A 60,963-nucleotide genomic window follows, 5' to 3' on the forward strand; every position below is an offset into this window, starting at 1 on the left:
CTGGAGCTGCGCAGAATTGTCTAATGCTAATGGCTGTCCCTGGGTGGGAAAAGAGCATTTCCTCACACAGTGTGCGGGCACCACAGCAGTAAGCTGTGGGCCTGCGTTAGGCAGTCATCCAACCACATAGACATCTGCACGGCCCCAACTGCTGCTCGGCTGGCTCCCGGAGACATCTGCAGGTGAGGTAAGGGGGTATGGGAGGATGAATGGATGAGTTGGTGAGTGAGTGAATACATGAATGAATGTATAATTGTTAAGAGGTGGCACATGCAGGCTGTTTAGGGAAGAGGGTGGCACAGGCAGGCTATTTAGGGAAGCAGAGGTGGCACAGATAGGCTGCTAAAGGGGCAGAGGTCGTAGGTTGTTTCAGGGGCAGAGGTGGCACAGGCAGGCTGGTTTTGGGGCACATGTGGCATAGATCGGCTGCTGCAGGGGCAGAGGTGGCACGTGCAGGTTGCTTCAAGGGCAGAAGTTGCACGAGCAGGCTGCTTCAGGGGCAGAGGCCTACCATCATGTCACTGTCAGGCTCAATATACAGTTATGCTGTACCATACCTGTAAATGTTATTAATTTAAATGTATTTAATTTATTTATTTAAGTTAATAATATTTTTTTCAGATTTCGAGTTTTTCCAGTTGACATACAGTTTAGAAACATAGTAACATAGAATTTGACAGCAGATAAGAACCATTCTGCCCATCTAGTCTGCCCATCTACTGTAGTTTTAAGGGGTTTAAAACCCCAACCAGTGTTGGTCAGGTCCTATAGTTAGAAAAGCTTTATGTCTATCCCATGCTTGTTTAAATTCCGTCACTGTATTAGCCTCCACCGCTGCTGCTTTTATCTACTACCTTCTGAGTAAATTAGAAAATCAAGAGGCCATGGCCAAATTTGTGAAATTAATATTCTTGGCAACAGTAATTTTTTTGTGGGTGTCTTTTCATTTTAAAGAGTGTGGGGGGTGCCACATACAGGATCCGCCCCTCTTGTGTATATATACTCATTTATATACAGCACTGTGCAAAAGTAAGAATGCTTTCAAAAATGTTAATAATTCAATTTGATCACTATTTACTTGTATCGCTCTCCACACTTTCGACGAACAAACTACCTTCTGGTAGAGCCTGATTCAGTCTTCAGTAGATGGGTGTACCAGGGTCCCACTGTTTTCTGCCAATGCTGAGCTGATGGCACTGATGAACATCTTCAGATTGCAAAGGGAAACAAGCATGATGAGTCTTTCATCTGCTGCACTAAATTTGCTTGGCTGATCACTGCATGTATAGTCCTCAACATTGCCCGTTTCTTTTGTGCTTCTTCAAAAGAAATTGGAAAGAACATCTAGAAATGGCTGTCTGCCTTGAAATTTCAGGCCTCAGAGAGACCTTTCTGATGCAGTTTAACTACCTTGTGTCTTGTTGATGTGCTCTGTCTTGCCATGGTGTATGCCTTTTGCTATTAAACTCTGTTTGGCAAACCTCACCTTATTAGTGAATTTGGCTGTTCCTCACTCGGTTTTATTCCTTCTACACAGCTGTTTCTGTTAAGTTAATGATTGTGTTTCAACCTACATATTAAATTGATGATAATTAGCACCTGGTTGGTATAATTGTTTTATCATACACCTAAGTATATGTCTACAAAATCCTTCACTTTGTGCAAGTGTACCAAGAACAATGTATGCTGCTTTGAAGGCAAAGGGGGTCAAACCAAATATTGAGATGATTTAGACTTTTCTTCTGTTCGCTCTGCATTTTGTTAAATGATAAAAATAAACTATTAACATCTCTATTTTTGAAAGCATTCTTACTTTACAGATTTTTTCACACCTGCTTAAAACATTTGCCCCTACTGCATATTTTTTACACAGACAAATGTACTTTTCCTGGAGGAATAATATTACACATCTTGATTAAATTCATATTGGCTTCAACATAGATCTATCTATCGACTAACATACTGCACATTAGAGAAATATTTATTAACATTAATGGAAATGCTAAAAGAAATAGTTCCAATTCTTGAAATTATTATTTGATTCAATTGTATTTTCCTTTATTTATAGTTTGCGCCAGGAACACTTAATTCTCATGTGACACAAACTAGGTATCCATATGTTCTTGCATTGAAACTTAAAAGGTTTCCTTAAAATACTCTGCATTGTTTTGTATGAATAAAATGAGATATCCTAGTATTTAGTTGTAATTTTTAAGATAGGCTATTTTAGAAAATACAATTTTTCTTTCTATCCACAATCCTTTCAGTTGAGTATCCAAAAGCTTATTTTTTTTTTTTTTTGCACAAATAACATTTGTATTCTGGAGACAATAATAATAAAAACCAAAAAGTACAGGGCTTTTTTTCTCATGGGAACTCAAAGCTCACTGTCCATTAAATTTTAATGTGATATATTATGTGTTATTAAGATATATAAATATAATAGTAAATATTTTATGTGATTATTATAAATGTGCTTATCTAAACATTTAAATTCAGCGTATGATACATTTTACATTGTCTGAATTACCCTTCAAATGAATGGAGTTTTTGTTCAAGAGCTTCTAAGCATTCATTTGTAAAGTCATGTACATTTAGAAAAAAAAATACATTCAAATGTATGATTACATTACATTTCTAATCAAGTTAGATAAGAACAAACATTACTGGTGTTCTTGAAGCTCTTCCATTTAAATAAAAACGACTGAAATATTTAATTAGGGTACACCCCCTCCATATTATCCAACATGAAATAACTGAAATGGTATTCCCTGTTGTTTAGTTAAAAGATTTAATGCATGTTTGACAGTTTGTGTTGGAAAAATAATTTCTAGCAGGTTAATGCAAAATTTCAGTGTAATACTATAAAATGATCTGGCTATTTTTAAGTATATCTATCTATCTATCTATCTATCTATCTATCTATCTATCTATCTATCTATCTATCTATCTATCTATCTATCTATCTATCTCTCTATTTATCTATCTATCTATCTCTCTATTTATCTATCTATCCATCTATCTATATATCTATCTATTCATCCACCCACTGGTCATTCTTTGTCTCCCCATCACATAGCAAACAGCTACATATTAAATCCTGAACAGTTTTATTTTAATCTTTGTCGGGATGATAACTGAACAAATAACAAACAAGTGAAACGTTTAATCTATATTGTGTATTTGTGTATTACATATATTTTATATATTAATTCATTTACGATGCTCCTGCAAAGTCACGCTTGAGTTAAAAAAAAAAGCTAAAAAGGGAAATAATAATTCCCCAGGTGCTACTTGTAATTTGAACATAAATAATACTTAGTTAACAGTTTCTAATATATATATATATATATATATATATATATATATATATATATATATATATATATAATTGTGTATATATTATTCTCTATACTATACATAAATAACCACGGAAGTATGTCGTAGGTCCGCCGTTGAATTTCTAAGGGTTTTTAGATCCAAGATCCTGACTTCCATTTCTTCATTATATATATATATATATATATATATATATATATATATATATATATATATATATATATGTATATATACATATATATATATATACATATATATATATATATATATCGGATTACCTAAATAAATCAGGTAATAGCAGGTGGTCCAGGACATGTTTTAATGATTTTATTTGTTTTCAAGCAGCTTTCAACGTCTCTCAATACTTAGAAGGGGAAACGTGAGATGAAGGAGACTAGAACATGAGAATTTAAACATTTTTAATCCAGAATTTTGGGCACTGTGTCAGTTTTTCTAATCTTTGAAGAGTGACTCCCCTGCGATTACTTCGCTTCGCATTTACTCTTGCCAAATTCTGCACCTGTGTTTTGCAAAGAAAAAAAGCAACTTCATTTCAAATATGTTTCAGTCTATTAAAAAAGTTTAAGTTTCTCTATTTTCCCACTTTTTTTTTTTAAAAAAAAAACATGTGGGCATAAACTTTAGAAAGGGGTATTTTTTTTTATTTTTATTTTTTATAAATAAATCCAGTCACTCTTAAATTGCCTATAGTTTAACTATGACTTCATAATTCATAGCCTACACGGATAAAATACTTAATATATTTTAATTATTCATGCTATAAAAATAATTATTTTAGAATATCTACTCTTTTATAAAAAAAAAACCCCAATAAATATTGATTCCTAAAATAAATATATTTTCTGTCTAAAAACCAGGCGTTTTCACTAGAAATCGTTAAGTTTAAAAGAAAACCTATAGTTCCTAATTTACAAACATTTTCATAGTTTACCCCAAGACACGGTGCGTTAAATCGATGGTTCCACACAATAATAAATAGAAACATTTAGATACATTTCTAAATGTTTCTATGCTCCCCAATAAATATGAACGGGTGTTCGCTTTTGCATGTATTTGCAGAAATGATTTAAGTAGAAAATGGATATTTAATTTTGGAATTATTTCCAAATATATCAACACTTACCTTAGTTCAGGGAAAATATTTGTCCAGATGAATGATCTCTTGGGCTTGTATGTGTTTTTTTCTCTTTCGTTGGCCATATATTCCGATAGGAAGTACTATATGATCTTTTTAAACACAAAGTGAACACAAAAAATGAATTCTGGATCTTGTAGCAACTATTTTGTATGATAAAGCCATGTGTTAAATCCTGTGCATGGTCTGTCCCAGTTCTCCCTAGGGCTGGATCTGGACTGGTGAAAGTAACTGGTTTGCCTCGGTTTTATCTCTACTTTCGCATTTAAAATCTATTTCTATAGTGAACAGCCTGGGATCTTTTAAGTTTTTCTCTCTCTGTTCTGAAAAGGACAAATCACCAGAAAGCCAACACAAGGTCTGTGTATTCATTCACTTTTTTTTATCTTTAATTTCTAAGCTTTTGTTTTGACATATTAAAAATCTCACCCACATCCTCCTTTATTTTATATCGCTTTTTTTTTTGGTACAGATTGCTCCTGAATAAAACTTTCCTAACCATATTGTGCGAATGTTGAAAGCAATAGAAAGGAAGAATGAAAGTAACAGAAGGGCAAGATCTTTTTTAAAGGAAAGATTTTTTTTTCCCATTTACTCTCAATTAAATTTAAATGAACCTTTCAAGCCTCTTAGGCTAGATTCACATACGACAAAATAATGGGTATTTAAGGGCTATAAATGACTTGCATGAACGTTCATGCAGTTTAATTTGAGCTGCAAGATCACGTGGTACACCTTAACTTGAAAAACATTATCCTATATTTTCATTAAAACAAATTATATGGTATATATGTTTTTCTTTTTTATTTATTGATTTAAATAGCGCCATCATATTTCGCAGAATACATATATATGTATATTTATGTGTAAGAATGCAAAAAAAAGGACTAATACGGCTAGTCCAAACTACTGTATATATGTGTGTAAATATATGTAATGTGTATGAATGGTAATTATATATATGTATATACATATGTAAATATATATAATGTGTATATATATAATGTGTGTGTATATATATATATATATATATATATATATATATATATATATAATTGACAAGATTAAATAATTAAATCTGATTCCACATATGTATCTGATAATTATATATATACATATATTCATATGTGGAATCAACTTTAATTATTTAATTTTGACAAATCAAAAAAAGCTGTGTTTTTTTATTGAAACAGACCATCCCGTTGTGTCTGTCTGTCTATCTAGCTATCCGTTTTCAAACAATCTGATTTTGTCAACGGAACATTAAAAGGCTACAGGTGGAAATAAGCCATTGTTTTAGTTTGAGAATTGGGAAATATTTGTAGTAAAATGAATGGAACAGAAATATAAACACTTCTACAGCGAAATAAACTCCAGTTATTAGATAGGAGAGTGTTATGGGATACGTACCATTAAAGCGGAATTATTATTTTTGTTATTTTATTGTATAACTATAAGATTATGTACAATTTGTATCAGTTTCATTAAGCAGATTTTGTTAACTCTTTTTCGATACAAGTTATAATGTGGATAATAGCATGTACGATAGATAGATAGATAGATAGATAGATAGATAGATAATTTTAATCCATAACATTAGGAAAATTGGCCAGCAATAGATTTTAGCATAAGTATGGAAGCTAGATTTGTGAAAAATAAATAACCTATAGATAAAAGACATTTAGACAATAATGTAATTCTAGCTTGGTTTTAAAAAATTATATATATTTAAAATAAACATTTTTTTCAAAATATGATTAATTGCTAATTAATGTCACAAATGCCCAATAAATCCCCAATAGCAGTAAGATTTTATAGATCCTGTCGTGTAGTCTGGGATCTAAATAAGAATTTTATATAATAATACTTAGAGCTATTGAAAGTAGCATATGAGCCTCATCTATATGCAAACATATCTATCTATCTATCTATCTATCTATCTATCTATCTATCTATCTATCTATCTATCTATCTGGAAAAGCCCTGGTTGTGCACCTCCTCTTTTCTTTCTTTCTTTCTTTCTTTCTTTCTTTCTTTCTTTCTTTCTTTCTTTCTTTCTTTTTCTTTCTTTCTTTCTTTCTTTCTTTCTATTTCTATTGATATATATGTCTGTGTATATATATATATATATATATATATATATATATATATGTATACATATACACATATATATCTATAGATAGATCGTCTTCATATATATATATATATATATATATACAGATGCTTTTATATTTTGTAATATTTTTTGTAATATTTTATAATAACCGGTGTGTTTTAGCTGAGCTGTTTTATTTGCAATATCATATTTTCGTTTCATGCAGTAGAGAATCACAGAACGGTTTAACATTTGTATGAAGCTTCTGTTCTTTCTCATAAATCACAAGCTTTTCGGCCAACGATAGGATGAACTTGTAGCCAATTCCCGAACAGACTGGAGCCCATCCTCTTTTTCATAGGTGATAGATGAGGTCCGCTATTTAAATACCCCGCGGGGTAGGCGTGGATTAAACACTGACTGGCTGCTTCTCATATCCATTAAACTCTTCTCCTCCTATGTGAGTGGAAAGAGGGAGTAAATAGGAAGCTGGAAGTGTGATGCACATGGTGCGCCCAGTGTCCTTAGGGTGTTAGGGAAGAAGGTGGCGAGCTTGTGCCTCATTGCATCCCCAGCAACTGAAACAGCAGCAAAAGGAAGGACCTGTGTCAGGAACCGTTCCATGCTTTCTAAGGGAGAACCGAACTGCGGTGCTGGCGAGGAGAAGAAGCTGCAACTATATAGTGGTAAGATGCAGCATTTTACCCAGCTCATCCATCTATCTAGGCATAAACAGGTAGATCTAGACATTCAGTAATGTCTATATATGCCTATATATATTTATAATTGCAGTTTGTGATTTTGCATTGAGATATATATGTATATATATATATATATATATATATATATATATATATACACTTCTATATACAGAGCTTTAGTTCTTCTTTTATACAGGTAATACGGTATTATTGGTTTACTTAGTAACACATCCTTCATTTTATAATTGCAGTTTGTGATTTTGCATTGATATATATATATATATATATATATATATATACATATATATCAATGCAAAATCACAAACTGCAATTATAAATATATATAGGCATTATTAGATAGTAGTATGTGTGTGTTTGTGTACATATATATATATATATATAATATATATATATCTATATTATATCTATCTGTCTATCTATCTATCTATCTATCTATCTATCTATCTATCTATCTATCTATCTCTCTCTCTCTCTATATATATATATATCCACATGTATAAGTCTATTATCTATCTAGGCGTAGATACAAGCATCTAGCTACCTAATATACCCTGCAATGTATTTATGAATGTAGGTATCTATGTTAATAAGCCAACTCTCTTTCTAATACATGCAAGTCAAATGATCGATTTATAATTTTCCATTTTCAGACAATATTACATTATGATGCTTCCCATATTCATATAAATAGGAAACAAGCATTTACATTATTGCACTGACAACATTTACCGAGCTTTCGTTTGCTATTTTTACATGTCATATCTGTTTTTATTGCTATTACATCTAACAATCTTCTTTTATACAGATAATATTATTGGTTTACTTAGTAACACATCCCTCATTTTATAATTGCAGTTTGTAATTTTCTATTTTAATTGGAAATATATATATATGCGTGTAATTTGTTATTAGGAAGCTTATGAATGAAATTACCGTTTAAAGATAATATTATTTAGTTATTATTTAGTACGAATTGCTCTGCAGTCCTTCATAATGGTTTGCACAATAATTCCATAAAAAATATTTTATTTTCGGGCACATTATGCCTGGAATATACACAATTTTTCTAGTACTAAAAAGGTATTTCTGTTATTTACTTGTAAATTCTTTATTTCTGTTATTTATTTGTCACTCTATAAAGAATAATAATAATCGTCTATGTGTTATTAATTGGGTTAAAGATAATATATATTAAGAGACTCTCCGACAAATACCCTATTTGTAACTAGTGTATGCTTCTATATGATGGCTTCTATATGATGGCAAATACATAGCCATAAACACGAATTCTCCGATTATTTTATAGGCTGGGAAGGTGTTCATTCTACATAACGCAGGATAACATTAACTCTGTAAATACCTGCGCACCTTGACCTGTGCTGCTAGATGGAAAGTCCTGATATTGGGGTTTAGTTTAATTGTCCATGTAGTAGAATAACATGTTTTTTTAGCATTATTGTTACTGATGACTCTTGGATGATGCAGACGATCAGTTTGGATACAGAAGCTGCGTGAGGGTTAAACGCATTGCCCGGGCTGGATGCAGCTTGTGCGATCGCTGCTGGTGTCTGATCTGCGTTCTCCTCTGCAGGGAGTCCGTGCCAGGTGATGGATTACAACTACGATGAAGATCTGGATGAGCTGTGTCCGGTGTGCGGGGACAAAGTGTCGGGGTATCATTATGGGTTGCTCACCTGCGAGAGCTGTAAGGTAAGGGCCACTTACTGATAACACTGGGGAAATCTATGCCATTAAATAAACAGCTACATACTGTCAGATTTCATTCATTCTCTTGTGACATTATTTTGGGAGAGGGATGAAAAAAAATATTTCTATGCTTTGTTCTTAAGCTGAAACGTGCTTTCCTCTTGTTACATTTTTGGGCAACAATAGCCCTATATATATATATATATATATATATATATATATATATATATATATATTATATATATAATTGCAGCAAAAAAGGAAGTAGGAGTAGGTGCCCTGATATAATTTGTTTTTTTTTGTGATTGGCTAATTGATTGCCTCAAATTAAATGTAAAAATAATTCTATTTTGTAAATAGTTTCTAGTACGTCTTGATGCCATGAACCTACAGAATATAATTACATATTAAAAAAGAACTAGCACTTTTTTGTAAACTAGGAAACACTGTTTATTTACCCAAGGAAAATGTAGATGGATACACAAAATTAAAAGATAGAATGCAAATTCATATACTGAGAATTTTGATTCCCCTATGATTAATCCAATTACTGGATGCCTGTTTCTATTGGTGATGTTAAACAAAACGAAATTAGAGCCATTCATATTTATATCACAGTACTTTGATTTTTACAATTGCTCCAAATTAAGCATTTTTCACTCAAATCTCTTACCTTAAATCCTGTGCTTTACATATGACAGTTTAGCTGGAGAAGTAAGGGTGCAATAGTGAAGTGCCCTTATGACAAGGTAAATTAATCATTTGTGTATGGAATTCCCACATTCTTTTCAGGGACAATTATGAAGCTAACTCAAAAAGACAGTAACTATTGTTGCAAGCAAATCAGAGGTTATGAGCCTTAATCACTGAAGTGTTTATCAGTCAATTAATAATTATCATTCATCATAACAGGAAAATAGCAATAATGCTGCAATGATAAGAACACTAATTCTAATCCAACAATATATTAGTAGATAATATATGTAAATAACACAATCAATCTATTGTACTGATAAATTGTGGGTAGGTAAGTGATTTGCTGTTAAATACGCCTCAAATGTCTAACACTGGGGCATCCTCTTTACTAAAGTGCACAAGGAATTGTCACAAGAACTATCATCTGAATCTGGCTAGGAGGAATCTGTTCTTTGGGTGGGGAGCATTTATTTATTAGAAAATGTAACTATTTTATGGGCACATTTAAGGACTCATACCCTGGATTGTATATAATACTAAAAATAATCAAAAGATCCAACATTTAATAACTAAATGGTCAAGTCTTGCCTCTGGATGCAAATGCTATGATGTGATATTACACTGCCTGCATAGGTTTTCAGCTATGTCACTTCTCTGTACACAAACAATATTTACTTTTATTAATTACAGTAGTTGTTACATAGGTTGACCCCTTCTTGGTGAGGGGAAAAGCCAACATTAAGATGTGGAGCCCATGTGCCTTTGGTAAATGTGAAGTGATTTGCCCATTAAAACACTGCTTACTGGGAAACATATATTGCATGTTAGAAAAAGGTGATTTAACCCCTTGAGGACAATGGGTTGCCCTTAAACCCATTAAAGACAATGCATGGTGAGCCCGTACATGCGCGGGCTTTGTCGTGAATTAATGAATTTAAGACAGTATCCCGCGAAAGTAAATATTAACACTATCCATTTTCGGATTAGCCGCAAAGTGAAGCAAACAAGGTTTTTTCACATTTTTTTCTGTGAAGCATTTTATTTATATTTTCTATTACAATGAAGTATAAAAAAAAACAACAGCATGGAAACTTTGCTCCTTCTGCTAATATTCTGGTTCCAGGCCAGCGGAGAGTTCCTAATATTTCCATAGCAGCTGGATTCTGGAATAGACCCAGCATATAGCAGGGACAGGATAGAATTTGGCTTTGTCAAACACGGGCTCTTGGTGCCTTGGACAGATTTAGAGGTCCTGTCCCTGTTGGCCTCATATCATCTTCTAGAAGCAGTGAGAGCTACAGTGGCATTACTGCTGGGGGTTTCAAGAGTTCCCCTCACCTTGTAACACCTTAACATGTTAGTTAAAATGCCATATCTTTTATGCCTTCTTTTCTTGGCTGGCAGTTATATTTATATGCGCAACAGAGCAAGACATTAGCGTGCATCCATCAAATAGTATTTAAAAGCACCCATGTGAGGCATGAATATTGAGGATACATGGCCATATATTGCTTTTGCTCACCACTATGTCAAAATACCCCAGTTTTGGGGAGTCCTATCTAATTTTACATGCCAATATGGTGAATCATTGGGACTGCACTGCCTTTTAACACACTGCGACTCTCATGCAATTTGGATTTTGGAGCCTCCTCTGGACACCATTAATGAATGAGGCACCTGCGCGGCAGATGGGGTGTGCACCCAAAGGTTCGGTCAGAACCTGCAAATATGCACAAAACAATAAGGGGAGCGCACCCTAAAAAAATCAAGCATGCCCCTTAGGGTGTACTTTGCTTTCTGTATATCATTATATATTTTTTTGGCCGCAGAAATTTAGATTTTTATATGAGAACCCGTATTTTGTCAGCGTCACATGGTATACAAACCATTTTTTAAATAACCATAAGACATAATAAATGTAACACAAATGATCATATGCTGAATTCTGTCTCCAGTACGCATTGACTTGTTAATCATGTTTAACCCGAATCCTTTTCTGTATAGAATGTGAGTTTATTGTTATGTTTACTGGGGTTTGCATGATGTTATAATGTTTCTGCATTGCTCTACAAGGTTTGGGCTTTACAATGTAATGTTCTACAACAGGCAGTGGGGGAGTTTGCTTCTTTCACATGGCAGACAATAAATGCTTTTGTTTGAAGAGAACATTTTTTTTTTAAATATCTGCTACACTGTTGATTGCAAGAAGCAACAGGACAACCTTTACCATTAGATTAATAAGGACGCTTTGTATGATTGTATAGCTGTATAGACAAGCTACACAAACTCTATACCTTGCATCACAATTATAAAATATAACACAGAAAAATAATAATAAATGTAAATCAATTTCTACAAATAACTTAAGTGGGTTTGATGATGTTAAAAGCAAAGGAATTTAATGCATGGTATATATATATATATATATATATATATATATATATATATATATATCTAAAGTGCTATATGCCAGACTGCCGTTAGAATCATTTGTATGCTATTATGTAGAGTGTGCAAAATGACTCTGAATATACTGTTCATATAGAGCGTCAAAGGAGGTTCACATTATACTTTACATATACAAGGATTGTTTTTAGTTATAAATGTGGCAAGGACAATGAAAAGAAATGCAAAGCATTTTACTATATATATATATATATATATATATATATATATATATATTATTGATTCTTATTGTTTATTTATATAGCGCCAACAATTTACGCAGCGCTTCTTACAATACATATATACAAGGGCTATGACAAGACAAGGACAAACCGATACGTTAGGTGGAGAGAGCCCTGCTCGCAAGTTTACAATCTTGTGTATATATATATATATATATTTAGATATCTATATATCTAGATATATACACACACAGACATACTGCATATAGAATATATGGTTCATTAACATTATTGTGCAAACATAGAAGCTCCATAGCAAGCTCAGTAAGTTGTTACTTTGTGTGTTTTCTTTCTCTTTAGTTTCTTGTTCTTGTTATGGTTGTTTTTTTTTGGAAGATTTGTTTATAAAATAAGCTGTAATAAGTCTTTGGGAAAAGCTCACAGTAATTTACCTTGTTGTGCCTTTTAGGGATTTTTTAAAAGAACTGTCCAAAATAACAAGCGTTACACCTGCACAGAGAATCAGAGCTGTAAAATAGACAAAACTCAAAGGAAGAGATGTCCTTACTGCCGCTTTCAGAAGTGTCTGAATGTAGGAATGCGGTTGGAAGGTAAGAATAAAAGTATTTGAGTTATTCGTTATTTAATTAATATTGTAACCTAAATGAAACTGTAATAAAATTCAAAAAAATGACCTCCTCCCATGAGGGGAAAATATTTTGCTACCCCCAGGCACCCAGAGGGACCAAGATACTGTCCCACCACTTTGACCTGAGTATTACAGTGTAATCACTTAATATCTGATCTTTTAGGGCAATGCTTAGACTACGCTACACCATTGTATATGTTGATACAGAGAGAAAGACGTATTGCTGCACATATCGACATTTATTAAAGTGACACACCAGTCATTATATGCACTGTAATGCATGTGATAACTGAGCGGTCCCTTTAAATGTCACTGAGGTTCCTTTTGTAAATGCATGGGAGATTCTATTTGCATCTTTCCTCATCCTCTATGCCGGACTTCGGAGAAGGACTACCTCAGGTAAGTAGGACATTTTCCTTTTGTTTTTGAAGAATGCATATTAAAGTACGCACACAATTAAATATACATTCTTCCTTTTTGGGGAGGCCAGGGACTTAACTATAGGCTTGATTAATTATCAAAAAACAAAAACTGTCTGCGCTTCTTACCCTAATAAAGTTGGCAACAAATATGTAAACATAATATAAATGAATACATTTTTTTTTGTATACATTGTACAGCCAATACACTGTTTCTTGCAGCATGCTTACACCTGTTTGGTAGGCCTCATATTACACATTTGTATTATTTGAGCCTGAGACTAGCTTAGCGCACCGACATTTTTTCTTTTCCTTGATTAATTATCATTCCATTATTTCACCAATGCTCTGTGCAGCCCAGTTCCATTCACTTTCAGTTCATCCCATTAGAAGACACCCTCAAATATGTTACCTGCTATCATTTAATGCAGTTTTCCTCAGCCTAGGAATATGTGGCACAGGTCAGGAAAACCTTCTAGCAGCAATAAGGCACCTTTAAACGACACCATAATAAACATCCAGAAACATACTTGTTCAATGTTTACAGTCAAACCATAGATAGCCATTTCCTATTTCTCCCATTTATTCCATGCATTATTTTAGTTCTGTAATAGTCTTTCAATGAAGACCATAGTGTGACCTTGAAAATTCAAAATATCCATAAAGTCTGTAAGCACAAGATTCAGGCTTTATAACGTTTTTACTTGAAGTGATTTTCATGCAGAAAATTCTACAATAGCACAACAATGCATATTCAGTTTGTGAAGTACATAATGAAAAACTACAAACACATTATGTGCGCTGTTGTGCTTGAACATGCATGCAAAGTTAGTTCTTTACTGGAATTCTATATTGTTTGCAGTTATGACATTTAAAATACTTTATGGACAATAAGAGTCACAGTTTTCTTTCTCGTTAATGCACAATCCACTTTGATGTCTTCTCAATTACTGTAAACAAATGGAAACACATAATAATAATAATAATAATAATAATAATAAGAATTTTGCATTGATAGCAGCAAAATGCCAGCCAGAAAATATTTGTTGCAAAAGTATTTTACAATAGTTGTTTTTAAACAAGTAAATCTTCTGCATCACATATTTACACAATTGTTTTTACTTTGTGTAATAACGATTGTGTAATAATATGATTAACTATTGGATATTACTGTATTATTGTAAATGTATTTTATTGGCAGTAAGGGACTGGGAGTGAATGGAACTGGGCTGCACTGGACATAGGGAAAAAAAACATGATCATTACAAGGTGGACAGAGTGGAAGAAAAAATATTAATAATTCTGACGCAACTAAAGGAAAACAAAACTAGCTTGATTCCATGTATGTTTAAAAGGCTGGCAATAGTGGGGGAAAGATATAGTTTTAAAAAATAAACATATAAAACTCCACCTTCTACATGGGGTCCACAATACATCACAAAATATTATCCTTGCCCAATGGGTGAAGCATTAGCAGAATAAAATGGAGCATGGGGACAATAGATGGATTGATTTCCTACCCCTACCAATTTTTGAGATGAGGGCCCTCTTAACAGCATTGTCCAGGGCAGGCAAAGCAATGCACTGGGGCCCCTACTCCCCTCCAAAAAAGAAAACATGATGTGAGATGAGGATTAATCAACAGAAACAGAAGTATGTATATGCATATACATGTAAGGGAGAGCATTGGAAGGGCTAGGTGCTTTGGGTCTGACAGGCAAGGATATGATGTTGCACAGTGGATGCCCATACACATAGATATACACATAGATATACACATACATACACACATATACACATACACTGCCCTTACAAACGCCTGCTAATACACAAATATATACACATACACTCCCCATACAAATGCCTGCCCATACACACACACATATACATATACACTGCCCGTACATACTCCTGCCCATACACACACATGTACACTGCCTATATACACACATATACATACACTGCCCTTACACACACACATCCACTGCCCTGCTCATAAACATACATATACACTTACACACGCCTGCTTACAAACACGAATATACACATACACTGTCCTTACACATGCCTGCCCATAGACACATACACTGGTCTTACACACACATATATGCACTACCTATATACACACAAATATACTGCCCTCATGCACGTCTGCCTATACACACACATCCATACACATGGATGCTTGCCCATACACACAAACATACTTGGTCACACTTGCACTTACAGCAACCCCTCCACTCTGTCTCCTACCCCCTTTCTCCCCATCTCTTACCTTTCTCCTCTTTCATCTTGTCTCTTACATCTGCCATCCTGTCGTCGAAGCAGAAGGTCTGTCACTCCAGACCTTTGCTTTGGTGACCTCTAAGCACTATGTGCCAGCAATCAATGCAGAGCACCGGGATACAACGTCATATTCTGGCCCTCTGCATCAATTGCTAGTGCACGGTAATTAGGGAGCATGGAAGCCAAGCATGGCAAAAGGAGGTTGTTTGGGGCAATGATGGCACAGGCAGGCTGTTTGGAGCAAATATGATACATGCAGGCTGTTTAGGGCGAAGATGGCACAGGGAGGTTATTTGGGCCAAAGATGGCAAGTCATATGTGTCCAATCTGGGTGCTGGGCAGATCCTGTGGATGCAACCTGGGTGCCAGGGCTGGCCTTTGGGTTTTGTGACCTGTGATCTGTATCTGAAGGTTTATGTTTTTCCTGTATTATTTATTTGATCTATACCTTCAATGCTGAGCTTGTGCGTGATTTTTCAGTTGCTCTGTACCTGTAATGCTATTTATGGATTATTTATTTAATCTATACATGGAAATACAAGGTTTGTATGTCTAATTCAGTTGATCTGTACCTGCAATGCCATGTTTAACTGTGTTGTTTATTTAATCTATACCTGAACTACATGAGGGAGTAAATGAGAGGTTTTGTACAGTGAAGAAGGGGACAAAGGGACTTTGAGGGCAATGACAGGGTGCCTGAACACCTAAAGCCGGCCTGCCCATGAGCTGCAAGTTGCAAGCCATGGATATCCACAGACCAAGTCAAACCTGGGCCCCTCTTACCACTTTTTGTTGCTGTCCTCAATAGGAATGCTCCCAAAGAGATTTGAGAGATGGAGGGAAACTAAAGAAATAAGGAAGGTTTTAGTGAAAGAACAAGTAAACAAGGGTGAAATTGTATAAAGGAAGTATTTGAAATGATGGAAGGATGTTAGTGTAAGGGAAATGCTTCTTACTTTTATCTTTCAAGCCCATTTGTTATAAGTGTATTCTATTTTAGAAAGGGAAAATACATGGTTTGTACAAAATATAATAATATGTGTATGTGTGTGGATGTACCAGTCTTTGTCTTTTGGCATTAGTTGTCCTTGGTTCCTTGCTTAGTTGTCCACTGTAAAGTTGTACAGTGGATAAAAAATAATGTCATAAACCAGCATCTACTAAGGTTTGTGTCACATAGTGGCATTCTTGAAGAAATGTATTTCATTGATAGTTTTATAATTTACGAATAAGACATTACTGAAATTACAGATATTACTGGTTATTCTATGGACTGTAAGTTTAATGCTATAAGGTCATGGGTTGAAAATTTGTAACATATGCCTTGTCCTGCTGCCTTTTCCAGCTGTGCGTGCTGACCGCATGAGAGGAGGACGTAACAAGTTTGGACCCATGTACAAGCGAGACCGTGCCTTGAAACAACAGAAGAAAGCACTAATCCGGGCTAATGGCATAAAACTGGAGACTGTCCCACAAATAGTGTCTCCAGCTCAGCATGACTACACCATCTCTAACAACATCCACACTATCCACCCATCAACCAAGAGCCTTCCTCCTAACCCTACCCCTATGACACCTGTAGAGTATGACCGAGGGTCGTATGGACCTTCCCCACCGGGAATGACTATGCCTAACCATGCACAACTGTCTGGCTATCATTACTCTTCATTTCCAAATCGTACCATTAAATCAGAATACCCAGACTACTATACACACATGCATGATCCAAATGCAGTGGGAGGTTATGTGTACCCTGAGGCCTACACAAACAGCTCCCCACCAGACATTCCCGAAGTGATCCTTAAACTGCTACAACTAGAACCTGATGAGCCTCAAGTGAAGGCCCGGATAGTATCATGTCTGCAGCAAGAACAGAGCAAAAATCGGCACGAGAAGCTTAGCATGTTTGGTTTGATGTGCAAAATGGCTGACCAGACACTCTTCTCTATAGTAGAATGGGCACGGAGCTGCATTTACTTCAAGGAGCTGGAGGTATTACTTTTTTTATGTTGTCTTTATATACAGTTTGCATAGTTCTAATATTTATCACTGTTTTTATTTATTTTAAATTATTAAATTAATTATGTTATAAGAGTGCCAAACCTCTGTTACCTGTTTTCATTATGCCATTGAATACATCATAAGATTTACCTAGCTTACCTAACATAGGACATGTATGAGAGGTAATGGATTTGTTTTGTGTAATTGATGCCTAACTACTTTTTAAAGACCCATCATTTATTTCTAAATTAATAACCCATTATAGTATTCCCTTAAAATGTTTTTTTTTTACACATTGACCACAATGTTTCTTTTAACTGTTTGTGAACTGTTTGCGCCTCCTATCAAATGAATGAAGGAATTCTGCAGAATCCCATCTCCATGCATTTGACGCTTTTCTTGGCCCCCTTAAGCTTGCAGGAGACCTGTTTGGCCGCATACATCTACTGCTAGCCAAAGCACACGTGTAGTACACTCACCACAAACCAGCTCCTGTGTTGGCTTGAGTGAGTGTCTATAAATAAAAATGTTTAGCTGCACAGGATTCTACTCATTAAAGAATTGATATTAAGGTATTTACAAAGTACTTTTATATGCATAGTTCATTGGTGGGTCTGTATAGGACAGTAAACCTTTAAATTGATACTACTATATCATTAGTAATCTCTATTGTAGAATATATAATCAAACCATTCTATTAGAAACAGTAAGAAATGTTGATGACAGTCGGCTAAAAGAGAAAGAGAGATATAAAGAGAGAGCGAGAGATTTTGTTCCATTACATGACACTTTATTTGGGTGCAAAATATATTGTCCACAGCTTTATTAACATATATACAATATTTAGAGGTCATTGTCAACCCAGCCACCCCGGTTAAAACATAATTAACAGTTTACTTCTTATTAACACTGACAATGACCTCACATAACCAATAAATTAACCATATAACAATGGCAGCAACACATACCAGGTGCCTCCACATTAACCCATTAACATATTGACCACAATAGGGGTATACCAAGACACCCCTACCAGACCGTTTAACCAAAATATAACTATGTAGGGGCATACCGAGACACCCCTACACCACCGATTTAACCAAACCACCAATGCAGGGGCATACCGAGACACCCCTACACCACCAACTTAACCCAAACACCAATGCAGGGGCATACCGAGACACCCCTACACCACCCCAGGTTCTGAGCCACAGGCCAGCTCTAAACCTACACCAATAACTTGAACCAAGTCAAATTATTAAACCAAAACATAACAAACCACCGTATTAGGCAATAATCCCCAACTATCCCCGCCGCTGTGACAAAACGGGGTAGTCACCCCCCACAACCCACCTTAAAGGGAGGGAGGGTGGGACAACCAGGATTTAGAAAAGTAGTTAAATGACCGTTTACAAAATGGTTGCCACTTATATACCTTGATAATAACCCCACCCATAACAACTTTGAACCAATTAAATTAAATCACTCCTTTTGCACACCACCTAGCTCTGTCAAGGCCCACTCCGCCTAAGCTGCGCTGCTCCATGGGCTTCATACAAATGAGAGATGAACAGATGGAGATTTGCATGCGGAGACTGTTAAATAAGTTGATGTCACAGCACCTTGCCATCTGAGTATTATTGTATCTTTTTCTATATGGAACAATGTGAGTTTATTTTGAGCATAATACAAAGTACGCTACACTCTGTTCCCAGAAGGTGCTTCTAAACCGCACTTAACTCTCTCTGAGCTTTTGAGAGACGACTGAGCATTTCTTGAAGTCATCAGCATTGACAGTGGAAGAAGATTGCTAATTTAGATATTTAACCTCTAAATTGCAGTGAGGAAAGCTACTAACTGCAAACCATCAACCTCACTGATAAGATACTAGTTGCAGAAAGGAGGTTCATTTATAGACCTATATTTCTGTTGTTTTGGGTGAAATATTGTGAAATAAATATTTTACTATACTGGTTAGAACACCTTATTTTCCATCTAAGGGAAAAATAAGTGATAGGGACCCGTTGTAATACAGGCAATGATACCTAGATATTTGCAGGCATAAAACATATCGTGAATGAAAAGATAAAACCTAAATTTCATGTGAATATGAATTGAATATGAAATAAACAAAAAAGCTACTAAAAAACACTCCTCCTCATGGTGTGAAAATACCAATCAACGAACCATTGGAGCGCATGTACATAAGGGAAAAATAATAAAAACAATAACTGTGCAATATAGTAAACCTATATGATATTTTATGTGATATGAAATTCATATAATATAAAATATCATATTGGTTTACTATATTGCACCATTATTGTTTTTATTTTTCCCTTATGTACATGCGCTCCAATGGTTTGTTGATTGATAAAACATATCGTGACTACATCAGCCATTTTGTGGTCACCGATGTGATATTGCTTTGCCTTGCCCACTTTTGAAATGTACAACAACAGCAGGACACGTTAACTAAACGGCAATACAGTTTTTGTTAATCAACATTAAATTGCATTTAGTACCCTAGCACACTGTTCGAATAAACTACACATGGCAGATGACATACTTTAATGGATGTTATCTAGTTCTAACCAGTACCCATACACACGACTATGATACCACCACCCCTCACACATTGTGCCAAGACTCCCACACCCCTAACCATACAGTACTGTAACATTATTAATGTTATCACCTATAGGTCTCTATGAAATTACTCTTACTGGCCTCTTAAAAAAGTCTTCCCTGGAAGCAGCAGTAGCTGTTCCCCAATTTTATACCCCCAACATGTCAACTGTTCAAAGTTTGACATCTCTGTTGAGGCTGTGGTTAGAGACAGGGCAGGGCACTTTGCGATGTCTTGATGCAGAACACTGGGATATGACATCATATTGCAGCATTCAGTGCATCATGAGTTGGACAAATGGTAGCTGTGACTGAGGTGTGTGGTGCAAAAGAGAATTGTTCAGTAGATTACACAGCTCAATGTACTGTCAGAGGAGATCCTCTGACCCCCTAACCGGCCCATAATCCTCACTGCCTACTAGTACATAGATGTAAAGCTTGACAGTACATAGATGTAAATCCGGTTCTCCGGCATGCCGCCAGATGGATCTGCCGCCACTCCATGGGCCTATATACACCATGGAGCATTGTGCCTAGTCGACACAGGCTCCCTAGTGATCTCACTCTGATGCAAAGCGCCGGCATATGACATCATATGGCGCGCCGCATTGAAGATGGCTGCTGCGCAGCTATGGCAGGTGCTGCCTTGGGTCAGACCTAGGGCTGAAATTGTGGAGCAGCTTGGCAGGCCAGTGCCTAAAAATTAACACTCGTGCTTAAAACGAGGTATCTAGGAGGTATTTCTGAGACATCTACAGCCAGACAAAGTGATTGAGAAGCAAGTTGTTTTCTGTCCTTGAGCAGAAGTGCGCCAGCTTGTCGCCCTTGCATGGAATCATATGATCTTACATGTGCTGATTTTGAAGCCGGAGATGTATTTATTTAGCTGCTAGCTTAATATCACAGTTTTACATTTCAACATTTTTTACTTATTTTCTCATACAAGAATTGAAAACGTACCGTAATATAACAGCTTTAAACTGGCCACAAGCTGCCGGTAAATGTCAGCGTTTCTGGGGCACCTGGTTGTGTCGCCTGCCTCATTGCACCATCGTCCAGCTTTTTTTAAAGAAAATATCAGTTCTATGAAATCAATCATCCATATTGATATAATAAGGACTTACTACAAGTTTGGCTGTGTTTAATGTTGAATAGGTTAATAAAATTATTTCTGGGGATTGTATCCCTTTAATAAATCTCCTGGTTATATCCTATTCAGATTATGGGACTCCTGTAACTGACTTAATTACATGTATAATTCAGCCATTCATAATAATAGATCATCATATACATTAGATAGTCGCTTTGTGTTGCAGGGTCTGAATATATGAATATGGAACATACCATTGAGAAATAAAGGGGAGTTCAATGTGCAGCTTGAGACCCCTTAAGTTGTCATAAGACGCACATAAAATAAGGAGGCCGATAATACGATTTGATCGTTTAGGATTTATTATCACAACCAAGGGCCGGATGTTAAAACAATAACTACTAGTCTTGTGAACTTTGCTATCATCCAACAGATATAACTGAAGGTTGGGAAATTGTGGATGTTAGCCAGAACCAATCTATAGTGTTCATGTAGAGGAACATTATGTATTGTCAGTCCCTGCACTTTTAGGCTTTATATAGTGAACCTTGATATATTGTCACATTCTGCACATTAACCAGTGCGCATTATTAACAAACAATAAAAATATTACTCCGTAATGATATCATAGAAAAAAAAATACTTTTATGAAGCTCTATGTAACCTTAAACCATTAACTCATAACTCATCTGTTTTTGTTTTATGTGAAAAATACACAGGGCAAGGTGATATTTTGAGAGAGCAGCGATATAGTGTTGTGTAGTATAAATAAAATATCTACTTGTGCAAAGGTGTAAGGTGTTCATTTTTTTGGGGGGGGGGGTGGAATGAGAGTACATGTCAGGAAGAGAAAAATTAAGGTTACATTGCATAACAAAAATAGTTGGGGCTCCCTCGCGCATGTCTATCCTGTTTTGAGTAGCCTAGGAAGTTCCCAGGTATGGCCATCAGAAGATGTGATTGGTGCCAATCCAAAGGGTCCACTTGTGGTCTTTGTAATTTTAAAAGTCAGATGTTAGCCTTCAGAAATTGAACTGAGGTTGTCTCTTTTTTTATAATAATCCGCTAATAAGCCATCGCCATTCCTTTTTGTCTTCTGGTGCCACGGGAAAAATGAGCTTTAAGCCAGTTTTACATTATGGTGGATCTAGCCCCGGCTAGAGAAATCTAACACCGACACAGAGAAATAAATCTGAATGTGACTGCACGCGCATGTTTATTGCAGATCACTGTTAAACTACAATGAAAAAAAAGGATAAATTGTGTTTTACATGCTTAAAATAAATTCCTGAAAAAGAAGGACAGCAATGAAACATTTTTACATTCAGAAAGCTACTATTGATTTATTTTGTACCTCTTTAAGTCTTTTAACTGTGGGGTTATAAATGGGAATGTGTCCTTGGCTGGGCTGTAATCAATGCTTTCAGTCTCTGTCAATTTCTTTGTAGTGATTTTGTTACTTTGCAGTTCAAAAATTAAATAAAAATAGCAGGAGTACCTATGTGATCTTTGTGTATATAACTGTGTTGACAATGAGTATTATAAATCAGAAAAATATGTATTTTCTACTAACATAGAGAGTTGATATCTTTATCGTTTTATCTTCGTTTTCTTTTAAGATATTAGGGGAATTTAGCCGTCATTTTTTATTGTTTAAGTCAATATGTTTGTCGCAAAGGATGCCTTAGAACATTTTTAGATACGGTTTTCCTATAAATGCATTATTTGCTAGAAAATTGAAATCCCAAATGCGGGATCTGCATTTGAAGTTATTGAGCCGGTCATGGCTTGGTATGGACCCTGGAGGGTGGCTCACTAAGATGGATTCGGCCACTGTATGAGAAGGGGGCCACATGGCAATAAAAGCTTTCTAAGGTCTACTTTGCATAGATAAAGTGTTTGGCTTGTTGCCTACTCCTGTTAATTGAGTTTTTTTCAAATAAGAGAAAGACAGGTATGGTGGAGCAAACAGTTAGAAGGGCCAGTCTCTTTCGGGGCTCATTTGGGCAGACTTTATTAAGTTTAGTAATTGTGTTGGGGTAAGGGCGTCTGGGGCCAAAAACCAGCACAGACTGCTTCCGTAGCCCTGTCTCCTTCTCCGACGACCGTTTCCGTAGCCCTGTCTCCTCCGACGACTGCTTCTGTAGCTTTGTCTCCTTCTCCGACAAGGAGAATTAACAGGAGTAGGCAACAAGCCAAACACTATATCTATGCAAAGTAGACCTTAGAAAGTTTTTATTGCCATGTGGCCCCTTCCCATACAGTGGCCGAATCCATCTTAGTGAGCCACCCCCAGGGTCCATACCAAGCCATGACCGGCTCAATAACTTCAAATGCAGATCCCGCATTTGGGATTTCAATTTTCTAGCAAATAATGCATTTATAGGAAAACCGTATCTAAAAATGTTCTATGGCATCCTTCGCGACAAACATATTGACTTAAACAATAAAAAATGACAGCTAAATTCCCCTAATATCTTAAAAGAAAACGAAGATAAAACGATAAAGATATCAACTCTCTATGTTAGTAATCACCACTATGGATGTTAGGCTTACTGGACTGTAATTTCTAAGCCTGGAAATTACAGTCCAGTAAGCCCAACATCCATAGTGGGATTGCTAAGAGGTCACCCAAGAAAACAGCTCAATGCAAAAATTTCACTCGCAGTGTTTAATATTGTGTATGAGTAATAAGTCATCTTCATTTATTATTTTTTTTATGAAACTGTATGCCACAAAGTAGACTAGAGGGATCCAGTGGGTACGATCTACCTGGATTTTTCCCAACTAGATTGGGGTATTATAACCATATACATGAATATTTAAGGAAACTACAAAAACCTGTCTACTGATATTTTCAGCCATTTAATTTTACAGACAACCACAGAACATCATCTAACTGGAACTGTCAATCGGTACAATTAAGAGGTAGAATGCATCATGTGCAGTGGTTTTGGTGGATGCGGTTAACAGTGTTTGGGTGCATTGGCATTTAGAGTTATAACTATTTAACTCTACCATAGGTAATGTTGATCCAGGGGAACAATCTGATTGAAGGAAGGAATTTTACCCGTTGTGGCAATTTCCATTTCCATTTTTGTGCCTCCTTTTTGATTGAAGTAGAAGATTTCAGCTTTATAAACTCGGTGTGCTTTTTTCAACCTGATGAATGTACAATGCTTTACCCGTTTGCTCATTAATTACAATTTTAATTGTAACTGCTCAGACCTGTTGTACAAGAATAACATAATACTTGTTCGTTAACGATGTCCCTTAGTAAACACACCGTGTCTAGTAAGTTGCCGAGACTTTTTAATGAATTGAAAGGTCCAGCTTTAATCTGAAATTTTATGACATTGCACTGTGGGATTTATGGATAAATCATACGCAGACCTTTTTGTCAATCAGAGGTTATCGCTCACATTGTACCTTGAAAGTGAAGGAATTACAGCATGGATGGGTACCTTGCATTAAAGGTCAAACTGGAGGCACATTAATATACGGTCAGTGTTATCGCTCCCAAAATTGGTCTCAGAATTTACTATATTTTGGACATCCATAAACAGTAATCAAAAAAAATCTCTCACACAGTTACGCATAGAATTGACATAGCGTCTCCACTGAATGAAAATATACCTTATATTTATCACCATATTTACTGGTTACCAGTGAGATGTTCTTAACAAATTGTCACAATCTGTGGACAATTATTAAAAGATATAAATCTAAGCGTTCCTTTGCAATATTATAAAGAACGCTGAACATCATTTGCTCATATGGTTCAATTTTATAACAGGCGTGAAGAAGGCAGACTTAGGCGGAAAACAATTTTCGTAGATCTCAGTAGGAAGCAGTTTAGGAAGAGCTCCTCGAAGCAATGTAAGTGCAAACCCACAGAGCTCTAGCCACTGCGGCTCTTTGCATTGTGCCGTCAAAAATAGAATAACATAAGTTCACCCCGTGTTTTTCACACACTTGAAGAACTCCTGTCTGTCCCCAGATGCGATGAGAGACAGCCTCTAGTGCAAACACTCCACATAAGAGTGCGTCCTGGGGCAATCCAAACAGCCGAGCTGCCGGATTCACTGCTAGCCGCGCAAAGCAAATTTTGTCCTATTGTATTCACAACAGCGACAACATCAGTTGACAAGAACGCCAATCGATTACATACACAAAGACATCCACCATAGTTTCCAGAATTTAAAACATGTTTGATTAAAGAGTTATCTTAATTTTAGGAAATATGTATCCTCCTCATCCTTTGTGATGTTAATCATACTATTAAATCCATTTCCACGTATAGCCACGGGAACGTCTAGGGTAATAATAGTGTTAGACGATGGGTATACCAACACTCAGGCTTTTGTGGACTCCTGTGCTTGTGTTTGTTTGAAAGGACATGGATTGTGAACACTAGGCATGTATCCCGTCACATATTCCGCCCAGCGGTATTATTCTGCCACTTGGCTGGGGTTGTCCCTTTGGCTGAATGTTGAACGCTTGCTCGTTTACAGTAGCCTATCAAGAAAAATTTGAATCAGGAATTGCAGATCTGCCTGACCTGTTGTCAAATGGGTTGTAGCCTCACTTGCACCCTCTATAGCCATTGTTCTTTAAATCATTGTTGTACCAATGATACCAGGAATACCATTTTGGGGTTATTTGTGAAATGCACGTTATTGTCTTCTTCAAACATTTTTACCTTTTAATTTCAGACACCCTTACAATGAGGTTCCCTTTCCACCCTCTAAGTAGTGTTGTGCATTGTTTTAATGGGATGAATATTTAAGATTCAAATGCTTGCTTGCTTACTAGGTTATTAAAACCTATAAGGTTCTCAGGCAGGCAGTGGGCATCACAAAATCAATCGTACTCCTTATGGGACCTGAGGTTTGCCAGTCTCTCTTTTTTGCTTTTATTGCTTGTACATCTTTCTTATGTCAATATATTACTTATCCTTTTTATTTTGTTGGATAACTCATTTAAATTGACTCTGAAATCTGCTGATTTATATACAAACAACAATAGCATGATAGATTAGATATGTCTTTTGGTACAACACTCTGTATTGAAAGAAGCGCAGCAAGCACATTATGTAATTAGTTTATTCTTACGGTCTCTGTGTTCAAATAGAAACTGAAGAGTTCATTCTGTGTTCCACTTGACACCTTTCTCTTTCCGTTTGAGTTCCAGTATAGAAAGCAGATGGTAAACACTTATAACCAGGTGACCATATGGACAGGGTCTGGGAACAGAATGAGCCCGCTCTGTGTGACAGACCCTGCTGGTAACGTTGTAAGTCAATGTAGAAATGTGGTCACAAGTGCTATTCATTAGCATGTTCGGTGTTGGAGCATTCAGAGTCTGAACACTTGTGAAGCCCTCGCTCCAAATGGCATCTACACACAGAAAACATTGATGTCATTATTATAGTTGGTGGAAAAGAAGATTATGCCTCTGGTTCAGTTTTGCAAATAATGAAAATCAAAATGGTTTACAATATAAAAATTAAATATTCAGAAGAATACCATTGGAAATGGTAGAAGGCTCTGTAATGACCAATTTATACTTACATTAAGTAGTCAAGATTTTCTGGTAGGTGTTAGATGACAATCTTGACTTATGGAGATGGTCAACAGGACTGGAGCGGCAGGGGAAATGAATCCCTGGCACAATGCCAACAACTAATACATATGTCATCTAAGAACAATTCTGTAATGTGTGGATGAGGGTATTCAATGAAGTGTGTTGGAGACATATTTCTTTACACTGTAGAAAAGGTGTCTTAGCAGGGATATGTTATCATTATATAAATATATATGGGGCCACTCCGAGCACTCTGGCATTACTGTTCATTAATAGGACAAAAGGACTAGATTTTATCCATTCAGACTTGAAGAAAGAAAGTTTCACCTTAAGCAGCAAACTGGGTTATTTACAGTATGAATAATTGCTTGATGATTTTTTAGCGAAGAAGAATATACAGGAATATAACTGGTTATACTGGCACGCTTAGTTGATCCATGAGAATGCAGATTTTTTTGGACTCAATACAGATTTTCTTTTCTTTTTGAGGTGCAATTGTGTTTTGCTTCTCAATCAACTGCAGGATTGAACTCGATGGTCTTGTGCCTTTTTACATTTAAATTACTGTGTTACTATCTACCTCTTTGTGACTTATCATTTTGTATTTTTTTTAAACTATTGGTGAGATATTAAATTTAAAACAAGAATAAGGAGTTGCAGCATTTTTGTCTACCACCGGCAGATGTGACATTTTCTGTTCAAAACGAATCATCCATGGACAAAGAGACATTAGAAAAGAAAAAATGTCGGTGCGCTAAGCTAGTCACAGGCTCAAATAATACAAATGTATAATACGAGGCCTACCAAACAGGTGTAAGCATGCTGCAAGAAACAGTGTATTGGCTGTACAATGTATACAAGAAACAAAAACTGTCTCTCATTTATATTATGTTTATATATTTGTTGCCAACTTTATTAGGGTAAGAAGCGCAGACAGTTTTTGTTTCTTGTATAAAGAGACATTAGAGTCTGCAATGTCCTTGTGTCCCTTGTGCACCCCATGTGTGGTGGGTAGAGGGTTGATGAAAATAATCACTAAAGGGAATCATGGAGGCTTCATCATTTTCCAATGGGACGAAGGGGGTTAAACAAAATCATATAGACTACAGTTACCCTCCATTCCCTACCAGTAGAATAAGGAGGAATTCAACTATAATCAAAGGAACATGCAATGCATCCTTTAACCACATGGGGCCACTGGTGCACAGGGGTATACAAACATGCTAGTGGCCATTTTTTGCATATCTTCTTTTCTTAAGCTTCTGGGTTTTTCATTTTATTTTTGGAGTATCCCTGTTCCTTTAACTGAAAATGAGGACCAAGGTCTCCAGTGATAATTGCTGGATGTCTTTCCATCTTCCTGGGACCCAGTGGTGCACTGGATGGGCCTTCTTTCATCCTACCCAGATATATATATATATTTATTATTTTACTGTTAACCCCCTCCATTACACAAGAGGCACATGTAAGCTTATACCTCCCCAAAAAGTTGAATTAACCCCATCCCACTAGGAACAGAAAGAGGGGCAACAAGAGGCACAGGCGTGTTCTGTGTCACCAATAAGTTATTTTATTAGATTCCTAACCATCATCCCACTGGGGTGATGAGGAGGCAGGAGTATATTTCATTGACCCCCTTCCTCACAAAGTGAGGGAAGAAGGAGGCACTCGTCAACCAACTTGCATAAACTTACGTTGTAGTGAATAGTCCCATTTGAAAGTTTTCTGCTTTTCATAACATTGTATGGCTGATGCTGTACTACAGAAACCACTAGCAGGAGACGAGTATCCTACATTTCAGACAGTTTTTGATCTTTAAACTATGATCGATTTTTAGAGATATCAATATGTTGGGAATGTCATTGGTTTCTTGGTAAAACGTTCATAAGAAGCTCAAAGGTTGTAAAGGGAAAGCTTCAAGCTCTGCCTAAACCTTTCCTTTCAAAAAGTCAAGAAATGGGAGAATACCTACCTAATATCTTCTCGAAACTGCTCATTCCATAGGGCATTCCCTACACGAAGTTGAACTTTTATTTTCTAAAATCTAGAGATTTATGCTATTTATCATTCTGTTTCACTGACAGGTTCTTAAAAATAATGTGCATTCCCTATCTTATACTTCCGATTTGTATTTAGCTATATATATATATATATATACCAGGCATAGATGCTTTGCACAGAAATACAAGCTTACTTCCCTGAGTTTGCTTTTTGACTAACGCGGTGTATTGACACATAGTACACAGCTCTGTGGCACATATCTTGTGCTTGTATCATTCTTACCACTCCTAGTTGCCTGGGTGATGAAGCTAGAACAAATTATCCCAAATCGTGTAGAATAACCTTTTGTATGCCAGGTGCTAGCAGTATTGGCACCTTTTGGAGAAATGCCAGGTGAGCAATTAAAAAAAAAATCAGTGACAAAACCTAACATTATTTTTTTAGGCATTCTCAAAATAACAGACATGCCATAGGGACAATAAGCCTTTGGGATGGCTTGATTTCACCCCTTCTTTACTGAGGTTGTATTGTGCCTAAAAACCTGAGACTTTATAGCATTTTTATGCTATGCTTCCTTAACCATGATTCTCCTTTTTTAATTTTTCATACATGCACACAAATTATATATTGTTTTTTTTCAAGGACAGATAGAGCTTTCTTTTGATGGCATTTTTAGAATAGTCCAACATTTAGTATGAATAATGCACTAAAATAATTAAAATCTTTGGGGGGAAAAACGCCAATTTTTTTCAATTTGTTTTTTTTTTTATATAAAAATGATCTCCAAACCAGTTTAGTTGACCAAAATACTACAAAATATATTAATGGAAGTGTCTTGATTTTGATAAAAACTGGTCAAAATGTATTCGGCTGCTTCTCTAGATTACAGAAATACCTTTCGTGCAAAGCTGTTTTTTTATGAGTTTTGGAAGTTACAGGGCACAAAATGGAACATCCCCATACACTTTCACTGCCCTATATTGAGGCTGCTGATTGGTCCCCAACCAATCTGCAGCACTCACTATTCATGAATGGATCCTCATGTTCATTTAAAACGTGAGGTATCCATTCATAATGGAAGTCTTGCGTGATTATGTGAGAGTTCCAGCACTGGGAGGGTTAATGGCAGCCAAGGCAGTCCTCATGCTGTTTCATGCTGTCATGATTTTGGGTCACTCTTCTCATGACAGCATGGAACATCATGAAGGTTTTAATGAGTTAATCTAGAAAAAATAAATGAAGTGGATCATTATAACAAAACAAAAATTGTTCTCAATAATTCTTTTTAGCCTTCTAGCTCAGTGTTTTTTGGTATGCGTGGCACTTCGACTTAGTAATTACTTGGAAAGAAAGCCTCCTTCCTAAATCCTGTTCCAATGTAAAATAGAATTGTAGGTACTAAGTCCCATTAAAAGTAATAAACACACATGAAATGAACACTTCTTAAATCATTAATACTGATTTACCTAATGCATTGAAATAAGACATATAAGTAAAATGGGTTCTGTATATTCTTTATTACATTAGATAATAGCATCTAGCTATTGAGATAGACTTTGTAAAGTTCTATATTGAATGTACTTATTTTAAACTATCCATGGTCCTGAATTATCAATCTAAGTAGTGCCATGTATGCCAGCAGAGTTACATTTTTAAATACTGCCACTACCACGAAATATAAACCAAAAAAATACTCTATGCTTGGTGGAAACCGGTTTATTAATGCCATTGGTTGTTTCTATGAAAACTTAAAATTAGAGTTGAATGTTTATCCTTCAAACCATCCATATGCTTCATCATAACTAGACATGGAAATTTAACCCATCAATCACTGTACTGCACTCTGTATCCCTGTATAGGTCAGTTTTTCAAGGGCTGAATTTCCATATAGTTTCTTGTCACTGTGTTCATCAGAAGGAAAATTAATCAGCTTCAGTTCCTCCTGAAGTCTGAATGAATTGTGTGTCAGTCCACCTAACAGTTCTGATACAAAATGTTTTTCCTGAGACATTAATCTGCTCAGCTGCCTAGACCTCTACCCAACCCATGCTTCTTGTAGGTGACAGGGCGCTCGGCAATTTATTGCTTTATGCCGGACTGTGGACGTGAGGGCCCTATGTCTTGCATCTAGATCATCTATGAGCAGAACAAGGAATTTATGAGGTGCTTGTGCCAATGGCAATATGATACCTTGCTTCATCATGAAGGCTTCTCAGATTTTAGGTTTTTTTTTTAAATCAATTTCCAAACGCTCTTTGCATTTGAATATTACTTATTTTGTGAGTAAATGCATTGAGTATTAAAATATTGACTTCAGAAGGAGATTACCTATAGTCACTTACAGTTTGTGCTTTCATTCTGTACACATTGTGTATAATACAGTAAGGTTACCACTAACGTTTATTTTCGTAATCGACTAGCTGGCCAATTATTTTATGGAATAATCGATTAATCGGATAAAACAAATTACATTTTTGTTCTTTATTTAAAATCATTTAATGAACAAATTGAGTGTTACAAACAAACTGCCGGATCAAAATTGTTTGTGTGTGTTTCAAAACTTAAAAAACAAGTAGTGATCAGTGTGTATCTACAATATAGGTTAGTTATTTAAAGGGACATTACAGGGAAATGTACAGAATGCAGTAACGTAAGTTGTGTTGTGTTTGTGTATAGTGAAGTTTGTTGCTTTTGGTTGTATTTACAATCTGCTTAGCTTTGCTTCTTTGCCTTCTTCCTTAACAACCCTTAAAATCTACAGTAACATCACTTTTTATGATTCTTGGACAGTGAGTTGGAAGGCAGACCAACATCCACAATGCAACTCTTTAGAGGCATTACTGAGGAGACATAAGCAAAGTTAATTAATTAAATTGATTCCTTCGGGTTGGGGTACATGATAATGTTAGGTTCTTCCTTTATGTACAATCACTGAAGCTTTATCAATGGTCCTCAGTTCTGCACCTGTTGCATTGGTTGATCTTCCTCAGGGAATATAATATATATATATATATATATATATATATATATATACACACATTTACATATATATACATGCCTGATTACCCCAGAATCGAGGCAAAGTGAACTCTGGGAATGACCATTCTTATATTGCATCTAAACAGGCTCTTAACTTGCTTAGGCATGAAATGAAGGAGAAAAACACTGTATGCGTATAAGATGTTATATCTTCATTACTGATGCGATAAAAGCAATGCTGACCTGTAGGGTAAATTGTTAGTTATTATAATTGTAAATAATTAGTCATTATTAAGAAGTAATTTCGTTAGTTATTACAACAGTGGCGTAACAATTAAATCTCAAATTAGATACCAGTCCACTTTTTATGTGATGGGCAGCAACATATGCAATGTATATGTGTTGCTCTAAAAAAAATGGCTGATCTGGCAACCCTTCTTAGATCAAGGAAAACAGGAAATCTAAAAAAACCTCAAAACTGGTTTGTTAGCCCATATCACAAGATGCTATTCCTTAAACATTGAAATATGTTCTTTACAAGAACCTTTTGGATAAATTACCATTTTAATACAAAATGGAAATATAAGTGGCATTCACTCGATAATTGTAAGATTGTATCTTTTTTTCAAGATCTTTTGCTTTATATGTAGGATTTAAATCACCTCTTCAATGCGCTTAATACATCCCGTGTATATATGTATGTTTTTCCTTTTCAGCACCCTGTATTAAATAAGGCGTACTTTGTTAAGATATACAGCAGAGCTTTTTCATTTTGAAGGATTTTCATCAGCAGTGTAATAAGGTACATACTGCAATCAGAAAGAAAGTGGCTTCAAAGGTGCTTTTAATGTGGAATAAAGCATGGGAATAGCCCTGATAGGAGAACCTTAACACGTTTCACACCTTCACTGGCATAAGCTTAATACATTGTGCAAAAAGTGCAAATAAATACTAGGTGGACTTAACGAAACAACAAATCAGTGCAATTCATTACAACAGATGTAAAATAGTGATGAGCAATGAAACACATTTTAGGCAAAACAATCATATTAAAAAAAGTTAATGTATCATTATATTGTACAAAAAAATGTAAAAATCTATTTATGAACCTATTGAGGGAAAAGTATGAAGTTACTAATTTCATCCCACTGGCTAATAATACAATATAAACAAGTTATAATTTTCCATTCACAACCACATGACAAAAGATTTAGGATTTATTAAGAAATCTTATTGCATAAGCATACATATAATTACTAGTTAAGTGTACCCACAATAAGGAACATTTTGTGTCATAATGTGAATTCATTTCTTGGGGTTTGATTATTCCAAGGATACAAACTAAAACCGTTTGGAGGTAACATTTTAAAAAATGTAGTATCCATCTCTTGGGATTTGCTTATTCCAAGGATACCAGCTATCGGTACAACAATTATATCATATGGATACAAATGTTGTGCTATAACTTTCCTAATCCACAACAAAGAAAATCACAATAGATCACATATATGTAACGTATTAGTATATCAATGACTGCTAATTAAAAGCTCCCATATATTTATTAAAAAAAAACAGCTTAAATCATTTTCCACATATTTCCTTGTGCCAAGAGTGAAGGTCTAGAACGAGACACGACGGCATAGATTACAGCAAGAGCTCCCTGTTCTAGACCCCTATGGATACACTCTAGAATTGAAAAGAAAAATACTCGTGGTTACCTGAACTACATTTAAAAAAATGTTTATTTAAAGTATTTGCATCATTTGAAATGTCATTGAGATGTTCCTGTATGTGACATTTAATCTACAATCCCACACACCATTGAGATGAATGCGTTTTAATTGCCTTCTCTGAAAGAAATGTATTTGTTTTGTAAACAGTGCGTGTGATGAGTTGGGTCAAGTAGTTTGCAACAAACAGTGATTAGCATAATAATTCAACACTTAGCTTGCCATACCACTGACACTGAAAATTGTACTTTCAACTCTTCTGAGCTGCAACTGCGGGAGCTCAGAAGACAGGGCACCATGTGAGGTAAGAGAGAGTGGAGGGAGCAAGGACAATATAGGGGGAGACATGTAGAGCTGTGAGAGGAGTGCTGCGAGAGGTAGAGCTGTAAGGGGGTGAGGGAGAGAATGAGTGTATGTTAGATTTGTGCATTTGGATTTGCACATACGTACGTTTGGTGTTTATCCGATAACCAGGAGGGTTCAGGTCAATACAAGCAGGAACAAATGTCAAAAATGTCAAAATTCCAGTTGCCAAGTTTAGCCACCATTACAAGCCATTTTGGCACTGGTGAGAGGGACAGTGTGTAGGAGGGTATGTATCAACAACTGATGGGTAGAAGTAGCCAGAAAATGGGGTTGGTCTCATTGATGGTTATGGCTGTGATAGATGGGTCCAACAATCTGTGGAAGTTTTTCCTTACTTTTATCACTCCAAAGTGATGGCCAATCAGCATTTACAGGGGGAAGGGACAAGAATTAGATATTGCTGATGCCATTTTAATTTGTCAGTCGCAGCAGTTACAGACTAATAAGACTTGGAGTGTGTGTGGAGTGTGGACAAAATAATAATTCATTAAAAATATTGGTGACAAAATTAGCCATTTGACTATGCTTGCACACCGTGTGATTTAGGGTTTTGTACCTGAATTGGGTTTACCACATTAATGCTACCAGCAAAACAATAATTCATTGATAATATTGGTGTCAAATTAGGAAGGACAGGGCACTGTGCAATGTGTGACCTCAATCCCATTGAACACTTTTGGGATGAACCGGAACAGAGATTGCGAGCCTAGCCTTCTTGTCCAACATAAGTGCCTGACCTCACAAATGCTCTACTGGATAAGTGGGCATAAATTCCAACAGAAACGCTCCTGAGTCTTGTGGAAAGCCTTCCCAGAAGAGTGGAAGCTGTTATAGCTGGAAAGGGGGGACCAACTACATCTGCTGTCACTTGGCATCGCTACATCTATCACCACTACTGTCTTCAGGTCCTTGTCTACCACCACAATGTCGGGTTGATTGGCCAGTACCTGCTTGTCGTCTGAATCTGGAAGTCCCAAAGGACCTTAGCCCTGCTATTCTGCAAACCTTTCCCATTTAAACTTGGGAAACTGGGTCTAAATTATGGTGGTAGTAGGGATGGTTTTGAGGCATCTGTTGGCATCTTCTAGTATACTCGGCGATTGTCCTTCTCCACTGAGCCTTGGTATTCAACCTTGAGGGTTGACTGTAGCAAGTTTATCCATGATCTTATGCCTCATCTCAACTGCTGTGCTCTGTAATGGCAGGTTTGGTAGTGAAGTTTCAGCTTCTGGTGTCAGTTGCAAGGTTTGTTTTTGTTCTGGGTTTCCTTGCATCGATGGGACTCCTCGGATACGGGTTGTACTGTGTAGTTGGTGATTCTCAAGTTCACTACGTTGAAGATTGGTTAAAAGCTGTTTCTCACTTAGTGTTGATATAGGTCTCCTATCCATCCATAGTTTTCTCATATGCTTCATATATCCCCTCCCATTTGGTGTGCTGTGGTAGTAGTGCTCCAGCAGTTCCAGGTTCTCTTGTCTTGCCCATGTATGGTTTGTTCCAGTAGCACCCTTTTCGTCAGCAGTTAATATTATGTCATATAGCCCTATGTTATATTGTATTTGGAAACGTGACTCACTAAATAGAAAATTTACTTAGATGTGAAGAGATGAAGACTGTTAAAACCAGTGTTATTCTATGGAACTTGTACACCAACCACATGCTAAAACTCCAAAAAGGCATTATTGGCAATTTCTGTTGATCATTGGTAATCATTCCCTCAATGGCGGAACTGAAACTCCTAGGATTATTGTCCAACCTTTAGTAGCTGAGCATCGTAAGAGTTAAAGTCTCAAAACAACTGTTGGCATCTATTACAGCAATCTAATCCCTATATAAATATTATGTACAATATGTAATGAATACTAAAAAGAAATTGGATACAATTGTATTAAAGCTATTATTGGTTAACAAAACAATTTGAATCATATTCTTAAATTATGCTCTGAAAACCTTGTGGCAAAGGACAAATGTCTATTGATTCAGATACAGGGCTTATTATTCTCATTCTATATAGGCAAATTGTCATATTGTTAAATACTTCATTCTTACTTGACAAGGTTATCAGTTTAATATTTTATAGGACAATTCATTGCAAAAGAACCTTATTGTAACTGACAGCAGTGATAATATAGAAGTAAGGGGCATGAAAAAGGAGATTTCTTCTTATTATATGAGTGTGCTGTAAACAGGCTCTTCTGCTGCTTTAAAAAAGTAAAAGTAACTCCCTTAAGTAAATTGTTGTAGTTTTACACATTTACACAATATTTAATTAACACATTATTGCAGTGACTATTCCATAATAATAATAATTCATTTTGTGAAATGATTATTCCATACAAGACATAACAACTTGATAAGCCAGAAATGTAAGATCCGGACACACAAAAAGAAATTATTTGTCTATCTCATTTTCTAAAATTACCTGCCTATAGCCAAATTATTGATCTTGCGTAAAAGTCAGAGCTGACTTATCCTAAAGTATATTCCACACATTCATCTATATGAAGCTGCACGCTTCCTTATATTCCCCATTCCCTCTATGTTGGTTAGACCACACCTGGAATATTCAGTATAGTTTTGGGAAGCAGTTCTTGAAAAAAGACATCACGAAACAGAAAAGGCTCCAGGGACTAGCAACAAAATGAATTAAAGGAAAGATCTCCACTGTGAAGACAGGATTTTTAAACTGGGTTTTTGCTTTAGACCATATCACTGGGTTCTTTAAATTAAATGGTATTTTATCCTTCCTACTAAGCCAACATGCCAATGAAATGATGGGTCAATCATGGGAACTGCTGCTACGTGAGAATGCAATTCAAGTTAAGGAGCACACATGCCCTACTGAAGCTACTGCCCTGGCTAAGATTGGAGGTTGCCCCAGGTAGCAATGCCCCTGTACCCTTTTCTGTCTCCAGCAGCAGGTATGATATGAGCACGGGCTCAGACCATTGCCCTTTCCCTAGGCGACAAGACCCCCGAGTCTGCATACTCCCAATGTCTACTAGTTAAATGACTTGCATGGCTGTACAGAGACTCAGGCTGCCAACCGACAGCTAAGTGAATCAGATGTATTTCTCAGTGAACCACTGCTCAGATTTCCCTGATATAAGGATCAATGACGATGACTATGTTTGATACCAGAGATAGCCACCAATTAATATGGCTTACTCTTTGATATACTTCATTCTGAGAGTCTTATCATGTTGTAATGAATACAGAATACAAACAAATGAAACTAATTTTTTATGTAGATACTGTTACATTGTTTGTTAAATGACATCTTTTTGTTCAACAGGTCAGTGATCAAATGATTTTACTGCAGAATTGCTGGAGTGAACTGTTGGTGTTTGATCATATCTACAGGCAAATGCAACACAGCAAGGAGAACAGTATCCTCTTAGTTACTGGCCAAGAGGTAAAATATAAGCAAATACTAATATAGATGAAGCCTGTTTTCCTTCTGCATGGTTTGAACAACCTTGTGAACTTTTTTTAAAGGCAATAGTTCAAAGAAGGGGGCTTAATGGTAACCTCACTTACCCCCAAGAGTGACATATATATATCAACATTATATTTAAAACCACCATTTATGTATTAATTGGCTAGCTGCCCAACACAGCTGGTCTGTGCCATCATTGCCCCCAAACAACTTGTCAATGCCTTCTTTTCCCCTTGCCTCCTTCCAACATACAACATATGTAAACACACGTCCACAAATTATATACATATTAACTAACACACATGTAGACATACATGCTTACACACAATTACACATCCATGCTCACACCCGTACACATCCATGCTCACAGGCACATAATTAGACATCCATGCTCAGACACGCACCCAATTACACATCCATGCTCACACCCGTACACATCCATGCTCACACCCGTACACATTCATGCTCACACCTGTACACATCCATGCTCACAGGCACATAATTAGACATCCATGCTCAGACACGCACCCAATTACACATCCATGCTTACACACGCGCATAATTAAACACACATGCTCACACACACAAGTACACATCCATGCTCACACACACAAGCACACATCCATAACCACATACATACACACATACAAACACATACACATACATGCCACCCCCACTTACCTCTCATCGCAAACTGGGCTTATAATTCCCAACTATGTATATAACGTATAGTGACATTCAGATGATATAACAATCCCTAATATTGCTTTTAAGTAGTGAAGTGTGGCTGCATATCTGTAGGTGCTTTTGTGGACTACAACTTCCATCACCCTCAGACAGAGTGATGATGGGGTAATGGGAGTTTTCTGCCACAATAGTAGGATACTAGGGGTGCAAAAGAGTGATTTTGCCATTCCTCTGTCTGCCTACCCTGTGATATGTTCTGTGCAACATCTGTTCAATACATGTATCCAGAGGGTGCTGTTAAAGTCTCCATCATCCCAATGCATTATGATCACCACTATACCCCTTCAAATTTAAAAGATTTCCTTGCTTATGATACAACAGTGACACCAAGGCATCAGAGGATTGATAAATGACATCACCCTTAGTTCCCAAGGCAGACTGCTGTAAATGCTGGGTGCACATGGGCAGCGCTAAAGCAGATGCATCTTGTTTAGTTTGGTTTTTTCACTAGGTTTCAGAATTGTTTTGACACAAAATGCACAAACAATGATCTTGCAGATCGATACAAAGTGTCCACAAACACAGGCAGGGGGGCTTTGTCAAGCCTTTCACCGGCACTCAATAGGGGGGGACAGTGTGGCGAGGAGCAGCGTGTTTCTCAGGAGAAGATACATCCCCCGTCTGTATTTACAGAAAGATCTGTGAGAACTGGCTGCAGAAAGTAGTAGGTAACTAACGGCCACTTCCACGCCAAGCGGATTTTACATCTGAAAAGCAGTAGTTTATTTTAAAACTAGTTTCTCATACATATAATCTATATTAACAACGATAAAAAAAGTATATTTTATTTAGTTAATTTCTTAACGCTCATTTCAACATATTTGCTCTTACTGTTATGTTAAATACTTTTAGATACTAATTCACATATTCACTTCAAAGGGAACACTATTCAGAACTGATAAGCTTCAGCAGTCTAGCAGCGAGAGAATGGCAAGCAGGGGGCGCAGCCGCTGACACCCCCATAACCAGCTACGAAAAGTATGAGGCACAGCCACTGACACCCCCATAACCAGTTGTGCAACCATTCGTAAGGAAGTACACATATTTTCAGAGTACTAAATAATGTGAAATAAATACAAAAGGCATACTTAAAAAAACTAATTAAGGATAGATTTCAAAAACAGATCAAATACAGGACAGCAGATAAACTAGGAATTCAGCCATCAATACAGTATAATGTCAGGAAGCAGTTGCTAAGATTGGCGGCATAGGCTTCTTGTGCTAAATATTTTTGTCCACCCTGGCCGATCTTCCTCTCTCCTACTCTCGTTCTAAGCCACCAATTGCTGGGGTCACAGGTAGTATAAAGCAGACACTCTGGGCTCACTCAGCCATTGCAGTGAAGCGATAAAGTTGTACTAAGGCTAAGTGAATATAAAACAATACAAAGCTTTTTTTTCCCTGCATTTGGTTTAACAATGGTAGATCTATTAGGCAATTAGCCTCCCTAGAACTCTGCAGCTCTTTGTGTTTGGTTGAACATGCATCTGATTGAATTAGTTGGAGTCAGCTCCAGCGCTGGCTCTGTGAACACTATGGGCGGGTGTCCGTTCAGACTCCAGTGTGCATTCACAGCCAATCAATGAGAAACATTGTCAGACAACTGGAGTGAAGCTGCAGAGCTGCAGTTTCTTATTCAGCTATGTGTCTTTTTTAGTTTTCTTCCTGTTGGTGAAGAATTCTTTAGGCTAAATAGCTGCTCAGGGTTCCCATTGATTTATGGTAGTGGATCATTGTTTTTGTACTATTACGGAACCTTTAGCAATATCCAATATTTAACATTTTCTTCCTCCTTGGTTCGTGGACAAATACATACTGATGTGTCTGGATTTTTCAAATATGTAACATGTTTTGGAGTTTATGTGTATAAAAATGAACACAGTGGGTGCTATTAAACTCTAAACACCTCCAAAATGTATTGTTTACCCTTCTTGGAAGCCTGATGGAACCTAATTCAGCATGGGCAGAACCAAAATCGACATGAGCAAAAAGTGCAGAATTTTGTTTGGGAAAATGGATGTCAGAAAAACTAATTTGTTGTTTTCTTTCGCCCTTTTCAGATTGATATGTCGAGCATTTCCTCTCAGGCTGGATCTACTCTAAATAACTTGGTTCTGAGAGCACAAGAGTTGGTTCTACTTTTACACTCTCTACAGGTGGACAGGCAGGAGTTTGTTTGTCTCAAATTTCTTATACTTTTCAGTCTGGGTGAGTACAAGATGGATCTGAAAAACGGAGAACTTTCAATGTGAAGAGAGATTGGTCTCTTGTGTGATTCTATGCATTAACAAACTTTTGTGTATCCGAAAAAAGGTTGCGTATACTGTAATAACTAAGAGGTGGGTAAGCTAGCTAGAGCATAGCAAAATATAAACTGGATCTAGACATTAAAAGTAACTAATTCTTGAAATACCTAAACATGTCTGGAAAAATGTAACGTTCAACCACACATACCCACCCTGGAGCTGCTGGCCTTAAAGTGCCGGGGTCATCCCTAGTCCAGAACTAATAAAAGTTAAGACTTTCTATATTATTTATCATCAAGCTGTATCTTGTAAATTTGCTTGATATACGGTATCATCCCTAGGGTCATCCCTAGTCCAGCGCTAATAATAGTTAATACATTCTATATTATTTATCATCAAGCTGTATCCTTTTAATTTGCTTGATATACAGTATAATGAATTTGTTTTATTATACTAACCAAGATATTTTAATAGGAGGGCATTCCAACCAAGAAAATAAAGTTTAGTGAGGAAAAAAAAACTCTGCTGTGGATTTATCTCCATTATTCGGTGGGAGGACAGAGAGCCGATTACATAGTGGAGTCTAAACTTAGTCTGCAGACACTGTAAGATAGCTCACTCACTAAATGTTAATTAACACAAAGAAAGGCTTGAGGCATCAACTTGTAATTTGTCAAGAACATGAAAACAACATTTATTTAAAAAAAAAAAGAGATAGACTAGTTCCGCAGAAACTGAAGACAAAATCATACAATCTGTATTATTAAAAAAATTTAACTGTTTGGCTTCCAAGATTAATATTTGTAATGAGTAAACGTGAAACAATCAGCAGGAATATTCTGTTTGTTTCCATGGTAACTTCTCCACACTTAAAACACTGTAACATTGTTGCCCAGTGCATACCTAACGTTTCATGACACTCAAAGGATTAATGTCTTCATTGCTGGGGGCCACTAATGCACTGCCCTTCGTGTTTAGCAGGATTGTGTATGCTTTGGTTAATATTCATAAATATTTATAATGTGTGCTAATGATCTATTTTTTTAATTATTAAATAAGCCTGCTTACATTGTACGGAAATCTGTCTATGTGTATTCTTCTGACAACAGCCATCTTAACTATATATACCTTAGGATTGCATGATTATACCTCCCATGACAGGAGATGTGAAGGAATGTGTTTTGCTCTCATTTTATTAACCCTGGCTTTAGTCAGATAAAAAAAGTCTTACATCCTATTGAAATATCTAGAAAATAATGAAACTGATGTGAAAAAAAATCACATGCTATCTTTATGCAACAAGCTGTGTCACATGATATAGACATGATATGCTGCCCTGGGCCCTCAGAGCATCGGTATATGACATCATTTTCCAGTGATCCGTGTCATAAAGGTGCTCAGCTCCTTTTAATACATTCTTTGCAGGCCTCCATAGTGTAAATAGGCTGAGCTGTAAGCGGCCCTTCTTTAATAATAATAAATAATGAAAGTAGTGTATGCTGAGTATCAGTTAAGTGTTTTCTTTTGTAACTTATTGGGAACCATATCACCGTGTTCATACATGTCTGTATGTGTAGCATTTTGTTTCTGTGGGAATTCAAATGTGAATTTTTGTTCCAAAATAGACCATGTTTCTAACACTTAATCCTAAATCCATACGCAGAAGGAAATACAGATACCTTTCAGCATAACACCACTGTTGACAGTGAGTTTTGGAATAAGGTCCTGCCATAAGCATTAGAATGTACGTCATACGGGCTGCATTAAAACTGTCACTCCATGGGAACGAGAGATTTCTCATCACCGCAGAGTCTCCGATAAATCCTGCTTAGACTATTCAACACATATTGTTTCCTGCTTAGACAAAACAGAGGGAAGAGGATGAGGCTAAGAAGTGAAAGGAGATAGTAATGAGCTGAACATTTTTCAGAACTCTCTAAGGGGGACATTTTAGGTCACCTGCTTTTTTAAGCAACAAAATAATATAAAATAATATATATAATATATATATATAATAATATAAAAGTAATATTTGTCGATATTAAAAAAAAAAAAACTTTTTTATTACTTACTACTCTGATTGTATACTTTATCCAAATAGTGATATAAATACTAATATGTAGAGTAGTTTTGGGCAAAAGGAATTGTTCTCACATTTATTCAAAAGGGAGTTTAACCACTAAAGAAAGAGTTTCAGTGAGTAGAAATTAGATGGCATTTCTGTATCGACTGCATCCATTGTTTGCACATTTTTTTCTATACATTCATATACTGTGAATATATTTTGGGACAGGAATGGGTCGTGAACATGGCGGATCTTCTCTTCTAGATGTGGTTTTTGAGCCTCTTTAAAACAGGGAAAGCTGAGTTAACCCTTTGAATTTACATGTGGTTCCCCTTGCACATGCATGGAGGGATTCTACAGAATCCTCCGTATGCATTTACCACTTTCCCTGTCCTCAGCCACTTTGTTTGCAGGATGAGAAAAACATACATTGGAATAATCCCTCTTGACTTTTTTATTAATTTTATAATATGTGAAATAACATAAAAATAACTGTTTAATCTGACACTGCAGTTTGGATTTTGATAAAATGCTATGTACTTTCTGGGACACATAGAATTTGTGTTATTGACCAGACTGGTTGGGTGGTAAGCGTTGGAAACAATGTTCACTTTGCATCGATAGAGAAGCTCTTATCAATCTGCCATTGAAAAGAAGGATATCTCACCACAGGCTCAGAGATAGCTTCGCAGTAGTGCGTTTCCTTTTCTTCTACTTTTCTTACACTCGCAGGGCATGACAAGCAGAGAAAAATCCATGTATGTCCGTAAGCACATGGAGGTTTCTCAAAATTCAAACTGCTAAGTAAAAATGATTTGGTCCCATAAGATACATATTTAGTCTTACACATACTGGACCTGTGTTTTCCGAGTGGTTATCTCTCAGCTGATTTCCGTCCATGTGGCCATCTTTGGTGGTTCTCTCTCCAAGACAGAGCCTGCCTTGGGCGTTGTGGCGCCCTGTGCGGACTACTCCTGTTTTTGGATTTTTATAGCGTGTATGTTTACATTATTCACCACTTGTCTTGGTGTTGAATGGAGGTTTTTTTGCACATTGCTGCACGCATGTGATATGCTATGGAGGCGAGCGCACTACAATATCTTACTTTAGTTATTTAAATGATGGATTCTGTTCTGTCTTAATCAGGCCATGAAAGGCTAGGTGTCCGAGTGCCCATCCCTCTTTCTTCTGATTTTTCTGGGTCTGTTCCCTAGCTTGAGTGGTTAGTTAAGAGCTAACTCATTTGACTCTACTCTTTTCACATGTCCACATATTAGGTGAATTTCGGGCAAGGTCATGCAAGTTCAAATATATATATATATTTTTTTATATATATATTTTTTTTTAAAAAATCCCACCCCCCAAAACAAGAAAACTAGGAATTCTTCTTCAACCGATGGGTTGAAAATGTCTGTTGGTTGCGCAGGTTTATGTACTCATGTGCCCCCAGTGTTATAAGCCTGTATTGTATTGTTCCTCTATGTGATGTTCCCTTCAAAAACATGCTGCTGATCCACATTATCGAAGTTTTAATTCTTATGCATTTTAACTGCTTACTAAAGTAGATGTATACGTTCACATAATGTGAAAATTGCAAGGGATATAAGTAGTTATTATGTATAGAACAATAGTTATGAGTTAATGCTCATAAATTTGGGTTTAGCTCCTCAACACTTTCATGGCACATGACACATTGCAGCTGTATTTTTATTAAGCCGCGTGGACTGAATTAAGAGCATCATTCTGTAACATTCCAGTGAGCCTGAATGTAGTGAGGCACTTATGATCTATTTGAAGCTTCCTGGATCACTTCATAAAAGGCCAATTAGTCAGAGCTCAGTGATTCAGCTGACAGTCAAGAAAATGACTTATCCCTTGAAGTGTAATTTGTGTGTGGGTTCATAGTTACAACTTTTATGAGTTGGTTCATTAAATTCCTGAGTTATAACAAAGAGGCAAAATGCTTCCAGAATGATATATTCTTCTGCAGTTACGTATAAGAATTGTGCCTTTACAGGGGAGCTGGTACATAAATGAAATGTGACAGGATGCAATATCTCTTCCACCCCAGCTAAAGTAATTGGCTATAAACATTCTAAACAGTTTAGAGATGTAACTGTTCGAAATGTAACTGTTTTGTTACCTTAATTTTTTAATTAAGGTTAATTACAAAATTACAGATTGTAATATAGAATGGGACCAATGGAAGAAGGTGGCCTGTTCTGACGAATCATGTTTTCTTTCACATCACATGGATGGCCCGGTGAGTGTACCACAGCACAGCTTTAGAAGTCTAGTGGACTTTATGACTTGACGGGTCAGGGCTGTTTTGGTGGCAAAAGGGGCACCTACACAATTTTAGGCAGGTGGTCATGATGTTATGGCTGATCGGTGTATGTGACTGAGAGACAATGTGTGTGTGGTTGAGTGTGGTCAAGATGTGTGATGTGTATATCTTGGGTGTGTGTTTCTTTGAGAATACTGTGTGCATTCATTTGACTGCAGATGTGGAGGCATTTAAGCAAGCAGGGGATATGCTAAGGCTAAGCTAGATAAGGCCAGAGACCAAGGGAAGAATTCAGAGGTTGAGCAGAGTGAATGGGCCGAATGGTTCTCATCTGCTGTTACTATGTTACTATGTACTATCCATACAGAACCTATTTACGAATCCAATAACAGAGCTTTGAACAGGGTCCATTTTATTTAAAGACAGCCCTGACTTTGATCAGAGTACTGCAGCAATAAAAGCCACTAAATAGCAAACAATGTATTACTGAAGTAGAGCATCATTTACGTGATTATGAAAAATATGTTAAATTAAAAGATCCAAGCAAATACATCAGGATTTATTAAATGAAAAGGTCAATATCTAGTTTATTTAGATCATACATTAACCTCATTTTATCACCTAGCCAAATTACATAAATCAACAGTAATCTTCCCCAGGATGTTCTATCAATTTTGGGATTGGGTCAACAAATGGTATGTAAATTAAAGGGATATTTAAAAGATACAAATAATGTTTTTGGAATATCTTGAAAACTAGAAAAAAGTTGAGTATATTTGGGTAACGCTTTAGGTAGGTTCCTTTACTCCTCAATACCACATCAAAAAGCAGTATAAGCAGTTTAATATATTTTTCTAATTTGCAAGCATGCAAAGTTTTATTTTGTATAGAATTTATTTTATGCCACAATTATTTTGTTTTTCAAGATTATCATCCTTCTTATTATATAAGGATGTGGTACTGCAATGGGTGCTAGATTTGGACCTTTATATGCAAATGTATTTATAGGTTGGTGAGAAATTCAATTTATTTTTGGAACTAGCAATCCCTTTAGAGAATATAGCATGATATAGGAAATACATCGATGATTTGTTATTCTTTTAATATCAGGCTTTTTTTTAGATAATTTCATATTTTAATGATCTAAATTTAATTTTTAGAATGAATAATGAAATAAAAATGAATTTTATAATCAAATTGCTTTATTAGATCTAATGCTAATTTGGTATAGAAAAATCATAATTATGGATAATTACAGAAAGCCAGTTAGAAAATTTAATAGATTATAGTCAAATTTTTCTGATGATTGTTTATTGAAAATAATGCAAAAACATAATTAACCAACAGAATTAAAAAAGGGGGTTATACATCCTTTAACATGGTTTAATGTGAAGGGAATGTTTCATTGTGGTGCGAAATGTAACCATGTATTGAATGGAAATAAATCTAGGTCATCGGTTACACATTTTAACTGTAATACCAATTATGTTAGTTACCTTTTAACATGATATGTACATATTCCAATATGCAGTATTTGTGACAAACTATATGTCCAATCAGTGGCGTAACTAAAGGGGTTGTAGCAGTCGCAGCAGGGGCTTGTGCTTCTTAGGGGCCCTATGCTACCCCTGCGACCCCTTGTTCCTGCCTCCTCATACCAGTTCAAAATTGCTTGGAAAGGACCCATCCAAACTGGAAGGGCGAAAGCGTGTGAGCATGGATGTGTAAACTGTGCGTGTCTGGAATAATGGATGTGTAATTGTGTGTGAGAGCATGAAAACAACACAAATGGTTGGGTGGAAGGCAGTAACCCCTTTGGGATACTCTGATTTCAGCATTTGGGGCCATTTTCAGAACCCCTTTGTGTATTTTACTTGTATCTACTGGTGTGTGTGTCATTTATGTGCTCATTTTTTGGATCTTAAATGCAGCCCCAAAAGTTGCTTTGCCCCCTTTATAAAGATATTATTGCTCATTAGTCTCCATTCCAAATGCAATTATCTGTCCTACATGGTTCCATATTTTTTCTTCCCATGCCCTATTGTAATTCTTTGCATATAAAGATACAGATCTGTGTATAGTATAAATATTACATGGAACTGAAATGTTTCTCCCCTCACCTTCTTTGCACGTTAATCTGTAGACGCAGGCTCAGCTGTACAAAGCTGGGCTTCATCTCACCTTCACGATACAATTGCTTTGATCGAGAGAATTCCCACATTTACCACACAATCAAAGCAGAGGCATTGACTAGAGAGGCTCCCATTTGTGCTGCTAAATAGATTTCTTTCCTGAGCAGGTAAAGTGTTTTAATTAATATTGGCGCTTCTCAAAACAGCAATATTTATGAAGATAGCTCAGGTAAGCATCCATTCTGTAGAAGGACTTAATAGAGCCTTAATGGGTTGACCTGTCATTCGATTTCATGCCTGGCATTCACTGTGCTACCACTGCAAAAGGGGGAAATGGCTTTTATAATCTAGCACATTCCCCTAACCATTTCCAAGTTATTAACAGCTTCACCTAAACAAAAGCGGTTCTGAATGAGGAGAACACTTGAGGGCAATGAAATAATCCGAGGCACGTCTGTATGTCTGATGGGTTCCTTTGTGACACGACCAACTGCTTTGCTGCCTCTGTATGAAATGAATCAATGTTGTTTAGCCAACATTCTTTGTGGCTTGACAGAATGAAAAGATTATTCACATATTCAATTAAATTTTGAATAGGGCCTCTCTGGGAATCAGGTGAGTTAGAAAACGACTGCTGATCAGGGGCCCCGTGTATTATATTGAAATTCATCAATGCAACGTCTTTATGGTTATTATGAATTAACCTCAGGAAATATAAAGATGTTTGGCTTTTATTTATCAAAAGCCTGCAATGTAAGGGAGGGGCAGTAAACACGAGGACGAGGTACACTTCAGGACAGCCTGAGTTTGATAGTAGAGAGTCAAAGATATATACAGCAAAGCGACATATAAGGCATATAAGCAATGCATTCAGATTTTAACCCATTCCTTACATAGATTTGGGTATATAGTTACATAAATTGATTCTTAAGGATGTAATTACGCAGGAATTTGCATGTGATTCCACTAAAAGAGGACGTTGCTTATTTCTGTGCTTACAATTGGGGAAAAAAATGGCCGTGCCTTGCTTAGTCTCACAAACTGCTCATCAAGAAATATTTCAAATAAATGATCAATCTATTCTGACAAATTTCCCCATTCAATTACAGATGACAACTTTCACAGTGTTTTTAATATTTCAGAATGTGCTAATGTGTTACTTTTGTTTCAGTGTTCAGCTACCTTGACACTGTGTATTGTGTTTGTACTGTGTTCCTCTTGTCTTAGTTACAATTTGCATGTAGGCTTTTTTATCCTTCCTTCGTTGGGTTATGGTTGCTCATTATATGAATTATACAAAGTGGTGCATGCCAGCGCATGAAAAACAATCTGTTATTTATTGTTATAGTTTATTGATTTAATTTATATGGTTTCCTGCAACAAAGAGGTAGCGCTCCCCAGTTGCCATGTAATCACAACCCTAATAATGCTCAGCCATCCCTATGAAGACCCTAAGATGTTACTTGAGAGATATTGTTATATATTTGTAGAAATCACAGGATGATCATCATGGAACTTGTAGTTCCACAGCAGCTGTTGTGCATGTAGCTCTTTAGGGCAGTGTGAGAGATCCCTGACATAAAATCATTTATGGTCCTACCATAGTGGTGTTATCATATAATCAATTGTTATGAAATACTATGTCACGGATTATTTTAAAAATATTCTTGTTCATTGTTGTCTGTTAGTTCCACAAGGGTGTGTATTTCTTCAGCATGGTACACATCACTGTATAATAATGAAACGAGGGTCAAATACAGTCCGTTGATCTCAGCTGGAGGCAATGGGTTCCCTACCATTTCCACAATAATATCTTCTCATTGAGGCCAATATCTTGCTCAGCCCTCCTTTTAGCTCCCATTTGATTTCTAGGTAAGCATACTTGGGCCGTCACCAGTATTTATACCAGTATACCAGTCAGTGCAGAATTTTTGTTTTTAACAATCCACATGGATCATCTACACAGAAAACTGTTTCTATCACTGTTAGGGCTATTGATATGCTTTTCCAAACATTTTTCAATAATAATGTTTTTTTTCTAATAAAAATGACCTGAGTATAATTGATCAAAAATATTTGTTTCGATTTGGTGACTAAGTAAAGAAATCATGTGGTCTTCGAAGAAACAGAAAAGTAGATTTAATGAGCTCAAACTAACGACTTTCCAGATAAACAATCTGTACTATTTAATTCATAAGTTCATGTCACGTGTTGGCTCATGTAATGCCTCTGTTGTACCGTCGATAGGCTAATTACTGTTTCTGTTTTTTACCAACAGATGAAAAGTTTCTTGAAAACCACAACCTAGCCAAGAGCGCCCAAGAAAAAGTCAACTCTGCCCTCCTTGAATACACAATGTGCCACTACCCTCAATGCACAGACAAGTACCGCCTGCTCCTGTTGAGGTTAACTGAAATTCGATCCATCAGTATGCAAGCAGAAGAGTACCTTTACCACAAACACCTTAGCGGGGAAGTTCCATGCAACAACTTATTAATTGAAATGCTTCACGCCAAGCGTGCTTGAGTGGCCTCGTTGAGAACTGACTGTAGCCTGAAGAGATTGCTTGCTGACGGCAATCCAAAAATGGTGACTTTTCAAAGAGTGACTTTTAATAATGCTGCCTGTCAAGGAAAAAAATAAGTAAAAAGAGGAGTTGATGGTGTATTTAACCTATAGTATTGGAAATTTCAGATTTATTTTAATACAGCTGTGGATCTTAACCGAGTGATATTATATATGTCAAGACATTTTAACACGATTACCATATCTGCTTATGTTTTTGTTCTCGTCAATAAAAAAATGTCTCTTAAAGTTTATGGTGGGAAAAAAACAGCAACAACAAAAAATACAGTGTATGTGGAAGATATAACGGTGGATCATTAACATCCCTTTGCACTTAGTAAGCTAAAAACTAAATGTAATGTTATTTTTCTTTTCATTTGTATTGGTTAGAGTCGGGCTAATTGCTAAGTTTACAATGTTTTAATTAAAAGTATAGTTGCTTTGCTGAATATTTTTACTGAGGTTTTTGGTCTTTGATATGTTAACATGAAGCAGTACAGCTTCTGTGCCATTCAGTAACATGTTGTAGGTTGCAAAATATACACAGTACCTGTGATCAAACCCTCCATAGTAGCCATCTCTCTCGCTCTTCATGTGTGTTGCAAGAAGTGAAAGACGTTTTCTGTGGAAGAGGAGGTCGTAAAGGTTATTAAGAGCTGGGAGACAACTACAACGAAAACCATGGGGCACTGGAAAACTGTGTCCAAAAATATACAAATCAACAAACATTATTATTAGGACAAAATATATATTACATTTTGATGACCATCTATCATATGGTAAATGATAAATACATAAAAATATATACAGTTCTAGAATTTATGTTCTAGAGGACCACATCAATCCCTTATACAAAGTACCCTATAGGGTAGTATTTTTAAGGGGTTTGGTGGCAGTGAACGAGAGTTGGGGGGGTTATACTTTTTACATGTAGTGCTAGGGCAATAGGATATAAGTTTTTTTTATTATTATTCTATTTTAGTTTCTTTGCACTATTCTCAGTGCAATATTGATAGAAATCCCTTTAGGGATATCGTGTGCATTTTATGTACCATTGTATGTTTATTTATTTTATTCTGCATAAAATATCACTTTGTTATTAATATTATTATTTTCCTTTGTGGGAAGAGGGAGAAATGTTGTTTTTCACTCTCTTCCCTCTGATCCCCCCTGGACTGATCATATTTTAATCACCAAGCAAGTCCCCATTCACTTGCATTGGAAATGACAATGCATGTGATGGGCCAGCAGTAGTAGTGATCAGATATCCCAGCAGGTGTTATACAGCTTGGTCTCCTGTATAGTACTAGTGAGATATCCCTGCTTAATTTATGAGGAGGATGCCACCCCTCAAAACACACATTATTAGATCCAACTTTACATTTCTGGCATCATATAGTTGTAAAGTACATCATCATAGCATTGTAAAGTACATCATGCTTTAAGGTCCCTGGCTATATAGAAAATAACAGGTGTTCTTAGCCAAAATTCACCTAAGTCAAAAACAACTATATCACCCCAACATGCACTGTGAGAATGGTAAAAACCAATTAACCACCAATGAGATGAAAAAAATAACATTGGTTACAGCAATTGGCTAAGTTCCCAAATGTATTCTCTGCCAGCTCTATAATAACTTCTAGGTGGCCAGTTAAAGGCCTTTCAGAGTCCCCATACTCATTCTGTAATCAACCTCATTTTCCTTTCATCTCATTGGTTGTTAAGGAGTTTTCACTGCTCACAGCGTATGTTCTGATCAAATGTCCTTGCTGCAGTTTATTTTTGCATTAGTGCGCAAATGCAGTACGTTTCATCATTTCTCTTATAGTGTCTACATTTACCTTGGCTCTAGCAAGGTTAGACTAAAAGTTTTAATGGGCTGACGTACACATGCAAAAATGTATCCATGTTAGTCATTGTACAAGCCGCACACCTTATTGAATAGCTTTCAGGATTATCAGTGCTTTGAATGGGGCAGTTTCTGTGCTTCATATTGTTAGATGTACGGCTGTTGCTTGCTGTTTAGCCAGGTCATCAAATTGCTTACTTTGGTGTTCTTACAACTGTTGTTGCATATGTCATTTTAGTTGGGACATTGAATCAACCTCAATGATTCCAATTGCCACAACTTTACAAAGGATTAATCCTAGCCCATACTGACCGTGCCTTAAATGAACCTTTATTTAGACTTATATTGCCATTTTAAGCCCATGAATTGCAAAGGCTATAAACAGATTTTAAAATGCCCGTTGCTAACAATGCCTGCTGGTTTTGTTTTTGATCATGTAGCTAATGTTCTGGGTTTGGTAATAGTGGAATCCTCAACTTCCTTCTACCTTAAAGCCATACAACCGCCAAAACTCACTTCATACATTTATGCACATAACCACTCGGACACAAAATAAAATAATACTTATGACGTTCTCCTTACCCATGAGGGCACCATATGGGGGCAGCACTATGCCCTCACATCCACCAGTCAGTATTAGAAGTGTCTCTACCAGGACACATCATAAGCTTGTGCTGTCACAATCCCTATAAGTTCAGCCGTCCATCCTGACTGTGCTGTGTCATGAAGAGAGGGTAATATACAGTATGCCATGATCTAGCATTGTGCTCTAGTAGCATTTCTTTCAATTAATCCACCATGTAGAAAAAGTAGAAAGTTTCCTTTCCCCTGCTGCTAAACCGATCTTTTTCACATTTTCTGGCAAGACCCTCCTGCTGTCATAAAAGTTATTGCCAAAACATCTAAAATGTAGTTGTAAAATCCATAGGTACATGAAATCTTAGAGATTTGGAAAACAGTATCAAGTCATTGAACTAGTACAAGAACCCTTTTGTTCAGCCATAGACACTAATGCCCAAATGAGGAAAAATACGGTTACATACATTTTCCCTCATTTCTTAACCCTATGCTTTCCTTTTCCGTAACTGCTTACATGGAGGATATCAGCATAGTCTGAATGGCCTGGCTACAGCTTGCTTAGATCCCTAGTCACGCTGCCCTTGCGCTTATGGCTTCAGGGCTTTCAATTGAACATTTCTTTTTTTTCAATTAAACATTTAGTTATAAAACATGTGGTGGGTCTGAACATTTATTGATGGATGCACAACTCAGAACATTTACTTTTGGCTGTTCTTGTCTTCATCATGAAACCTTTGATAGTTTGGGGCCTAACTATGCTATATCAGTAGGAAAGACTCAACTTGAGTTCCTTTCTCTTTTTTTTTAAGCTCATGTCACATTCATCTACATACAATTAGAGTAAACAAAAGTCAGACAAAAAGTCTGACTCCACATTCTGCACAAAGGCCGCACTTTGCCAGTCATTTTTTGCACTTTTGCTTACTGGAGGACGGTGTTCCTGCTTTGGACTTGAATTGTGAATGCAGATGCTGTCCTACTTCATAATGATGTTAGCTTGATATATGGGTCTTCTCATGGTGTTGTCTCTTTAGGTTTACTTGGTTTTGGAGAACAGTTTGTACTGGAATTGCTTCACTAAGCATCTTTGACATGGTTACAGATAGCATTTCACATAATGTCCTTCTTTAAAGGCCGTAACAGGAGCACTTGCAGGAGCACAAGTACAATCAACCAACTATCAGATGTTAATCTCTAAAGGACAAACACAATTCACATGTGTGGATATTTCTAAAATGTCTACGTAAATGGTGTGGGAAGTGGATATTCATATAAATTTCACACAAAGATATAACAAAGAAATACAAATCCATCACAGTGTTAAATTATGTATTCCTGAATAATAAGTATCAACTAATTATAATATTTTACTATATTTTAATAAGTGATGAAATAAAATCAGTTGATGATGATGGACTCAGATTCTTAGACCCTTCTCTATATATCCTCTCCTACATCTAAATTTAATGCCATCGAAACCTTAATATGTGTTAATGGTGACTCAACTACTGTCGAAAAACAATTTTAACCCCTTAAACCCATTGAAAACAATGCATTTTAACCCCTTAAACCCATTGAAAACAATGCATTTTGAGCCCGTACATGTACGGGCTTTGTCATTAAGGGGTTAAGAAACCGGAATTTAGTGTGTGACTGCAAAATAAAGGTAACAACTTAACAAGCGATTGAGTGAAACGCGCACCTTAAATTAAGTTTGCTAATATATTGTAGAAGGTAAACTATAAATTACAGCTGCACTATATAAGACTCACTAATCAGTATAATAACCATTATCATGATTTAATATTTGCATAATTGCTGGTTTAAAATATGAGACAAGGCACAACAGATTTTAGTAGAATCTAATCTCATCTAAATAGCACTGTCTGGACTGTATACAGACATTAAACATTAATTTTAATGCTTTTGGAGCTTGGGCCATATACAACTTGCTATCCGTTAGCAAACGTTTAACTTTACTTAACACAAGCAACATTAAATTTCAAGGGAAACCAAAGTTCTTATTTTCTTCCCAATTTCTTTTTCCTTTTCATTTTTCTATATGAGGACAAGTTTGGGCTAGGAATATTGCATATATTGCAAGATGGTGGCGCCCATTAAAAAAAATAAACAAGTTCTCAAGAGGGTCTCTACGGGTACTGCATTCAACCATACAAGCCAATGGAACCCATCTTACTAATCACAACATGATTAGTAAAATAAATAAATGCAAAAAATAGTTAAAGAAATTTGTTAACATGTAAAAATAATTTCCCACTGATATCACCATCAGGCGTACCATCCAGGTAGAACGAAATGTTAGAACGTATAGAAAAAATGTTCTACGATTAGCGCTATGTCTTAAAAAAAATTCCTTGCATGGAAAGAGTTAAAATATTGGCATTTTAAATGCCCATGAGTTTGAAAAAATATATAATTTGATGGGGTAAATCGAATTGGCCAGGTTAAAAAATTTCCCAAAATAGGACATGGGCAGAAAATGATGTCGAAAAAAAAAAAACTGCACACCTCACAAAAGGCGGCCTTTTACCTCCCAAATAACCAGAAAAAAATTACCAGCATTTGAAATACCATGGGGTGTCTAGTTTTCATACAAACATGGTTTGATTGGCTAAGTTGAATTGGACAGCTTCAAACATGTCTCAAATAACCAAAATTCCAAATTTGAAATAATTTGCACACTTCCCATGTGGCCTTTCAGCCCCTGACAAACCCATGCATTGGGGTGTACTCCTGTACCCAGGAGATGTTGCTGAGCACATATTTGGGTGTTGTTTGACTGCGGCATATACCAGGAGCTGTAAATTCATAACTTATGTAGAATGTGTGTAAAAAAAAACACACACAAAATACTACTGCAAAGTTTGATAAAGGCTGGTAGTAAAATGTGTGCATGGAAAGACTTAAAATACCAGCATTTGAAATACCCTAGGGTGCGCAGTGAGCAGGGCTGGTTGGGGAGAGCACGATTGAGCTGGCTCGAAAGTCCCCTGAAGACTGTCCCAGAGGAGGCGGCCTTTCTGCTCGCCCCCTCCCCTATAGATATGATACTGTTTTTTAGGGGCTTCGTGGTGAATAAAATTGCTAGCAGCAATCTGATTCACCACGGGGCCCTGTTGAGCTGGTTAGGGAGATCCGTGATCTCCCCAACCAGACCTGATCGGACGGCTGTGCGCCCCCTCGCGGCTGCACCAGAGGCAAGTGCCTCACTCGCCTCACCCTTCCTACGGCCCTGTGTGAGAGAGACAGTAAATGAGAGTGTGAGACGTTAAGTGAGTGTGAGAGAGTGTAAGTGAATGTGGACCAACAAATTTTAGATGAAAATTCTGTGCTTTTTGCTTTGTTTTCTTCTTTTTGGGGGGGGCTTGTTTTTAGGAATTGCCGAATTTACCAGAATTCTGTAAATTTGCAATTCGTATAAATCTGAATGCACAAGTCTAGTATAGAGTATACTGATTATGAGGCTAATGTCACAGACCAGGTCCATAGAGATGACTGCATTGATCCAGCGCGCCCAAAAATTGTGTGCAGGAGTTACGGTGCAGTAGCGGAGTTGGACAGGGCCTGGTTGCAGGGCGGCCACACTCACCCAGGTGATGAGCACCTAGGGTTGTGCAGCCACATACCAGCGCCCTGACATAATAATAATAATACAGGGCACAACAAAGAACAGGGAACAAGACAGGACACCCCGCTGCCGGGGATACAAGACAGGACACCCCGCTGCCGGGGATACAAGACAGGACACCCCGCTGCAGGGGATACAGGACAGGCTGACACACATAAATACAGAAACTAGCCTAGGACTGTTTGATAACTATTGGAGATTCCGTCACATCTTACGGCCATAGTATGCTTAGCCCACCACTACACCAAAGTACTCCAATGACGATGGGTCCTAACGCTAATCCCTGCTGAAAAAGGTACGAAACAAACCAAACATGAAATCCAAACACATAGCACTGAGACATACCTTTAGACTGCAGACTGAGACAAACAGAACACACAGGTGGGGCACACCTTATAAAGGAAACAGAGCTGAAGCAAAGAGCAGAACTAGAAGCCAGGAATGAAAGATCAGAACTGAGCATATGGAAATCCAGGAATGGATTAAAGCAAAACAGAAAAACTGAAGCAAGATAGATATGCAGCTCCGCAGCCTGGGTAGAATGTGACAAATCCATAGTTTGTTTTTTGTTTTTTAACTACTGCTGTATTTGACTGTGCTTACAGAGCACAATGGAACATCCTGTTTGATCTTTTAATGATTGCAGACAAGCTATGTGCTATGCGGCGATCATGTGACTGCAATAGTAATCCGGCCATTGAATAAAATATCAATGGAGTATTGTATATAATTTGCCTGGACTTCACCCTTATTGGGCGAAACGCATTGTGTACTTTGAGGTCATCAGTTTTTATGATTCTAATGTTTTAAACTTGGCTATTTTATAACTACCTGTTGTATCATTCTCTATCTATTTCAGAGGCACCTTGGTTATCCAGAACACTAACATGGGTCTCACAGAGCATTTAATGGTGAGCATACAAATTGCAATTTTGTATTAAAAAATAATACACTAGACATTAGTCCTCCTTATTTAGGGGATAAGACATCCATGTTCATATACACTTACATGCTCACATGCATTTATACATAGACATTCATGCTCACATACATACATAGATACTTCCTCCCTTCCTGCATAAATTTAACAGCATCAAAGGCATACACATACAGCTATTCAGCTAGGAAAAGGCACAGTTGTGAACACCTTTTGATGATTTCAGTCATCCATTGTTTATCATGCATGAATGTCATAAATCCAGCTGAATCTTTTCCTCCTTGCACAATGACTCTTTACAGAGTGTGTTTTCTGTCAAGGTGTTAATTAGCTTCCTTTTTATTTACCTTTATTTACGTCTGGCTTTTTATATTTTCAGACAGTGAAAAATAGAAATTGTAGACATATGGCACTAAACTGATTCGCATCCAACTTTCTTATTTTTGTGGCATCTCAATTGTGATAAGAGCCATGTGTCTTGTAAAACCGGAAGTCATGGATTGAGATTGTATGGGGCTTTTGTATAAGGGACCCTGGCAATGCTGTGCCATGTGGACAAGTTGGTCTTTACTTAGTAAATTCCCATGAGAAATGATTGTGTTTAAGGTATTGTCACGGACCTAGGGCCTACAACAATCAAGGTCATACCCTACTTGGCACTTTCAGGACCCATGCCGGAGCCCTCACTTCCATACCACACGGCCAGATGGCCTCAATGCCAAACTCCGTCAGCTCCAAGTCCTCCAGGGCAGCAGACGCATGCGCTCCTTCTGCCAAGATGGTGGATGCATGAGTTCCACCAGCGAAAGTTTGTGTTCCACCATCCAATATGACAGATGCCATAAGACACGCCCCCTCTGACATCACAGTGTCATCAGAGTCCCCAATTACTAGACCTTGGCTCTTCTTTGGACCTTGCTACCTGCTGCCCACCTCAACCTCAGAACTGTTCCTGACTACAGCTTGCATACTCATTCTGTTTAGACGTCTCTGACTTTCTATCCCTATATCTGGTTCCTGCCACTGGGTTCCATACCCAAACACCATGAGGTACTACATCCAGATTGACATAGGCACAGCACTGCCATAACCTTCCCTGCACGGTGTTTCCTGCTCTTATCTACTTGTGTTAGTGAAACCCAAACCTCAGACAACTAACTTCTGTACTGATGCCAGTCCTCAGGGACCCTATCCAGCTCTGATCATCATAACATAACATAACATAACTTGTACTGGGTTTTCACTTATTCTCTGTATAAAAGTATTACATGCGCTTTAAACCAAAGTGAAAATAAATAAAATACACTCACTGGCCACTCACAATTGCTTGTTTACACAAATAGCTAATCAGCCAATCACATGGCAGCAACTCAATGCATTTAGGCATGTAGACGTGGTCAAGAGAGCATACTGAAGTTCAAACTGAGCATCAGAATGGGGAAGGAATGGGATTTAAGTGACAACGTGGCATGGTTGTTGGTGCCAGACTGGCTGGTCTACTGGGATTTTCATGTACAACCATATCTAGGGTTTACTGAGAATGGTTCAAAAAAGAGAAAATATCCAGTGAGCGGCAGTTGTGTGGATGAAAATGCCTTGTTGATGTCAGAGGTCAGATGAGAATGGGCAGACTGGTCTGAGATGACAGAAAGGCAACAGTAAGTGAACTACTTGTTACAATCAAAGTATGCACAATACCATCTCTGAACGCACAACACGTCAAACCTTGAAGCAGATGGGCTACAGCAGCAGAAGATCACACCGGGTGTCACTCCTGTCAGTTAGGAACAGGAAACTGAGGCTGCAATTTGCACAGGCTCACCAAAATTGGACAATTGAAGACTGAAAGAACGTTGCCTGATCTGATGAGTCTCAATTCTAGCTGCATCATTCAGATGGCAGGGTGAGACTTTGGTATGAACAACATGAAAGCATGGATCCATCCTGCCTTGTATCAACAGTTCAGGCTGGGGGTGTAATGGTGTGGGGGACATTTCCTTAGCACACTTTGAGCCCCTTAGTACCAATTGAGCATCGTTTAAACACAACAGCCTACCTGAATATTGCTGCTGGCCATATCCATCCCTTTATGACCACAGTGTAACCATCTTCTGATGGCTACTTCCAGCAGGATAATGCACCATGTCACAAAGCTCATATTACCTCAAACTGGTTTCCTGAACCCGACAACGAGTTCACTGTACTCCAATGGCCTCCAAGGTCACCAGATCTCAATCCAATAGAGCACCTTTGGGACGTGGTGGAACGGGAGATTCGCATCATGGATGTGCAGCCGACAAATCTGCAGCAACTGCGTGATGCCATCATGTCCATATGGACCTAAATCTCTAAAGAAAGTTTCCAGCACCTTGTAGAAAGTATGCCACTTAGAATGCAGGCAATTCTGAACCCAAAAGGGGGTCCAACCCGATACTAGCAAGGTGTACCTAATAAAGTGGCCAGGGAGTGTATTTAAAGATCTTGCCATGCACAGTCATGCAGCCATTAGTTCTATGTTTACTGTTATTCCATGGCTGTTCAGATAACAGTTTGGAGTTATAGAACAAAAGTTTAGGAGGTCCTTGCTCATATGAGTTTAAAGTCTAAAATATGTTAAGTGTTTTTATGTCTGGTTTAATGTACAAAAGGTTAGAGATAGATCATTATTGAAATGTGAATGAATATATTGCACAAAAGTCAAACACTCCCACATGTTGATTGCAAACCATGCAAAATAAAGTCCATATTAAATATACTAAAATTTCCTTTTCATTTATTTAGTGTGAATATATTTAATAGTTTCTTAAATGGATCGCTATTGCTGTTGCCATGATCATGACATAGGTGACACAGGTTGCCAAACAAACGTTGTAATGGGTGGAAATGTATAATTTATTTGCAGTTACATTTAACAATATGTTTACCAGCTACAGTTTTTCCAGTAACCCGTTCGCACCATGGCTATCCTATAGTTTAACAAGCAATCTTGAATGAGTCACTGACACAATTTTAGGAATAACTCAAAGGCAGACCTGGCAGTTTTTAGGAACCTTTAGAGAAAAGATGGGCCCGACCTGTAACACAATAATTTAGATTATGCTCAAACTAAAATTGCATAGCATATACAACAAAGCACTTAACATTACAAAAATACAGTGCCTTTCCGAGCGGGCCTTTACATGGGTTCCGGTGGGTCCACGGGACCCAGGAAGCTTTTTGACAGGGAAAGCAATTTGCCACCCCAAGGCATGTCCTTTCCGTATAGATTTGTGGAGAAAGAGAAGCGTTTCTGCACCTCTCTGCATTATTCTTGCCTCTTGCTTCTTTATTCTGTCGTCTTCCAGTTATCCGTGAACTTGGCCTCCTGGTGCATTTCCGCAAATGGGTTTAGCCACTGGGACAGCCTCTACCCCGTTTCTCCAATTGGGGAGAGGGTGTACCTGGAACAAATGGAGAGACTTTGTCTCCCCAAGTGGGACCTCCAGGACTGCCTGGCAACCCCAGAACAGCCAGCCCCTTACAACTGTAATAGTTCTACCCCTGGGAGCAGCATTTCATTCTTGGCCGCTGGCAGCAGTGTCCTGGGCCAGCCCTGGTGCCTTTAGATTGTGTGTGATTCTCCCCACATATAATAAGAACTTGAGCAGACAGCTGGACAAAAATGTAAATATGTCTTAAAGGTAGATGTGGTGTAAATATTCAGCCATTTTCTAAAGAGATTATCCAGCTATTCATGTTTGTGGAGGTCCGACAATGTTTACGACACTATCAGTTACATTTGGTCATACCCTAATGTTCAAGCAGCCTTGGATCACATCTACAATACTAAGCAGGTGCATCTGTTCACCTAATTAAATCATTAAATGTGGCTATTTATATTTATCTATATTGAAGTGTCATTTTAGGTGTTATTACATTAAAGGCATCTCATTAGTGATTAATTTATTTTAACCCCACTCAGTACTAATGGAAGTGATAAGCGGAGGTGTCAGTCAATTAAATGCTTCACTTTGTGAAGCTTATTTAAAAGGCCAGCCATTTCCAAGATCAACAAGCACAAACAGAAATTAACTCTTAAACAAGCAAACACATGCTATACCCATTGTGAAATCTATTCACCAATCTATTACTATAATGGGACCTTATTATTTTGAACTTAGAGTTTAACACATTGTGTCCCTTGACCTTTTGATTACCCGGTGTGGGAATATATTTTTCCCCTGTTTACAGGTTAAATGAAGCAATTCAGAATTGTGCAGTTTAAGACAAACTGTACATCATGTCACCTAAGAACAAATGCAAAAAGAAAACACATTTTCCCCTATATATGCCAAACCAAATATTACCCATGCAGGTAAAAATACACTTGTTAAGGTACTAAAGATGTTCAT

At 36.9% G+C, this 60,963-nt stretch overlaps 1 protein-coding gene across 1 annotated transcript; it reads left to right on the top strand.

Annotated features, from left to right (window-relative positions):
* The first annotated feature begins 7,140 nt into the window (after positions 1-7,140).
* On the top strand, positions 7,141-49,988 carry NR5A1 (nuclear receptor subfamily 5 group A member 1). Its single transcript, XM_053473051.1, has 7 exons — positions 7,141-7,276; positions 8,904-9,022; positions 12,812-12,953; positions 17,042-17,688; positions 37,373-37,492; positions 40,324-40,471; positions 49,272-49,988. Exons 1-7 carry the CDS (start codon positions 7,213-7,215, stop codon positions 49,517-49,519), a joined length of 1,488 nt encoding a protein of 495 aa, XP_053329026.1. The 5' UTR covers positions 7,141-7,212; the 3' UTR covers positions 49,520-49,988.
* Positions 49,989-60,963: the final 10,975 nt, after the last annotated feature.

The sequence above is a fragment of the Spea bombifrons genome, chromosome 8 (genome assembly GCF_027358695.1).
Source record: "Spea bombifrons isolate aSpeBom1 chromosome 8, aSpeBom1.2.pri, whole genome shotgun sequence".
Lineage (NCBI taxonomy): Eukaryota > Metazoa > Chordata > Amphibia > Anura > Pelobatidae > Spea > Spea bombifrons.

Bases quoted from the DNA above. Each gene is read 5' to 3' on its own strand.
- NR5A1 (XM_053473051.1), top strand. From the start codon at position 7,213: ATGCTTTCTAAGGGAGAACCGAACTGCGGTGCTGGCGAGGAGAAGAAG. The intron at 37,493-40,323 runs GTAAAATATAAG...CGCCCTTTTCAG, and splicing joins TCTTAGTTACTGGCCAAGAG to ATTGATATGTCGAGCATTTC. The intron at 40,472-49,271 runs GTGAGTACAAGA...TTTTACCAACAG, and splicing joins TCTTATACTTTTCAGTCTGG to ATGAAAAGTTTCTTGAAAAC.